Consider the following 72,089-nt stretch of genomic DNA (forward strand, 5'->3'; position numbering starts at 1 on the left):
GCCACTCTCGGGCATTGTCTCTCTCACCCTCCCCTCATCAACCTCTCTCTCTCACTTTGTAACCCACCAACGTTTTTTCTCTCAACACCATCTTCCTCTCTCTCTGTCCATTCACCTCCCACTTCATCTCTCTCTGTACCTCCTCGCACTCTCTCTCTTTTCCCTGTCACTCTCTCTCTCTGTATTCTCCTTTCCTCCCTCTCCATCCCTTACTCTCTCTCTCTCGCTCTACCTACCAGCCACTGTTTGTCTCGATATGCCTGGTCCATCCTCCCTCAGCGCCCCTACTCTCTCCCTCTGTCTCTACTCCCGACATCTATGTATCTGAGTCTCCCCTCCCACTATTTCTCCCTCTCTGAACGACTTCCAAATCGCACGTTCTCTCGACACCCCTCCTCTCCAAGTCAGCCACTCTCCGTTCAAAATTCCCTCTCTCTGAACCTCTGCCTCTCTGTCTCTCCAGCTCTCCCCCACTCTGTCTCTCTGCCTGCCTTCCACTGTGTTTCTGTGCCTCGCCAACACCTCGCCCGCTATCTCCCTCTCCAGTCCCTCCATAATCTCCCTCGCTACCAACACCCACTTCCTTGCTATCTCTGTAAGCATCTCTCGCACTCTTTCAACCCCTTCCTCTACCTCCAGCTCCGTCTCTGTTTCACTCTCCTCCTTCATCCAACTCTGTCTGTCTCTGCAACCCTCCCATTCTCTCTGTCTCTAAATCCCTCACGCTCTCTCTCTATTCCACACACCCCACAATCCCTTCCTCCCACGAACATCCTTGTCACTCTCTCTCTCTGTAACAGTCCCATGCTCTCTTTCTCGACACTTCCATCTCTCTGCCTGCCCTCTCCCACTCTCACTCGCTACCCCCTCCCTGTCTCTCTCTCTATCCCTCTCTCTCTGTCTCTGTCTCGAAACACCGACTCCATCTCTCTCTCTCTCACCACCCTCTCACACACGGCCTCTCCATACCCTGCCCAGCCTCTTGAGCACGCTCTCACTCTCTCTCTGGTCCCTCACTCTCTTTCTATCTCTCTCTCTCGCTACCACTCCATCCCCAGACATGCACAAACTCTCTCTAACCCCCCTCCCAAACTTCCTCCCTATCCAACTCCAACTCACTCTATTCGCCTGGCCCACTGTTTCTTCCCCCTCGCGAATGCTCACCCCAACCTCTATCCAACCCCACACTCACACTACCTGCCTGCCTATCTGACTCGATCGTCACTCCTCCCTATCCCTGTGACTCTTGCCTTGCCAACTCACATACGCTCTCTTTCTTTAACGCCCTCCCTTACTCTCCATCTCTCCCGACCACAAGCATACTCTCGCTCCACTCCCCTACTCTCGCTCTGGACCGCTCCGCCATTCTTGCTCTTCCTCTATCTCTATGCCCTCCTCACCCTGTTTCTCTCATCGCCCCTCCAATACATTCACACTATTCCCACCACCCTCTGATTCTCTTTCCCTCTTTCTAACCCGCTCTCATTCTCTCACTCTAAGACTCCGACTCTATCTGCTCTTGTTCCACTCGCTCAGTCTCCATAATCTCCTCGCATTCTCACCGCACACCTCTCACTCTCTCTCTGTGTACCCACTTTCTGCTCTCGCCATCTTCACCCCACCACTCTCTCTCGACAATCCACTCTCGCTGCCTCTCTCCCTCTATCCCACTCACTAAACCTCACTCTATCCCACTCCCCCACGCTTCCTCTCTCTCCACCCCCACTCTGTCTGTTCTTCGTCAACCTCCCAATTTCGCTTTCTCTCTCTCAACACCCCTACCTCTCTGTGTCTCTCCGCTCCCCTTCCAACTATCTCTCTAACGGCCCCATTATCTCTGTTTCTGTTCAGATCGCCCCACTCTCTCTACCTGCCTCCCACTCTCTTTCGTTCTCTCCAACACCTTCCCCAATCTTTCTCTCTATTCTCCATTACCACTCTCCCCTCCCTACCACCATCGCTCTTTCTCCCACTCTCTTTGTAAACCTCCTTTTCTCGACACACCTTCCTCTCTGTAACTCATTTTTGCCGAAATCCAACTGTCTCTCTCTATCTCTGCCTCTCTATCTCTCTCAACACCCCATAACTCTCCCTCTTTCTCTCTCATCTCCTCCAACACTCTGTCTGTGCATCCCTCACTCTCTATATCTTCCTCACAGTCTTTCTCTATTCCCGTCCCATTCTCTCTCTCTCTACTCTGCCCTGACTCCCTCTCAGGCTACCCTTTTCCCTCTCTCTCTGTAACCCTCGCACACATCGAATATAGAACATACAACATTCCTGCGTAGCACAGGCACTTCAGCCCTCGATGTTGCGCAGACCTATCAAAATTATCTGATGCCCCTCTAACCTACACAATCCTATAACTTTCAATATGCATGCCCAATGTCCATTAACATTCACTTAACGTCGGTGAGTCTGCAATTTCTGCAGGAAGGCCGTTCCACGCCCCGACTACACACTGAGTAATATCTGTTCTGCATCAATCAGCCCTCTATTTAAAGCGATGTCTCGTCGTGTTAGCCTTCACCATTGGATGAAAATGGCTGTGATTGTCCAGCCAGTCGAACGCTCTGATTACCTTATGTGTCTCGATTAAATCCTTTCAACTTTGGTTTCTCCAACGAAGAAAGCCTCAGACGTTCCTCAGAGGACCTTCTGCCAAACCAGACAACATCCTAGTAAATCGCCTCTGCACTATTTCCAAACCCTCCAGATCCTTCCTCTAATGCGGTGACCAGAACTGCATTCAATACTGCAAGCGCAAACTTAACAGTGTCTTGTACAGCTGAAGCATAATCTCCTGGCTCCGAAAGTAAGTCGCTCTACAAACAAACGTCAACAAAACCTATGCCTTCTTAACAACCCTACCAACACGTGTAGAAACTTTTAGTGAGTTATACGCCTGGACACCGTGATCTCTCCGTTCTGCAAAGGATTTTACCATGAGTCCAGTACTGTGCATTCCTTTTACTCCTTCCAAAGTGAACTACCTCACACTTATCTGTTTTAAACTTTACTTGCCACTGCTGAAAAAAGCTGTGCATCTTATCGGTGTTCCTCTGTAACCCACGACATCCTTCAGCGCTATCCACAACTCTGCCCATCTTCATGTCATTCGCAATAATCCATCCTTCTCCGCCCATATCCAGATCATTTATAAAAATAACAAAGAGCAGTGGCTCCTAAACAGATCCTTACGGAACACCACTGACAACAGAGCTCCAGGATAAACATTTCCCATCAACCACGACACTTTACCTTATTTCAGCGAGCAAATTTCTGATCGAAACCGCTATGACATTCAATGCAAAAACACCGTATTATACGCAATAGCCTATTGCGTGGTAACTAATCAAACGCTTTACGGAAGTCCATGTACACGGCTTGACCTTCATCCACCTTTTTTTTGTCACCTTCTCAAAGAACGCAATAATCAATTGTGGCACGACCTATCCTTCACAAAACTGTGTTGGCTACCCCTAATCAATTTATTCCTTTCCAGAATAAGAATACATCCTATTTCTTCAAATCCCTTCACAACTTACCCACAATCGAAGGATGTCTAAATGACCTATAATTAGAAGCGTTGCCCTGATTCCCCTTCTGACACAAAAGAACAACGTTTCTTATCCTCCAGTCTTCTGGCAATACTCCTGACGACAATGACGACATAAAGATCGAAGCCAAAGTATCTGCAATCTCCTCCCTGGCTTCCCAGAGAATCTGAGGATAAATCTCATCCGGCCCAGGGATCTTACCTAAATTCGGATCTTCTCGACTTATGAAAATATCCTCTTTGACAACCCCAATCCCAGTTAAATTTGTCGCCTGTATCTCTGCTTTATCAAAAGCATTGCGGTTTTCCAATATGGAAATTGACGAAAAGTATTTATGAATGCTTTCCCCATGTGCTCAGATTCCACACACAAATTACCACTACTGTCATTGATTGGCCCTCATCGTAATCCAGTCATTCTTTTATAAATGATTTCATTGTAAAACGTCTTGGGTTTTACCTTGATCATATCCAACAACAACTTCTCGTGCACCCTACTGTCTCTTCTGAGCCATCTTTGTGGATATTTTCTGTCTAACTTATAAGTCTTGCGCCCGCTAACCTAGATGTCTTGCCTTACCGTCGCATAAGCATTCTTCCTCTTAACAAGAGTTTTAAATTCTTTGATAACTGCCTTCACCACTAATAGATATATTCTTCTCAGGAAACTGCACGAGCTGTTCCTTGATTAAGCTCCATAGGTCAGGTGTGCCAGTCCCCTGCAGTTTCCTTCCCCATCCTGTCCATCCTAAATCTTAACTGATCACATCATAATTGCTTTCCCCGTATTCCTACCACTTTCCTTGCAATATATACCTATCGCTACTATTGTAAACATAACCGAATTATGTTCACTATTGCCAAAGAGCTCACCTACCGACAAATCTAACTCGTTGCCGGGTTCATTCCCCAATACCAACTCCAATATGGCATCTTCCCTTGTTGGCCATTAAACATATTGTGTCAAAAACCATTCTGCACACATTGAACAAATGCTGACCCACCTAAACTGCTTGTAACTATAGTATTCCCAGCTTATGTTGGGGAAGTCAAAGTTCCCCATTAAAATCATCCTGTTAGTCTCTTTCCAATCGGGTATCATCTTAGCCATCCCTTCCTCTACATCCTTGGAATATTTCGGAGGCATACAGAACACTCCCAGTAGAGTGAACTCTCCTTTTCTGTTTCTAACCACATCAAAAGTTACTCAGTGGATGAGTCCTCAAACTCAATATGAGTTATCTCATCTGCAGTATTACAACCCTTGTTTAAAAATACGACATATGCTTGGCTCTTTTAACATCTTCTCTGTTCTTGCAGAAGTATCTCTATCCTGGAATCGGGAACAACCATTCCTTTCCCTCCTCTAGCCATGTCTCTACAACGACCACATAAAAATCAGTGCTGCACTTTCACCCTCTCTTTGTTTCTGAGTCTCCTGTCATTGAAGCACACACATTTCAAACCAACATCTTGATTGCCAGTGCCCTCTCCCAACATTTTAAACCTATCCCTGACATCAGTACCCTCAACATCCTGTACACTGGAATGACAACTGAGGTTCCCAAACCCCTGTTGCGTTAGTATAAACACTCTCCCCGAATGGAGTTGCAAAATTTCTTCCAGGGTACTGGTATCCCTCTGCTTCACGTGAAGACCATGCTGTTTTATGAAGTTCCACATTCCTCAAAAAGAGCTCGAATTATCCAACAATCCAAAACATTCCCTTCTGTACTGTCCTGCAGTCACGGGTTCTGCGTCGCATTCTCACTGTTCCTTACTTCACTAGCACGTGGCACGAACAACAAACCAAAGATAATAACTCAGTTTGTTCCTGCTCTCTGGTTCCATCCTAGCTCCCTGAATTGCTGTCTCCAATCCCTATTTTTCTTCCTCGCTCTGCCTATGTGGATCACACCTTGGAACTGCTCTTGTTCCCAATCAAGGATCTGGAAAACACGAGCAGAGACATCACGAATTGTCGCACACAAGTGGGAACACAGTCATCGCGAGTCTCTCCTTCGTTACCACAGAATCTCATATCTATCCCAGGTCTATGAAATCTGCAGTGATTGAAGCTCTGCTCCTTTTCCCCACTCCACTCTGACTGACAGGGACAGAGTCTTCGAGACGTAGCTCTGCTCCACAGTGTATCACTGGTCCGTGGTCCTCCCTGCAACAGCATCCAACATGGTTTACGTATTTTGAGGGAAAAGACCACAGGAGAAACCTGCACCTGCCTGGCGGCTCCCTTTTGATCACCTGATGGTAACCCAACTCCCTTCTTCACGGAGCTGTCGAATAACTACGTAACCTGGAAACCTTCTTAATAACGCCCTCCGCCTCCTGAATGATCCGAAATTCATCCAGCTCCAGCTCCAGTTCAATGACACGGTCCTCAAGGACCTGCAGCTGCGTGCACTTCCCACAAATATAGTCAGCAGGTACATTAGAGGTGACCGTTTCCTCCCACATACTGCAGGAGGAATATTCAACTGCGTGAACCTACTCTCCCACTGCTCTAAATTTCCAAATGCACCGCTGGAAAAGTGAAACACGAAAGAAAATACATCACCTCACTAACCGATGCACTGATTTTTGTTTGTTTAGAGAAGGATTGCTGGAAGGCACCACATGAGTAGTGTTTAAGCTAAAGCCAGCGCCCAAATATGGAAACTCTTGACCTCTCCGACAGCCTCCTACTCGAAGCTCTCACACTTCCTGCTGGAACAACAATGGCTGGGTCCGACGCTTAGAGGAGTGGTTAGGAATATTTTGCTTACCTTCCCGACATCCACTTGCTCGACGCTCGCGAACACCCTACTGCTCGAAAAGGAATGGCGGGCACCGATGCTAAGGTTGAGTTTTGAAACATTTTGCTCACCTTCCTGTCAGTCTCCTGCACGATGCTCTATCGACTCTTTCTCTAACTCACACTCCCACTCTCTCTCCCTTACCTTTCAATCTCAATGAATCTCTCGCTCTCACTCTCCTTCCGTCTTTATCAGACACACACACTCGCTCGTCCTTCTCTCTCCCTCTGACCCAGTGACGGGAAAGATGTGGAGAGTTTGATGGAGGCGTGGAAGGTAAGACAGCTGTAGAGTTGTTGGGAGGAGGGAGAAAATTAGGGAGAGATAAAAATGAGCGAGACAGAGACAGCCGGGGTGTGAGAGAGAAAGGGAGGGTGATAAATAAGAATGACGGAGAAGTAATCGGGGGGGTTGAGACAGGGAAGGGTGGCGGTGGTGGAGGATGAGTGAGAGTGAAAGGCAGAAGGGGAGAGAAATAGAGTGTGTGCAGTGAGACAGAGGGAAAGAAATGACGAGGGGGGAGAGCATCTGGCGAAATGGTGCAAGAGAGGGGGTCAAAGGGGAAAGAGGAACAGAAGGATACAGAGAGATAGACGGATGCGATTGAGTGGAAATTGTATGAACGGGGTAGAGAGATGAATTATGCCCATGGCCTGTTTGCGGTGGGTGACCCACAGGTGAAAACATGCACAGGATGATTTAAACACAACTCTTGAGCACAGTCCCGTTCGCCTCCACTTCCCTAAGGAGCAGGGCTTGGGGCTGAGTCAGTATATCTCAGCTCAGCTTTTCAACACAATGACAAACACCAATATCGTTGATTCTGCTGCATGGAACTTCACAATGAACATTTTTATTGCTGACAAATTGAAGTATTTGGTACAGCCAATGGGATGGTGCCTTATCGTGTTGGTCATTGAGTTGAGAGAAACCTTGAAATACGTCCCTGTAATCCGCTGTGGGACAAGATTGAACAAACCAGCACTAACTTCAGTCTGTTATCATAGCGACAAGCTGCTTCATTGTTGAAACATTGAACTGAAATGAGAAACCCACGAATAGATTGATTAATGAGTGCATTTGTTTGATTGATGAATTTGTGTAAAGGGGAATTTCAGCACTTGCTTCAGCTGCTGTCTGAACTTAGTCTGGGTGACTGCATAAATCACGGTGTTTGTGCAGCAGCTGAGGAGCTGCAGCATAATGCTCAAATCCAGCACAAAGAAATCTAGTTGCAAACTGCTATGCACAAACAATCGCATCTGGTTCCAAATAGAATACAACATTAACGTTGACCAAAACAGGATGAAATTGGCCGAGATCACACACAATAAAATGATGGATTTTCTTCGATTTCTCATTTCTGTGTCAGATTGACCGGCTTCATTGATGTGAGCCCGCAGTCTCCTCCGCGCTCTGCTCGTCTTCAAAATGTGTCTGACGGTGATAACATTGAGCAGCAGAATCAGGAGAAAAGGGAGACCCGGGGTTATAATGTAGTGGAGGAACTCGATTATGGCCCAGGGAAATATGGAATCACCAGCCATTCGCGCAATACAAAACCAGGGTAAGTTAAACAGCTGATAGCGAGCTCCGAGCATAAAATACCAGAAAATGTTCTTTAAACAACTCAACACAGTCACTGTTCCCAGAACCACAGCTGCCGTTTTCTCACTGCAATATTTACCTTTCAGCTTCTGGCAACAAATGGCTACAAACCGATCAAAGGTGAAAGTGACGGTGAACCAGACAGAACAGTCAGTGGCTGCATAAAGCAGGACAGCGTGGATATTACATACGCGGATGGAGTACAGGAAATAAAACGATTTCTGAAATACGATGGGAATTTGTCTCAATATCAGATCAAGGATAATGACCAGTAGATCCGCCACTGCCATCGCCCCCAAGTAACGTCTGACACATGAAGATAATCCACAATCTTTACAAAGCAGGACGTAGATCGTAACGACGTTAACTATGAGGAAGCAAACAAAGACAGTATGCATCAGCCTGGAGGCAAATTGACCAGTTTGATTGACGACAGAGTGAAATTTTCGTACGTGTCACCATAATCAGAGATTTATTATAATAATTGAAACTGAAATAACAAATCGGACTTCCTAAATTAATGACAAAAATAGTCAGATAATACAAGAACGCCTCCCCCCTTCCCCAAACACACAAAGAACCAGTCATAATAACAGATGGTTTCTGGAACATTTCTGCACATTCGATCACTCGAGATCAGACACAGGTCACTTCTTTCCATTTCCTAATACGAAGAGTGAAAACGTCGCCGTCCTGAAGGATTCTGTCTTAGTTCCTTGAAGACAAATGGAGGTGAAAATTTCTGTCTTTTCATTTAAGTTATGGTTGATCCTGTGTCGGGAAGAAATGCAAACGCAGGAAAAACATACTCACCCCTTTAAATGCGGAAGAAGACTTCAGGACAGTGTCTCCTTCTCCATGAAACAGCATCTTAACTAGCGGACTTAGCTGTTGCTCTATTAACTTACGTTCGGCCAGTCACGAAAACATTCAGGGATTGAGTGATTCAGGGAATCTCGGGTGCAGAATATTTCAAAGAATGATGGAGACAGAATGTTCTCGGGAATGTCGATTGTAGATTGTTCTGGGGAATATCGGTTTAACGATGTTCTGACGAATATCAGTTATAGAATATTCCAGGGAATGTTGGGTTTTGAATGCTACAGAGAATATCAGTACTGGAATATCTCAGAACATGTCGGTTTTGGAATGTTCTTGGTAATGTAAGTTACAGTTTTCCGGGGAATGTAAGTTATAGAATGTTCTGGAGAATGTCAGTTTTGGAATGTCAGTGTAGAAAGTTCCATGAATGTTCGTAAGGTAATACCCCAGGGAATGTGAGGGATACAATGTTCTGAGGAATAGCCGTTACAGAGAACCGGGTGTAGAACGTTCCGGGGATTGTCAGTTGTAGAAAGTTTCCAGCAATGTCAGTTCTCGAATGTTCCAAGGAATGTTGGGTTTTGTATGTTCTGGGGAATCTTAATTCTAGAATGTTCTAGAGAATGGCCATTATAGAAAGTTGCGCGTAGATTGATCCAGAGAATGTTAGGTACAGAATGTCCTGGGTAATGTCAGCGAAAGAATGTTCCAGGTAAAATTAGGTGTAGTATTTTCCGGAGAATGTCCGTTCTAAATTGTTCTCGAGAATGGCAATTAAAAAAAGATCCGGAGAATATCAGTCTTATAATGTTCTGAAACATGTAGGGTGGAGAATGTTCTTGGAAATGTCAGTTATAGAATGTTCTGAGGAATGCTGTGTTCAGAACGGTCCGGAGAATGACTCCTGTAGAATGTGCGTACAGACTGGTCTGCAGAATGTCAGATGAGGAATGGCCTGGAGAAGGTCAGTTATAGAATATTCTGGGGAATGTCGTATATAAAATGCTCCGGGAATGTCGAATGCGGAATCCTCCCGGGAATGTCGGGTATGAAATGTGGCAGAGTCAGAGAGACTCACATCACAAAGGCACGTCTTCCCATTAAGTTTGCTGAGACCAACTCAGCATCATGGTGAGAATCTCTCCCCAAGCTCAATTCAACTGGGACTTTGCAGCAAAAACATCATTATTAAGTCAAGATATCAATCCTGATTTGTAGTATCGTCTTTTGTGATCGTCCAGATACCATTCATTATTCCGAGAACTCTCTCACTTTCTTTTCATTTCTGCATATTTGAGACGTTACGGGGGTAAACGCTGCTGTTAAATTTAAAACCAGGAACACAGAAAAGATTTATTCCATGCAGTATTCTGTAAATATTCGAGTCGCAAAGGACGATTCAAAGTAAAAATTCACAACTTTATTTCCTAAAGTAAAACAGCGCATAATTTGTGGGCGGCACGGTGGCACAGTGGCTAGCACTGCTGCCTCACAGTGCCAGAGACCCGCGTTCAATTCCCCCCTCAGGTGACTCTCTGTGTGGAGTTTGCACGTTCTCCCCGTGTCTATGTGGGTTTCCTCCGAGTGCTCCGGTTTCCTCCCACAATCCAAAAATCTGCAGGTTAGGTGAATTGGCCAAGTTAAATTGCCCGTCATGTTAGGTGTAGGGAAATGTGTCTGGGTGGGCTGCGTCGGTGAGGCACCTGTGGAGATTCACCCCTTAACATCCCAGTTTGATGCCATTCATTGATTTCTCCCCTGTCTGGTTCCTTTTACCAAAATACACCACCTCATATTTATCAGAGTTCCATTCCTTCCGCCATTGATCTGCCCATCTTACTATTCCATCTATGTCTTCCTGTAAGGTAAGACCTTCCTCTTCACTGTCAACCACGCGGCAAATGTTTCTGTCAAACTGAAACTTAGTGTTCACAATGGCCACACACCACTCGGACGCGCCCCAACATGTACATCTGCATCTCTTATGAATATCACCAATAATAAGAGACACAGCACTGATTCCGGTGGTGGTGGAGGGGACACGGTTCTCCAGTCACACAAACAGCTTTCTACAACCACCCTCTGTCTCCTGCCACGAACTCGAATTTCGATGCAACATGGCAAGTCATTAATGAGTCCTTGCTTATTGTGTTCCACTTGACATGCGTGTAGAATATCTGGAGATTCTCGTTAATCTTGTCTGCGAGTAGGTTTCCGTTCATCTCTTTGACAGTTTCCTCAAAGTGAAGAATTTCCTCTTTACTGCAATCTTATGTTGATTTTTTTCCCCTTGAATCAAGAATAGACAGCGATAGAAACATTCTATTTATTTCCATCATATCATATTCTTTGAGATTTCCTAAGTTTCACCTGTTCTTCGAAATTCTATCGGTCACAAGCGAGTATCTTCATCAGATAATCTCGCCATCTGAGGGTCGAACATGAGAAGTATGCATTAGAGTTCCTTTGTGGTCAGTATACATTCTCTGATACTGGGACATGAAAACTGTACATAATATTCCAGGTAGTCTCAGCAAGACGCTATACAAGTGCTTCATGATATATTTATTTCTACATTCACATTTCATTCAGTGAAGGCAAACCTAACTTTAACTTTCCATTGAAATGTAATTCTCCAAACACCCTTTACCTTTATTGCATTTCTGAAATCACCATGTAAGATCTTATACAAAGTCTCCTGGAAATCCAAATATTCCACTTCCACTGTGTCGGCACTGTCTAAGCTGCAAGAAACAACTTCAATCATTTCTTACCTTTGTCAAGTATGATATCTCTGCCAGAACAACACACTGATTCTTTCCAATGTTTCTGTTAATTTCTGAATATCTTTTTTCTCATCTTTAAAGATGGATTCCAACAGGTACCAATAGAGAGTAGAAAGGATATAGAATAGTGTAGGTTAGATGGGCTTCAGATTGGTTTGACAGGTCGATGCAACATCGAGGGCCAAAGGGCCTGTACTGCTCTGTAATGTTCGATGTAGATGTCAAGTTCATTAGTCAACAGTTCTCCACATTATCTTTTCTTATGTTAATAAAGGTTTGGATCGCGTTTACTATCTTCCAGTTGTCTGCAGTGGCTTCGAGATTTGCTGGATGTCCAGAAAAATAAAACACCATCATCGACAGTGCGATTAATATGTCTATCGCCTTTCTATTCTGATGTTCTGATATGAAGTAAATCTGGTCCGTAAAACGAATAAAAGCTCAACCCAGCTGCCTTTTTAAAATATTACCTTGTTGCAAATATGAATTCATTTTGCATCTTTTGTTCCAGAAGTTCTTATGATCGAATGGCCTCTCTGGGAGATTTGCTGGATTTTCCTCCATGCAGGCTGATGCAAACCATTTGATTCGTTTCTCTACTATTTCCCCGTTCTCCACGATATGTTCTCACGTCCCTATTCCAAACTTCCACGGTTGATCTTGCTTTTATTTTGTCCTTTTTGAATTATAGACAGTATACTTTGTCAGTGTTTGTGTTTCCTGGTCGTTTGTAATAATGTTCGCATTTTGGTTCCTTTAAGAGTTTCATGACCGTCCTTTTATGGATTTTATTTTCAGAATTCTGACGTTTCCACAAAGTCTGGAATTCATCTGAAGCCACTTCATTTGTTTTAATACAATCTTTAGTTTCTTCATTTAACCATCGTTGAATCACCACCTTATTTATTTGCCGTTTGTATCTTGGAAAACTATTTGCATATTTCAGAAGTAGCAGTATTTATACAAGTTATTGCTTGTCTATCACTCAATGTTATATTGTCCTTTCACTCAAACGAACTCGCCCATCTTGTCTCCAGGCTTCCATGATGTTAGACCGTAATGCTCAAAAACTCCACACTGTCTGCAGATGCTGCGTAAAATACAATATTTTCTTGTCGAGTTTTCTCATCAGCTGATTCAGAGCAAGTTTAGGATTTAGTCCTTTTGACCACACAACACCAAATCTGAAAAGCCTGGGATAGAGCTCCATTCACAACACTATCTTCAACCTACCTCATACACACTTATGAAATTTATTTTTCACAAAATTCGCAATCACTTGGTTGAGGCAGTTCAGATTCAACTTGACATCATCCATTATAACTGCAGCACCCAAGATATGTACATATCAATTTCCTATAACGTGAAATGCACACAATGTGTGCAAATATTTGCGGTAAGATATATAATACACCAATGCTGGCTTCTCCATGCTATTTGTAAGCTCCACTCAAACAGATTCTATGGAATCTGAGGCACGTGGTCTGTGGCGTTATTAGAGATAGACTTGGACAAAACATTCGGGGACGCTCACCTCGACGCAGAGATAATCTGAAGAAATGCCGAGCAAAACTGGGCAAGCAACAGTAACCTTCACAGCTTTGCCAGGATAAGTCTCACCGTATTCTCTCTGTTCCCTGTATATCCGTTACAGCACCGAACCCCGAACGAGTCAAATGCTCCAAGACTCTCTGTAATGCAATGCAATCCTGCAATCTGTCTCTGTCTCTCTGTCTCTCTCTCTCTCTCTCTCTCTGTCTCTCTCTGTCGCCTGCACTATAGTCCCCACACTAATAACACTGCATGACTCCAACACTTTTGACTGACTCCCCCAGCACCTCGCCATCCAACCCACCCCCAACGTCTATACCAGCACTAATACTTACAACATGAACATGCCCACCTACACGACGTCCCTCCCTTTCTCTTATCCCCGCAGAAACAGCCTGGAAAAGGACAGAAGGATGCAAGTCGGGTGGTGGATTCTCCAATGTACGTTCGCCACACTTCCCCATCTTCTGCTCCACAAATCCAATGAGTATTGAACCCTGGGAAAAGCCAGAGATGGCCACAAAGAATCGTATGGAGGTTATATAGCATCCACGTCCCACCAACAATGTTCAGTGTCGAAACATGTTCACTTGAAACTCTCTGTCGGTTCCAAAAGTTCTCTCCCTCCTGATGCAGCGACAGAAATACACAGAGACGTATGGAAACACCCTAACATACTAGTACTCACAGTACATACACGGAGACAGACACGCACACATGTAGAGGCAGAGAGACATGCATAGTATCAACATACAATAATCACGTACAAAGATACAAAGCACAGGCAATGATATAGATGGGCAGATGTAGACACATAATGGACAGACACGTCACCTTATCGACACATTGTGTCACACACAGACTCAAACACTGTTATCTTTAAGACTAGTAGGTCCTTTTTTTATTCATAACAGGACAATGGCTTACACAGTGAAAGCAAAAGAATGATTTTCAGAATCATATAAGCCATTGTTAATCAGACTCGATGGGCCGACTGTCCTAATTTTGTTTCTATTTTATGCTTGAGTGGAGTCATGCTATCTTGTCTTTATTTGCGAGACACGAGCTGAGGCTGGGTTTGATAGATGTTTGATTAGAAAGAGTCAGTGGTAAAAGGCTTGGAAAATTGAACAGTTTACATCTATTCCTAATTATTGTGCTCTTATGCTTCAAAACAGGTGACGATTTGATGTTAGATTAACACAAGTTTTATAATGACGTCCTTTGGATCTTTATGGTTATATTATCTGTCATGTCCTCATCGCCAGGGAACAGTGAAGATTCGGTTAATGAAGGTATTCATGGCTGCGCTCGACCAATCTTTACTGGGCTGGAGAGTTGGTGTTTATTGAGTTTAGATTGGAGAGGCATGGTCAGACATAAGTGGATGGTGAGACAACCCTCGGATGGTCAGACGCAGTCGAATGGTCAGACAAAATCGAATGGTCAGACAAGTCGGATGGTCAGACACAACATGATCGTGACACACAACTGGACGGTCGGACACACTGGGATCAGCCATGCGCATTCCGAATGGTACAGCCTATTGCCCCATTGAGACTGTTGCCCCAACTCCGTGTATTTGTCTCCCTATGCAGTCCTCGAGGTCGCGACCGAAGTAGATGACGAACTCATTCACACAGACAGGATCGTTGCAATGAGACATGAGGAGACCATTCTGCCCCTCGAACGACTTTCGTAGGAATAGAGAGTGAAGTTGTTTACCTCGTTGAGTACATTACACAGCCCGGAAGGATGCTATTCAACGCGGCTGCGTTGCTAAAAAGGACGCTGTCAATAACAGGAAACAGAGAGTAGTGAGTCTGCAATTTTGACTTTGACAGGGAAGGTTAGTGAGCGAAGCTGTAGCAGAAATGACATCCGTGAGTGGCCTATTTTGGCAGACCGGATACAACAATGGTTAACAAATGAAATGGAGAGGGTTTGCAGACCTCTGTGACAAAGATGGTTTCCGTGTTCCTGGTTCATGTTCCATGTGAAGCCGCTCTTCAATGCAGCAAGTGATTTGGAAGGTAAGTGAAATGATGCTGTTTCATGCAAAGGTCTCAGGTTCAATCCTCGGAATGTTTTATTGCATGTGCACAGGGAGAAACTGAGGACTGCAGATGCTGGATATCAGAGTCGAAACATATGGCCCTGGATAAAAAAAAGTAGCATCCGAGGAGCAGGACAGTCGACTTTCCAGCATAAGCCCTTCATCAGGAAACTGACAAAAACGTTCAACCCTCTGCTCCTCAGATGCTGCCTGACATTCTGTGCTTTTTCAGGAGCACACGTTTCGACTCTGCACTCGAACAAGGCACTGTGTGGAGTTCTGATTCCCTAAAATAAATAAAAATGAAAAAAAAACCCTTTCAATTGTAAGATTTCCAAAGCTGTTTGGCTTTACATGTTACGAGATTGAAGGCTTTTTGATACGAAAGATTGGGTTTTAGAAAAGAAACGAACGACACACGAATTTGAGAAAAGTATAGTAGATGGATAGAAATTTTCTCTTGTCAGGGAGACTAAAACGAGGGAATCTTGTTTTAGGAATCATACGTATTGATTTTGCGCAGATATTATCAAAACATCAAACGATTTTAAAAAGAATCCGTGCATAATCAACATAACATCAAATTATGAAGCGGATTTTTAAAATCACTAATGAAAGCTACTTGGTATGAAAACAGCAATGGAGTACAAGCATGTAGTCAATATCAGACACTCCGTAGAATGTTCATGAAGCGTGGGCATGGTCCAGTTCAGTATTCAGTTGACGTTATTGTCTGTTTTAACACACAGTGAGGAACAGCAGCCGAGTGCTCCCTAACTCTTTCTTTGTTCCAGCTGACAGCAAACTTTGATAGCAGAAAATTCCTGAGTCATGTTATCCACTCGTGGAGGATTTCTGATGAGGATTCATTGGAATCTGCCCACTGCTGAAGCAAGGGAATACAGCCAAATCCCACCGTTCTAGGAACAAATCCCATAATCAGCAGCTGATGTGAGAAGAAGAACCTGAGAGGGCAGAATAACAGTTGGGGCTTTCTGTCATGATCCCATTTGTTATGATTTAAAGGATTAGGAACTCTGGAAGGCTTTCATTTTTCTGTTTGTCTTAAGATGTGTGTGTGTGTTTGTGTGTTTGTGCACATGTGTGTGTGTGTGTGTGTGTGTGTGCATGTGTGTGTGTGTGTGTGTGTGTGTGTGTGTGTGTGTGTGTGTATGTGTGCATGCGCCTGACGGATTACAAGTAAAAGGCCCCAAACTGAACTTATATCATTGACCTTATGACTAAACTTTGAATTTCAATGTTGCCAGTGAAGGACTGGATCTGCAAAATCGACCGGTGGACCTGCAGCATGGATCAGAAAACACACAAGAAATTCTGAAAAGGCGAACAAGTGGGAATTCCCTTCCCCAGAAGTTTGTGGTGCCTGGGCGTTTACATTCCCGAAAAGTTGAGTTCGTTGAACATTTTAAAGACAAGTGAATGAAGGCAAATAGAAAGCAGGCAGAAAAGGGCTGCTGAGACTCACAATCAGATCAGCTGCAACCTTCAGCTACAACACGTTTTGGTGTTTATTGGAAATTGTTATTGGAAAATCCAGTCTGGTTGCAGAAGACGCCAACTATCTTTTTACAGGGCGTTTCCTCTCATTGTGCTTCTATTGTTGGTCATGTTGCAGATCCAGATTCACTTTGCATACAGCCCCCATACTTCTCCCAGATATTGCTTCCAAAATACTTGCCTCTCTGTGACTATAGCATTCGATATCTGAACGTCCTGCAAAACAGTAATCATTACATTTTCAATGCCTGAATGTAATTTGGATGCTGAATCTTGCTGTGTCGTTGTGTAATATCATGGCTGAACAACTTTGACATCAGGTCCTGTTGAATACACAATTCTTCACACGCTTCATCTCTCCAACAGGCCCAACTTATATCTCCCTCCTCATTCAATATTTCCTGTGAACCAGCTGAACTAACTCTTGACGAGAGAACACCTGACATTCACTACCCTCTTTGAGAAGAAATTTCCTCCAAATATGTATAAAAACCTATTCCTATGTTGAAAAGACGTGTTCACAGGGGTTCAAATAAGAGTAAAGAATAACCTGAACCAAGACAATAATTTATCAGGATGATATCAGAGATCGCTGACTAAATTGAGTAAAAGGGCATCAGGCGCAATGTCTCCACGGTCTGGAGTCATTCAGAGGACAAAGGAAGATGTTCGTGGTTGGTGGACATTAATCCTCTCTGTTCCATCACATCTCCGCAGGAGATCCTCAGCGTAGCTTCCTTGCCAGGAACATCCTCAGCTGCTTCATGAATGTCTTTCCCCAATCATAAGATAATAAGTGTGCGAAACAACTGAAGATTACACCATGTTCTGAACAATTTACTCTCCCCAATCCCTCAGTTCCAGAAACAATCTGTGTCCGTATGCAGCAAGACACGGACAACATTCAGGCTTGTGCTGTCAAAGTGTCGGGAACATACATATAACACCGCTGCCAGTCACTTCCACAATTAAAAGTGGAGCTCATTCGGCATCTTAAGCTGGTTGTACACAAATATAAGGAAGCCATTCAACCCATCGAAACTACTGAAAAAATTATTGACAGTCCATTCAATACTCCTGCTTGTTACACAGGGAGAGAACGAGTCTAATCAGTGTCTTGATCTGTTAAACCGGGACAGGCATAGCCTGGTCATGCTCTTGAACCTGTTCTATGAGACGGAGAGAAGGTCATGTAGCCCTGTGAGACACTTAACCAAGAGAAGGGCATGACATTGAATCTCCAACATGACAAACCTATGAAGGAGACACTGCACAGGTTGACTGCTCCATGATGTTTTTCGTGTGTCCTTAGCCCGTCGAACACAGGATACTTTAACGTGGATTGCTGGTAAGGAAGAGGGAAGCCAAATGATTTGCGCCAAGTCTGAAGGAGACATCTTCCATCTCCGAGAAGGCAGACCCATTGAGGTCAGAAGCTGGTGTGAATAATTAATCCTCTTACATTAAACGTATTGTGGCAGCTGCCGGCATTTAATATTACATGATGTTCAGTGCAGGGGCACACGCCAACTGCAATGTATTAAGTTGGGAAGAGTTTATTCAAAGACTGGAATCCTTGTCTCTCCATCGAAATGGGGAGTGGGTGTGAGTTAGGGGAACGTTGTCAGAGGCACATAACTATCCAGAATCATGTTACCCAAATGAAAAAAAAGAGCCATGGATTTTATGGCTTATCCATATCTGTTTATGATTTAATGAGTGAATGCACATCACCCTCAAGGGTCAATGCAATCACCTCTTATTCTCTCACAACGTTACAGAGTAACCTTCACCATCTCTTCATTGTTCTATCATCCCAGTGGCTAGATTGGAGAAGCTCCTTTGCACTTTGTGGCAAGGGGTATATTTCGAATACAGGAGAGAAAATCTGTCCACAATACCCCAAATACGCCGTCAACCACACTTTCAGCGTCGATCACCATAATTTTATCCCTCACCTTGCCATCTCCCTTGCTTTGTCATGACATAAAATGCCATTCATTCTCTGTGCACTCCGACTGACGTGAAATTTAAACTGTACTTCAGCAACAATAAAGCCAGCACCTGAGATGTCTATGGAAATAAACATCAGTCTCTGGAAGAATTTGAATGGGACAGAATGCATCTGAATTCGGGAATGGCCGCCTCCTTGAATGCAAATGTAAGGAAGTGGGAAAAACTTAGGGGCAGGGAGCTAAGCTATCTTTCCTTTTCGTCTTCTCTCACCGGATGTGAGTCACCCTTATCAGGACAGTGTGTTATGCCTGTCTTGAACTGAGATTCTGGTTCAGCTCTTCCCGGATCAGTCAAAAGTAAAACACATTACCGTGTGTCTGCAGTCATCCGGAGACCTGACCAAGGGAAGAATGATCCATTGCCTTCCCGAAAGGACATAAGGCAAGCAGATGGGCTTATACCAACAGATTATAATTCTGTGGCTGCAGATTATGAGTCAATGACTTGACCACCATGTACTTTCTTACAGCCTGTCAGATTCTGTGGATAGAACAAGTTAATATCTCAAATCCAATCATTTGGTAACGGAAGTGTGGTTAGAATGGACTTGAAAGAGCTGTATCCGAATTTTACAAAGATACAAAGAATGGTTTCTTCAGCATTTCAACAGAAGATAATATGGAGACTGAGACATCTTGATGTTGGCTCTGGACAGGGTTGCTGAGAGTAGAGAATATGGACATGTAAATCTGTGCAGGAGAATAAAAGAGTTTCACAACAGTCTGTTATCTCTTTGTATTCCAGTGACTAAATTGAAAATATGGAGTTGTTAGCTATAATTTATAATGTAAGGAAATCTTGATTTGAATTGAAAACGTTGACTACCACCTTTCCAAAATTTACGGATCAGGAGCAGAAAATCAGTTAAACCTGTTTCAATATACAGATAAAGGGACTTACCAGGAACACCGACTACAGCAAGGATTGGATAGTAACCACCTTGAATGATCCAAACAATATCCTGGATCCGAAATGCTAATGATATCCAAGGCTGAGAAAGATAAAGAAGTCCGTCAAATAAACTCCTGTTCGTTGTTGGAACATTCCAGTCTATTGTTCTCAGATTCTTGTCCATTATCATAATATTCCAGTCTAAAGTTCTCCGATTCCAATCTCTCCTACTCCTCTCAGTCTGCTGAAGCATGTTCGTGCAGGTGGTGATGCTCCCGCTCAAACTGTGGAACAGTGCATTGAAATTTGTGCCTTATATATAGAAGGAGCTAATCCTCGACTTACACATTTAGAATCCACGGGGACTAACCTTAATCACATTCGCTAAACAAATAAATCCAGTTAACCGCTTCTAATTCAATACGGTTAATATAATTCAAAATAACTTTTAAAATTTAGGCGTTCTGAATGGCATATATGAGGGTATCTGAGAGAATTGATTTTTGACATGGTATATCGATTGAGTGTAATCATTCAAACTGTTCTGGACATTGGCGCAATGCAAGAATATTACCAGAATTCAAACATGCTTCTCTGTCCTCTGTTAGATTTATACATTCAGTAAATGCTGATCTATCATTACAATAACAGTAAAATGTTTTGCGAACTTTTATCGTCTATAATCTAACTGAAAAATGATCCGAAAGCAACATGGGTTTATGACAGGCAGATGTCAATATATATGTTAACAGCGAATTGTACCTGACAAACGCAATTCTGATTGGTATTCCAGGATCAGAGAAGGCAGGTGAGGTGATGCTATTGATTTTATCGATGCCAGTGAACTGTGATATAGTCTCATTTACTGGACTTTTTGACAGCGTGATTAAGGCATTGGACAAGAGAGAGAAAACGGTACAAACTGGGGGAAGTGGCTCCTGAGCCTGGAGGGAGGGAGATATTGTCGAGTCATCATTATTGGAACATTGCTATTTATAAATCAAATGTAAAACAAATTCAGGAATTCAGAGTGGGCTTAATCTTTACTGTGGTTTCCTCAAAGGTTGGGGAGATTCCATCGTTGAGTTTATTGAAGATTAAGCTTGATAGAATTCTGCAAAACATCAAAGTGACAATGAGATTGCAAGGTATTGTTGAAATATCTCTCTCCACATCAGTGCTGTTTAACAACGGTTACTTCACCAAAATCCTCAAAAAACAAGGAACATCTTCTGTGCAATATCAAAAAATGCCAGTTCACAGAATGGAATCAGACATACTAAGTGGCACAGCACCGAAAATCGAACTGAATCTGGGATGTGGATGAGCGGGCAGATGTGGCTGCAGTGATGCAATCGCTGAGAGCGAGAGAATTACCTCATGGTTTTGAGGCCCGTGAAGTGCCGAGGCTGGGAGCCCCCACCTCACTGAGAGCAGACTCTATTGACATGGATTAGGGAGCATTGGGGCCTCAGGTTTGGGGGCAAGAAAACTCAGCTCCTTTGTTCTGACATGAAAATTGTTCAGCAGGCCAAATATTTGTGGATTGAGGGAGTATCTGTCCCAGGGAAAGGTCTCAGTCATATCGAGAACTCCTGCAAAGATTTAACTCGTGGAGGGGTACGTGAACAGAGAAGAACAGAGGTAATGTTTTAGTCCTAGAGTCATCGGTGTGTACAACATGGAGACAGACCCTTCTGTCCAAACCGCCCATGCCTACCAGATGTCCCAACTCAATCTCGTCTCAACTGCCAGCACCCAGTCCAAAGCCCTCCAAATTCTTTCTATTCATATATCCATTCAGATGCAATTTAAATGTTGCAATTGTACCAGACGCTACCACTTCGTCTGGCAGCTTATTCCATACACGGACCATCCTCTGCGTGAAAACGGTGCCCCTTTCGGTCTTTTTCATATCTTTTCCTCTCACTCTCTACCTATCCCCTTTCGCGATGTTACCTTTGCCATATGGCTGACTCTGCACTGAGTTAAAATGCTACAAGTGGTTTTGGTACGTTCCATAATATTCAATTTCCTGCAATCCAATACAGGTCAATAAAGGGATCTAAACCCCAAAAACTAAACGGAATATACGATGCAATTCGGCTCGAGGTTTTTTCAAGTTTTCCAGGAAAATCAGGAAAGTGGATTTGAAGTTATTCAGAACAGCGGTGGAACCTTTGAATGACTAAGCAGGCACAGGGTAAATGGAAGCTTAATCGGTACAAATGTGTTTTTATTGGGAAACTCGCTGATTCACAAAGTGGTGGGCATTGGAATGAAGCAGTCATAATGCTTATCTTTCCTGGGTTGTTCTTCCTGAAAACATGACTGCCGTTGCTCATGTCCATGATAATATCACGACCCTAGAGCATCGGCGTTTGGTCTGTGAGCAGAACGAGTGGTACAATGGACCAGGCGCCTGATTGTGGATCTGGCCGTCGGTTCGACTCTTACATAGCTCGAGGGCAACGTGGACTTTGGTTACTCCTACCAAACGATATAATCTCAAATCACTGGGAGCTTCATTTCATCTACATTGCCATGGTAGTGACGGAGACTTCAGAAATACTCACCAGCTCAACTCTCGCGAAACATCCATGACGAAAAGGTAGAAAGAGAGCTGTTCCTGTTCTAATGTACTCACAGACCTGTCAGTCACAGGCCCAAATCCCGCTCAATGCCCTTACCCATCGTTCCGGTCATGTGCTGCTATCCCATTGTAACAAAGTAATTTCCTCCCCATTTCCCTGGTGATATTGCAACGTGTGTATGGGTGAGTGTGTCTGAAATGGCTTTTCATTGCTAAGTGTCTCTCTTCTTTCAGATTTGACCCATTAACAACGCTGTTGCAGTTCTATAATCCGGAGTAACCATTAGCAATAATTCAATTCATAGCTCTATGTGTGTTTTAGTTTCCCCTGAAACTGTGATTAGATTATGAACAGATGTTCTGGCAAAAAACGTAAACATGATTGCAATGAAGCCAGCTGCCCAATTGGAGCACGTTTTCTGGCAATAATATGAGTTCCTCACTAAACATCCAGGGCTGGTGCATATAAGGTGGAAGGCAGATGGAGATCAGATATCATTCAGTCAGTTTCTCAATTTATGAAATCCTAGACGCAAAGCAAGGAACTAGATCATACTCTCGAACCAGTCTGTGCTTAACAAAGCCCGAAACTGAATTACTCCTATCTGTCCGTCCAACCCTTTCCCATTCATGTAATTATTCAAAAGTCTTTTAAAAGTAGTATTTGCACCCCCATCCGCCACATTCTCAGGAAATACATTCCATACGTGAAGCAATCTGTGTTAGAAATGCCCCTTATGCGTTTTTAAACTCTGTCTCTTCTCACCTTAAAATTGTGGGACCCTATTCTGCAAATCACTCATTCCTGGAAAAAGACAGTTGCATCAACACTTTTATTAGTATAATTCATTTATAAAGTTCTATAAGATCGCCTCTCAACCTCCTATGCTCGAATGAAAAGATGCCTTCTGAAAACTCTCCAGCTTGAAAATTTTCTTCCTATAACAGTGTGATAAGAACTGGATATCTTTTGTTTCCAGAATAGGCTTGACCAAAGTCCAGGCGACCTCAAACTCACTTCCCAACTCCGACACACAAAGGACTGAACCATCTGGCAAACGTATTGAACGCCTCTTCATCCTTCCCTGTGGCGCAAACTACAACAATTATTAACTGGAACCTGACATCCCTCTGTTCCACAACACGACCCAAGTGTCTCCCATTAATTGTATACTCCTGACCTTGTTTGTGTTTCAGATTACAATGTTGGGAAGTTGAGGTTGCATAGTGATTAAGTGACAGGGAAAGAGGGAGAGATGCAACCAGAAAATATCGCACAAAATGGTTACAAAACAGGGCGGGTTCGTAGTCAGCTTGTGGAGATGGATTGTATACCAGGAAAACGTGAGGACTGCAGTTAATGGAAAATTAGAAATGAAAAGTATGACACTGGAAAAAAAAATCACAGCATGTGACATTCCTGATTAAGTGCTTCTGACCGATCGTAGACTCTCCTCGCATGCTGACTAGCCCGCTGTGTTTTTCCAGCGCCACATTTTTCAACATAGAACGGATTTTACCTCGTGTTGAATTCTGTGCTAACAGGCCCTATGGCCCAACAACTCCACAGTGACTCACCGAAAAGTAAGCCACCCAGACCAAGTCTCCTACCCTGCTACCTAATTTTACAACTGACAAATGCCCCCAACCTACACATCCCTCAACAGTATGGGAAGTTTAGCATGACTAATTCATCTAACCTGCGCATCTCTGGATTGTGTGAGGAAATTCACACAGACACGGGGAGACAGTGCAAACTCCAGAAAGACAGTTGCCAGAGGATGGAATCAAACCCAGGGCCCTGGCCCTGCGAGTCCAGAATACTAACCAATCAGATACTGTGCCAAATAAGCAACCAGCTTTACCAACATCTGATGAAAATATGCACGAGATGTTAATAAACAGAAATATTATCATTGCTGACAAACAGGAAGTAAATTGGAATCCTGCCGCTACACCTTCAGAGTTTCTCCAACGTGATTTTTTCTGTTACAGTCAACTGTTTGCTCCATTATTGAATATTTGCCAGCAGTTGTGCAAGTGCAGAGTCCTTATACTTGGAGTTTAACATTCATCTCTTTAATTCTGCAGTTTGTGTCAGATCAGGTTCCTGATTCCGTCTTCTGACTGTTTATATATCCAGAGTTTAAGGGGAGTGTGAAAAGTCTCTGACTGCGGTTCCAGGCTTTCTGGGTGATCAGCGCATGATCGAGCGCCTTGGCATCATTGCTGTTGGAACTGACGGGGATGTATCTGGATAATCAGAGGAATAGCTGGTCCTCAAACCAATGGAAGTGCATGACGGACGGGAGTGTCGTGTTGCCTTGGAACGGCTGGTCCTCCAGATAATGTAGTAAATGTGGACGAAAGTAGAGGACTGATCTGGAAGAGACTGCTCCTCCAACCAGTGGGCTTGAATGAGGGGCGGGGCTGGAGAACGAGCTGGAGTGGCCGGTCTATCAGCGAGTGTGTGTGAACAAGTTGAGTTTCAATAACAATTCAGCAGCTTTGATGAGAACGTTCTCCTCCATTAAGCCCCACACATTTCCAGTTTGAATCAGCTGCATTTCAAATCCTGCCTTGAGGCTTTTATGTGTTCACCCATACTTCTTTTTCTTGTGTTTCAGCTTTCTGATTAACAAACAATACGGTATATTAACAGTATTTAGGCACCGAACAGTGTCTCAGTAGTTTGCAATGCTACCTAATAGTGCCAGGGTGCCCATTTGAATTCCAACAGCCGTTGCCTGTGTGGAGTTTTCACATTCTACGAGTGTCTGCGTGGGTTTCCTCCCACGGTCCACAGGTGTGCAGATTAGGGGCAATAGTCATGGGAACTGCAGGGTTATGAGAAGAAGGTATCGGGAATGTGCATCTGATTGGGAGGCATTTCGAAAGGTTGGCCCGAGTGACCCCCTTCCACACTGTCAGGATATTCTATGCTTTAGTGTGCCGTTGGGAAACTGGGACTTCCCACTTTTGTGTGACCCCCTTCCATACTGCCAAGATTTTCTATGCTTTAGTGTGCATTTGGGAAACTATGATTTTCCACTTTTGTAAGTACATTTATGTTCTGGTAGCCCTGATGATCGATTTATTTGCTATCCACACTTCGAACATGTGACTGTCTTCTCCCTAAGGGTAACAATTTCTTTTTTCCTTTGCATGTTCAAAATTCAGTCTAGTATAACTCTGACTGTCAGATTCCGATCTGTTGTTTGGTTTGGCAAATGCGATTATTGTGGAAAGAGGTTTTTCTTCTCATATAAACTGCTTATGCACTGATGTAATTACAAACAAGAGAGTTCACCTGCTCTGACTGCAGGAAAGGATACTCAGAGTTAACCAATCTGCTGACACGAGAGCAAATTCACGGTGCGAAGAGCCAATCACGTACTCTCATTGCCAGACTGCGTTCGAAAACGTGTCTCAACTCACCGCAAAGCAGTGTCATCACACTGGGAGAGAGCTGGGAATTTACAGCCCGTCATATCAAGGCAGCTTTGGATGGAGTATTGCATTAAGGAGCAAAATTGAAATCAGTGTGAAAAGTTGGAGTCATCCTTTTCAGAAAGAATGATGATTATGCTTCATGGATTCCAAACATCTCAGCCTTGCAACATTACTGCAGGAATTCCTCAGAGCGGTGTCTTCGGCTCAAACTTGTTCAACTGCTTCATCAATGAACTTGGTTACATCAGAATGTCAGAGATGGTGACAACCCCATTGATTATACAATGCTCAGCACAATTCACTGGTCTCCAAACACTGATTTTCTTTAATCAATGCGGTGCATGACCTTGACAAGCTTCATCGTTGGACTGATTACAGACAATAGCCAGGCAATGTTCAGCTACAAAAGGAGATGTTCGAATCACCTTGTCTCAACATTTAAGTGCATTTCCATCACTGAATCCCCCACCATGTGTATGTTTCTTGTTTATACCACCCAGACCCGAACTGAGCAAAACATACATACTCTGGGACCACAACATTTCAGAGGCTTGGAAAACTGCACTGACTTCACAAAGCTGATGTGCAAGCGCCAGTGTTGGATTTGGGTGGAAAATCGAGTCAAGTGACACCAGATTATTGTCAAACATTTGTGTTTGAAATCACAATCTGTTATAGCGCTGAGGCACAAAGGCACCGAAAGTTTGTGATTTTATATAGATCCGTTGGACTATAACTGGTTGCCATTTGCCTGCTGACATTCTTCCTCAAAGTCTGCCCACTATCCACATTGCATGAGCCAGGAATTTCACGGAATATTTCCCATTTTTTAGATGAGAGCAACTGCAAAAACACTGAAGAATTTCAACTCCATCCATGACAAAGCAGACCCTGCAATCTGAGTACGTTCATTCGGGGGATTCCTTTGTTCACTGTGAAGAAACAATGTAAAGGGTTAGCGGGAGACGGCAGCTGAACTGCGCTAAGCGAGATGTTCATTCTGAGAGCTGGTGCAGACACAATGGTCAAATGGCTTCCTTATGTACTGCACCAATTCTGTGCTTCGACATGGTTCAGCCACCTTTAACATTCACTATTTTCACTATTTGAACAGTGGCAGTATTTAGAATGAACAGCAGGACGCAGTCCAGCAACTTCACCAGGATCCATCAAAAGTATTTCACAAAACCGTGGGGAAACAGGCTACTCATCAAAGCCTGAAAGCAAAGACCCTCAGTTTAAAACGAGAAATCAAAACAAAATGAGAAATACATAACAGGTAGTTCATGATGGGAAATATACAAACTAATGCTCATTGTTGCGGGTGACACAGCTTCACAATGAACACTTCCCAACACTGCTTGAAACTCCCTACCCTGTTCACTGTCATTACTTCAGCTACTCGTTACACACTAACTTTGACCATTACACGCCAACGTCATCACTCCTAGTCTGGATTCACAGTCAGCATTGGCTGATATTTCACATTCGAAAAGTGTGACACTGGAAAAGCAGAGCTGGTCAGCTCATGCCCTTCAATGCTTATGCCCGCAACGTCGATTATCCTGCTCCTCCACGCTACCTGACCTGGTGTAGTTTTCCAGCACCACACTTTTCCATTCTGATCTCCAGCATCTGCAGTCCTCACCTTCTCCTGAGACTTTCTAGTTGCTGGTTTAAGGAATGGCCGTATAACCTGCATACAGTCACATTTCATTTGAAGAAAGCTCACCTCACTGAACTATATGTTGTTGTGCAACTTTAGTATTGTAATGTTTCCATCAGTGTTACTTTATTCATTGACAAAAGCTTCAAAATCTATCTTTCCGTTTTAGCAGCATGGAGTGAACGGGCAATCTGGCTCTCGAGATATTAGAATGACCAAGGACTGTTAGGCACTTCAATCTTTATATTTTGTGTCTCTTGTAAAGACAAAACTGAGCATTTTTTCAACCCCATCCATGTATTCACTTGGTCGGTGGCAATTAGAAATCCAGATGCTTCCTGTTCCTTCTCCTGGTCCATTAGAACATATAACATAGAACAATACAGCACAGAACAGGCCCTTCGGCCCACGATGTTGTGCCGAACATTTGTCCTAGCTGAAGCACCCATCCATGTACCTATCCAATTGTCACTTAAAGCTGACCAATGATTCTGGTTCTGTCACTCCCACAGGCAGTGCATTCCATGCCCCCACTAGTCTCTCGGTAAAGAACCTACCCCTGACATCCCCCCTATACCTTACACCCTTCACCTTAAATTTGTATCCCCTTGTAACACTTTGTTGTATCCGGGGAAAAAGTTTCTGACTGGCTACTCTATCTATTGCGCTGATCATCTTATAAACCTCTATCAAGTCACCCCTCATCCTTCGCCTTTCCAATGAGAAAAGGCCTAGCACTCTCAACCTATCCTCGTATGACCTATTCGCCATTTCAGGCAACATCCTGGTAAATCTTCTCTGCACCGTCTCCAAAGCTTCCACATCTTTCCTAAAGTGGGGCGACCAGAACTGCACACAGTACTCCAAATGTTACATAACCAAGGTCCTGTACAGCTGCAACATCACTTCACAACTCTTGAATTCAATCCCGCTGCTTATGAACGCTAATACACCATAGGCCTTCTTTCACGCTCTATCCACCTGAGTGGCAACTTTCAAAGATCTATGAACATAGATCCCAAGATCCCTCTGATCCTCCACCTTACTAAGTACCCTATCGTTAGCCCTGTATTCTGCTTTCTTATTTGTCCTTCCAAAATGGACAACCTCACACTTGACAGGGTTGAACTCCATCTGCCACTCCCCTGCATCATATCTAAGTCACTATGCAGCCGACAACAGCCCTCCTCGCTGTTCATAACTGCACTAATCTTCGTATCATCTATCTGTAGCTTCCACTACAGGTTACAGGTAGATTGCGCAAATCCCTACTCTCACTATGCAGAAGATTTTGGTTTCCACTCAAAGTGTCAGAGACCTGAGGGTTCCTACTATGACTGTTTCACCTCTACCTTCAGAGGGCTATTCATGCTATTACGGGACAGGGTCGTATGGTGAGAGGTGAAAGTATTTTTGTGTTAATTAGTGTGTTAATGTAGAAAGATATGTTTCCTGTATGCTTCGTCTCTCCTACCCTGGGAGAAGGGTCATTGTTTTATATCAGGGCTCGAGAGAGTCACGCGGGGAATGCGGATGCGGGCAGAAGGCTGGAGATTACTGCTCGATATCAAAGAGTGACCAAGAAAGTTTCATGGGGCAATGTGTGAGAGGTTGTATGCACTAACTTCCTTTGTCACAACAAAGTGAACAAACAGAAATATTTGAATCTTCTGTTAGTGATGGACTTCTTTTTCTCCAATCACCTTTTAAAAATAGGAAGGATTTGCAGAGTCGAAACAGACATCGTGCAGTCACTCCTTTCACCAGGACATGGATATCATTGCCCTGATGACTGTGGAAGGAAAATGTTTTATTTACTCAATCAGTCGGAAAGTATTTCAGGTACTGGTTTGGATTTAGGCATTCCGACACATTCATAATCCTGGTTAGGGCACTCTGGAGAATGTGTTCAGTTCTGTATACAATACCTGGCTGCCCTCCCAGAACACAACACAACACAGTGAATATTACCTCCTGTTGTGGAAGGACAACCTGTCTTGGTCTGAGGTGGAGCACGGAGTAGATTTGCCTAAATGCTAATGTAATAGCGGTGACAAGCGACCCGACGTTAAGCAAGTACAATAAAGATGAATTATGGCCCAGAAAGAGGCGACTTAGCCCACGAATTGAAGCTAGCTCTCTGTCGCTCAATGCCATATTCTCATGCACCACCTGTGCCCCAGACCCTGCATGTTTATTTCCCTTAGGTCTGACACAATTGAATTCGTCAATCAGTCATCATCTCTACATTAACCCCCCTAATATGTACTATGCATTGCATATTTCCAGCTAACACAGTCAACAGAACCATTTCTTTTCTACCGCTTTTTGAAAGTCATAATTCTGAACTTAATTCTTGTTCAATCACACACTGGATACAGTCCTTTATTTTTCCTCTCTTCTATATCTAGGTCTCTTGTAATCTGGCACAGCTGCATCAAAAACACATTCAACTTGGCATATTCTAATCCTTAAATCTGATCTTAATCCGTGTGCTATCACTTATTGCATACAGTATCTTTTATTTTATTGCGAGCTGTATCTCGATCCATTATGCTCTTGCACAGCTCAATCAGAAATACATTCTAATTGTTGTCTTCATAGAAAATAACAACTTTTTCCCAATCAACCCGGGAACTAAATTTATTTGTCAATGAACCTCTCCGGTAAATCTGTACAACACATTTTAAATGTGCTCATCCACTTCGTGACCAAGAATGTGGTAACCACATTCAGATACAGTGATTCACTGCGACTGAACCAGAACTTTACCAAGGGGCAATGTCTTTTCCATGAGTGCGTTCTCATTTCCTCTATTAATGAAATCCAAGATATAATATGGTTTAATAAGTGAATTCTCTGTCATCTCCCACCGTGCCATGGAGTGATAGAGATGCAATCACAGATACAGACCCTTCTATTCAATTGGTCCATGCCAAACCAGATATTCGAAACTAATCTAGTTCCACTTGCCAGCACCCGGCCCATATCCTTCCAGATCCTTCCTATTCATACACACATCCAGATGCCTTTTGAATGTTGCAATTGCATCAGCCTCCACTTCCTCTGGCAGCTCATTCCATTTATGCACGACCCTCTGCATGAAAAGGTTGCTTCATGTCTCTTTTTATATCTTTGCCATCTCACTCAAAAACCATGCCCTCTCTTTCTGGACTTCTGTAACCCAGGGAAAATTGTCTACTCATACTATCCATGCCCTCATGATTTTATAAACTTCTACAAGTTTACCCCTCAGCCTACGACCCTCCAGGGAAACAGCCCCAACGTATATAACTCTTGCTCAAAACCTCCAACCATCTTGCTCAAAACCTCCAACCATCTTGCTCAAAACCTCCAACTCTGGCAACATTCTTGTAAATATTTTATGAACCATTCAAGATTCACAACACCTTTCTGAGAGGAAGCACAGCACAATAGCAGCAACATGACCTCCCTACTGTGACCTCAATATTTGATCGAGACAAGAAAGCAGACCAAACGCGGTAATCGCTGTCCTATCTCCGTGCGACATTACTTTCAAGGAGCTACAAACCTGAACTCCAAGGTCTCTTTGATCAGCAACACTGCCGTGGAACCTACCGTGAAGTGTATACATCCTGCGAAGATTTGCTTTTGCAAATTGAAGTACGTCACATTTACCTAAATCCTTTAAAGATTTGTACACCTTATCCACTTGTTCCCGCTGTCCGTGCTCTTTATTTAGTGCCATTCAAATATATGTTCCCTTTCCACATTTCGTCTCTCAAAATGCCTCCACTCACTGTGGCACGGTGGGAGATGACAGAGAATTCACTTATTAAACCATATTATATCTTGGATTTCATTAATAGAGGAAATGAGAACGCACTCATGGAAAAGACATTGCCCCTTGGTAAAGTTCTGGTTCAGTCGCAGTGAATCACTGTATCTGAATGTGGTTACCACATTCTTGGTCACGAAGTGGATGAGCACATTTAAAATGTGTTGTACAGATTTACCGGAGAGGTTCATTGACAAATAAATTTAGTTCCCGGGTTGATTGGGAAAAAGTTGTTATTTTCTATGAAGACAACAATTAGAATGTATTTCTGATTGAGCTGTGCAAGAGCATAATGGATCGAGATACAGCTCGCAATAAAATAAAAGAGATATATTCTGCTCAAAATATTAACTCTCACTTCACACATACTGTCACACAGAAAGTTCACTACCGGAATAAATCCTTCGGCCCAGCATGGCTTTGCTGATCATGATATTATTCTGAACCAACCCCATCTTCCTACACATGGTCAATTTCCCTCTATTCTGTGCCCATTTATTTATGTGTCCGAATGCCTCTTAAACACTGTTGTTGTTTCTGCTTCTGCCATCTCCAAGGTGTACATTCTCGCAAACTTCCATCTTCTGCATAAGAAACTTGCCTTACTCAACTTCTTTACCCATTCACAGGAGTGGCTGGAAAAAGCATAGCGAGTCTGGCAGAATCTGTGAAGAGAAATGAGAGGTTATGTTTCGAGTCTGGTTACCGTTCTTCAGAATACTACCGAAGGACAATTGAACTTTTCCAACAACGACCGTATTTGTTTCTGATGTACAGCATCTACAGGCCTTTTGGTCTTCATTCCCTTTTAATTCCCCCTCCCCCCAACTTTCCTTCAACATATGACTTTCGGCTTTGTCTTTCTGCCTTTGGAACAGAGTCCGCCTGTCCGCTCTATCATTGCGTCTTGTTGCACTCCAAAGCCACTGGATTTCTTTTGATAACAGTCCAACATTGTTCTAAATCTCCTAATCCCCTCCAGTCCAGAGAATATCCTAAACCTCTTTCACACTCTCCAAAGCCACCACAGCCGTTTATAATGTAGCAATCAAAATCACACATGATACTACAAATGAGGACGAATTCCAATTTTATTTTCCCTTCCTTGAGAAAAGAAGACAAGCATGCTATACACCATCTTTATCACTTTATGCACTTGTGTTGCCATTTTAAGGAACATGCATCTGAAGGTCCTTCTGTATACAAACGCTCCTCGCATGCTTTCTTTTACTGTAGGCATACCTTTTGCAATTTGCCTCCAAATATTCATCACCTCACACTTTTCTGAATTAAGCTCGACATGCAAATACTCTGAATAACTTTCCAAATGTTCAGTATTCTGCCTTTATACTTTGCCCTAGACCCCAATTCACGCTAAACCACAATACATGCTTGATGCCATGTAATATTTCTTAATATTAATCATTCAGTTCTCTGTTTGATATCCATTCACAGTGTGCCTTGGACAGGGCAGGGCTGCCACAGATAGCATCACCTTTTCCTGTTCCATTCCACCAAAACACACATTTCCATGTCAAGTGCTCCCAGGCTCATTGCTTACTTGCAATTTTCCCTTTACAATATCATACAGGTAATCAGACTTCCCGTCCTCTGCTTTCCAAATCATTTGTCCGTTTCCAAAGTGGATGACGGTACAGGCCTCCAGCCTGAAAAGAACAAGGATGGAAAACAACTTACATAAGAGATGAATGATCATGTTGTGGATTCACATAACTTCAGCTGGCAACAAATCTTCCATTGTTGCCCACTTTGATAAGGACATGAGTGCATGTATTTCCTGTAATAATTACCTGGTAGTGGCTAGCCCCTTCCTGTCCCACATCTTCCGGAAATATGCTTCCCGAGGGTAAGCACTTGGGTATTGAATGTCAAATCGAATGCTTCTGTTGTCCGTTTCCCAGTCTTTCATTGTTTCCCTGTCTGCAACTTCCCTTCTCATCTCATGCAGTTGCTTTGCTAGTTCTTTCACAAACTGTATAACACAATCCTTGTCATTGCACATCTCATGTCCTCCCGCTACCGTGCCCTCGGGGAGTTCTGTAGTCCGTCCAGTCACGAAATCAAAGCGGTCACCACTGGACGTAGGTTTGTTCACTGAGCTGGAAGTTTTATTTCCAGACGTTTCATCACCCTACTAGGTATGATTTTTAGTGGGCCTCCAGGCGAAGCACTGTATATGATTCCTGCTTTCTATTTATATGTTTGGGTTGGTCATGTCATTTCCTGTGGTAAATTCATTTCCTGTGATGAAGCCATTCCCAGTTGCTTTTCTCTGGGGGTGATAGCTGGGGAATAACTCGATGTGTTTGTTGTGATTTGGAGGTGCAGACTGACATTTTACTTTGCTCAAAAACTGCATTTAGACTTTGTTAACGCACTTTTTACATTGAATCAGTCTAAATATAATGGCACAGACAGGGTACACAGGGGTTAACTCATTCAACATATTATCTGGCTCACACCAGTTGGTACAGTTAACCAGAGAATGGAAATTTCTAAAGAATGTTTTGTGATTTACATTTGAAAAAAGCGAAACGATCATGGTATTCAAACTGATGAAATACTCAACAAACAATCAAGGTATTTTTCAATGTATAATTTTAGTTACACCGCACTGTAAACATTTGCTATAAATTGTTTGTCTTACAATTGTGTCCTCCACATTTCTTTGGTGAAGGAATGGAGCTCTGTACGCCAGTGCTTCCAATTAAAACTGTTGCACAATAAACTGGTGTTGTGTGATTTTTAACGATGTGGTTGTTTTCAGAGTTCCAGTTGGAATGTCATGCATCTAGGAATTCGCGTACATGACTCTGTTTGGTTTGTCCTAATATGGATGTGTTATCCCAGTCGAAGTGGTTATGGAGTGAACCACGTTGCCGTGTTATACCCTGTAGATAATCATGTACAAGCAAGCAGGGATAGTTTAGTAAGCAGCAGGACTTATGGTGAAGAATAGAGATGAAGTGGAGGGTGAGATATAGGTTATAGTTCGAGAGAGTCACGGGATTGCTGATGAACCATGAGAAGGTGATGGAATGCTTCAGTTATTTGCATACAAGTATCCTAGTGAGAAGAGTCATATCATTTTGTGGCTAGTTGATGTTCATGTTTCCTTTTGGTTAGTCTTCTGCCTGTTTGTCCGATGTGGTGTTTGTAACAGTTTTTGCACGGTGTTTTCTTCCTGGAATTTGACCTGAGGTTCATGAGGATGACGGGGATTATTCTAACCTATTGCTGCCCTCTCCCCATCAAGGCCTTGGTAAGATTAGCCTTCAGTGCCCGCTTCAATCCTTCTGCTGGACCTGAACACTGGAGATAGCACTGGAGATGGGATTTCCAATCCAAACCTAACAGGCCACATACCTGCTTAATTGCTTTCCCGATAACATGCATCGCTTGGTCTGAATCTGCAGGTGAAAGCTTCCAACCACTGAGTAAACCTGTTTTTGAGATCCAGTAGGATTTCTTTCGATGGGACTGGGTGGTTGGTCTCTGCTGGCGGCTCCGTACTATCCTGATTGCATTCCCTGGTTCGCACTATGTACAGAATAGACACTTTTGACAAAATCTTACTGTGACTCTGCAGAATTCAATCCACGAACGTCGACGAATTAAGTTCTATTGCATTCTATCGAGCCAGATGTGTGACACGGCATGACAGGTTTTTAATATTTGTGGGCGGCACAGTGGCACAGTGGTTAACACTATGCCTCACAGCGCCAGAAACCCGGGTTCAATTCCCGCCTCAGGTGACTGACTCTGTGGTGTTTGCACGTTCTCCCCGTGTCTGCGTGGGTTTCCTCCGGGTGCTCTGGTTTCCTCCCACAATCCAAACATGTGCAGGTCAGGTGAATTGGCCATGCTAAATTCCTCATAGCCTTAGACAAGGGGTAAATGTAGGGGTATGGGTGAGTCGCGCTTCGGCGGGTCGGTATGGACTTGTTGGGCCGAAGGGCCTGTTTCCACACTGTAATGTAATGTAATCTAATCTAATAAAGATTGTGTTGTGCAGTCTGATGCCGATGCTTGATCCTACATGTTCCAGATTCTGTCTTTTCTCGTTTGCCCCGACGTTTTCCCATTCCTGTTTGTCCACTTGTGGGGTTGGTTCTGGGAACGTCCTGAGACTTTCCTCTCTTGCTTCTGCAACTGCTGCCAGTGTCAATTCATCAAATGTCTGCCCTGTTAAAGTTAGTCGTTTAGTTGCATTAGCCAGAAACTGATTGGCCTGTCGTTGCAGGATTTATGCTTTACTATGTGCATTAATCTTAATTTCTACTGAGTCACGGGGTATGTTACCTGTGTCCAGCAGCTCCCTGACCTGTTCTTCGTGCTGTATGTGGCCACGAGGCAAGGTCATATACCCTGACCAAGATCAGTCCAACATATGGTCATTATCTATATCAAAGGAATAACTACTATCTGTGTATCTTGTGAGTCCCAGGCGCCTGGATATTTTCGATGCTTCTGGCAGTCCATTAATCTGCCCCTTTGGTACAGTGACACCCAGGAATATGCTCTGCAGCGACAACATTTCCCTCGCCATCTACCACTGTCAAAGCAGTGTGCGATTCTCCCTCACATTATGTCCTTCATCCATCTCCAAATAACTGAAGCACTCCATCACCTTCTAAAGGTTCATCAGCAATCCCGCGACTCTCTCCATCTGTAATCTATATCTTACCCTCCACTTCATCTCTATTCTTCACCATAAGTCCTGCTGTTTACTAAACTATCCCTCTTTGCTTGTTCATGATTATCTGCAGGGTGTAACACGGCAATCTAGTTAACTCCATGACTGTCTGATATTGCCTTTCGTTCTCCTGTCTCCAACAGTCACCAAACTGTGAGGTGTGTGTAGGAACATATGTTCCTTCAAGATATTGGCTTCAGACAGTGCGACGGCCCATGTGGAACAATTCAAGACCTGAGCACACCGGCGAAGTTCCGACAGCACCATTCCTCTCTGAGTGGAATAATGCATCACCACTCTCTGACTACCATCGTTTCATTGACACAATGCTGCTGTCTAATATCCATTCTTATCATTGCAGATAATACAATAAAGCTTTGACTCGTTTGGCAGTTCCACTACTGGGAATAATGACACGGCTTCCTTTGAAGTGGTCAAAGTTTCCTCCGTCTGAGGGTCCCATTCTTTTCTTGCTCTAAACTGTTACCCGGTTTTGTAACAGGGCTTGTAATGCTTCTACCAATTCTGATGATTGTTCATGACATGCCGAAAATAATGAACAATCCCTGAGATGTCTTATCCATATCACAATGTGCATTGATCGTTTTAAATTCCTAACCTTTCAGTCCACCGGAACTGTCACCTTTCACTTTCTGATTTATACCCTTCCTTCCTAACAAGTACATCCTCTAGCTTACCAGTCTGTTTCACACTCTCCTCCTCAACAATGTCCCTCTCATTTGTAAATACTGAAGAAAAGTACTCATTCAAGACCTCTCCTATCTCTTCCGACTCAATAAACAGTCTCCCACTCTTGCCCATGATTGGACATACCCTCGTTCTCGTCATTCTCATGTTTCTCGCATACGCATAAAAGGCCTTGGGGTTATATTGATCCTAGCCGCCAAAGATTTTTCATGTCCTCTCTTCGCTCTCCTAATCCCTTTCTTCAGCTCCCTCCTGGCTATCCTGTATCCCTCCAACGCTCTGTCTGAACCTTGTTTCCTCAACCTTATGGAAGCCTCCTTCCTCTTTACTAGACATTCAACCTTCTTCATCAAGCAAGGTTCCCTCACACGACCATCTCTGTCCTGCCTGACAGGTACATACATATCAAGGACACGTAGTACCTGTACCTTGAAGACGTTCCACATTTCAACGACATCCTTCCCTGACAGCCTATGTTCCCAACGTAAGCTCCTCAGATCCTGTCTTGCAGCATCGTATTTACCCTTCCCCAAATGTAAAACCTACCCTGTTGCACGCACCTATCTCTCTCCATAACCAAGGTGAAAGTCACAGAATTGTGGTCACTATCACGAAAATGGCCAAGGAGAAATTGAGGACTGCAGATGCTGGAGATCAGAGATTAAAATGTGTTGCTGGAAAAGCGCAGCAGGTCAGGCAGCATCCAAGGAACAGGAGAATCGACGTTTTGGGCATAAGCCCTTCATCAGGAAAGCCCTTCTTCCTGAAGAAGGGCTTATGCTCGAAACGTCGATTCTCCTGTTCCTTGGATGTTGCCTGACCTGCTGTGCTTTTCCAGCAAGACATTTTCATCACCAAAATGGTCACGTACTAACAAGCCCATCACTTGCTCGTTACCAAGTGCCGAATCCAATATGGCAGCCCCTCCGGTCGAACAAACTATATACTGGGTTAGAAAAGCTTCCTGGAAACACTGCGCAAACACCGCCCCGTCCAATCTACCTGATCTAAAGAGCTTCCAATCAATATTTGGGAAGTTGAAATCGCCCATGACTACTACCCTGTGGCTTCTGCACCTTTCCAAAATCTGTTTCTCAATCTGATTCTCCACATCGCTGCTGCTATGGGGGGCCTAGAGTAAACACCCAACAAGGTAACTGCTCCTTTCCTGTTTCTGACTTCAGCCCATAATACCTCCAAAGACAGATCTCCCTCGAACTGCTTTTCTGCAGCCGTTATACCATTTCTAATTAGCAACGCCACCCCCCTCCTTTTTTACCACCCCCAATCATACTGAAACAACTGTAACCAGGAGCCTCCAACAACCATTCCTGTCTCTCTTCTATCCACGTTTCAGTGTTGGCCACAGCATCGTACTCCCAAGTACCGATCCACGCTTTAATTTCATTCACCTTATTTCTGATGCTCCTTGCATTGCAGTATACATACTTGAGCCCATCTTTGTGTCCACAAGTATGCCCTATCAGCTCTTGCTGCTGCAAAGCCTCTCTCCACTCATGGACATCCGGAAAAACAGCTAAACTACTTGCTGGACTACAAGTCCGGATCACATCCCTCTGCCAAATTCGTTTCAAACCCCCCGAAGTGTGCGAGCAAAACTACCTTCCACGATATTGGTGCCCTTCTGCTTCAGGTGCAACCCGTCCTGCTTGTACAGGTACCACCTTTCCCAGAATGCAGTCCAATTGTCCAAATACCTGAAGCCCTCCCTCCTACACCATCCTTGCAGACACGTGTTCAACTGAACTCTCCCCCTATTCCTTGCCTCATTGTCACGTGGCACCGGCAACAACCCAGAGATGATGACACTGTCCGTCCTAGCTTTCAGCTTCCTGCCGAACTCCCTGAGCTCCTGAATGACCTCCCTACCCCTCTTCCTACCTATATCGTTGGTGCCCATGTGCATCACGACTTGTGGCTGCACACTCTCCCACTTAAGGATTCTGAAAACACGGCCCAAGCCATCTCATTCTTTCATTGAAACAAACTACGTTCATTCATTCAATGAACCAAATGGCATGCACCGATTTAATGAATCAAAGCTCAGATACTGAATGAATTAAACTGCATTCATTCATGCAATGAAAGAAACTGCCCGTGCTCATTCAATGAGTAGAGCTTTTATCATTCACTCAATGTTACGAGCTTTACGCATTCGTTTTATTAAACATGGTGCTCTCATTCATTCAACGATGCAAACAGCAGACATTCATTCAATGAAACAAGTTGCAAGTGTTAAGACAATAAGTGGAAATCCTCTCATTTATTCAATGTCTCAAGCTTGATTTATTCATTCAAATAATCGAACAGCATTCATTCATGCATTGAATCAATGTTCAGTCATATATTCAATAAATCTAATGTTACGCATTGATTCAATGAAAATACTTAACTCATGCATTCAGTGAATCAAAATGCTTTCATTCATACAATGAAACAAACTATAGTCATTCATTCATTAAATCAAATGTCATGCATTGAATCAATGAATCAAACAAAACTCAGACATTTAACGTATCAAGCTGCACTCATTCATTCAATGAAACAAAACTGCACGTGTTAATTCATGGAGTAGTGCTTCTCTCATTCATCCCATGCCTCAAGCTTACCTCATTCATTCAGCGAATCAAACTGCATTCATTCATTCACGACAAACAATCTACAGTCATTCATCAATAATCCAAAAGTTATGCATTGATTCAATGAAACAAACTAAACACCCGCATTCAGTGAATCAAACTGCATTCACTCATGCATTGAAACAAAGTATAGTTATTCATTTAATAAATCAAATGTTATCGGATGTTTCAATGAATCTATCTAAACTCAGACATTTAATGTATCAAACTGTACTCATTCATTCAATGATACTACCTGCCCGTGTTAATTCAATGTGTAGAGCTTCTCTCATTCAATGTTACGAGCTTAACGCATTGACTCTATTAAACACGGTGTAATCATTCATTCAATGACGCAAACAGCGCATATCATTCCATGAAACTTACTGCACGTGTTAAGTCAATGAGTGGAGCTTCTCTCGTTCATTCCATGTCTTAACCTTACCTCATTCATTGAGGCAACTAAACTGAGTTCAGTCATTTCTTGAAACAAACTACAGACATTCATTCAATAACTCAAATGTTATGCGTTGATTAAATGAATCAAACTAAACTTAGCCATGTAATGTATCAAACTGCACTCATTCGTTCAATGACACAAACTACCCGTGTTCATTCATTGAGTACAGCTTCTCTCAAAAAATTCTATATCACGAATTTCACGCATTCATTCAATTCATTGCTTCAGCATACTGCACTCCTTCATTCAAGGAAACGACCTGCACTCATTCATTCCATGAAACTAACTGCACATGTTAGGTCAATAAGTGGAGCTCCTCACTTTCATCCCATGCCTCAAGCTTACCCCATTCATTCATCGAATCAAACTGCATTCATTCATTAATTACAAACGAACTACAGTCATTAATTCAATCAACCAAATGTTATGCATTGATTCAATGAATCAAGCTAAAAAAGACATTTATGAATCAAACTACCTTCATTCATTCAACGAAACCAACTGCCAGTGTTGATTCAATGAGTAGAGCTTTCCTCATTCATTCAATGTTTCGAGCTTAACGCATTCACTCTATTAAACACTGAGTTGTCATTCATTCAATGAAGCAAACCGCACACAATAATTCCATGAAACTAACTGCAAGTATTCCATGCCTCAAGCTAACCTCATTCATTCAGAGAATCAAATTGAATTCATTCATGGAAACAAATTACTGTCATCTATTCAATAGATCAAATGTTATGCATTGAGCCAAAAAATTATAAAAAACACAGACATTTAATGAACCAAACTGCACCCGTTCATTGAATGAAAGAAACTGCCCGTGTTCATTCAACGAGTCGAGCTTCTCTCATTCATTCAATTTTACGAGCTTAACGCATTCATTGTTTTAAACTGTTTAATCTGTACTGCTCCAGTCACTGTTGTTCAGTGAACGTGCCCTAATACCACCACCGCTACTTTTGAACCATCTTTTTGGATGCCAGGATGTGAGATCAGTCCACATTTTACATATTTAACTGACTGACACAACACATTATTGGAGCATCAGTCTCAGGAAAAAGACATAGAGCAGAATTGTCAAAAAAAATACTGCATTGCAAAATACCAGTTTCTAAGGCTTTCTGGGGCATGTATTTTATTTGATCATTCGGTTGTAGCTCGAGTATTTGTGTGCATTTCCGTAACTGACATTTTGGCAGTGGTGTGATCGCACTAGAAAAAATTCGAAATAAATTTGCCAGGATATTATCTGGTCGAAGTGATTCTTTTATAAGGAGAGATTTGACATACTGGGGTACTTTTTTTTTGGAGCAGACGAGATTGTGAGGAGATAAGATTGAGACATACAAAATAATGAGCGAAATCGGTAGGACAGTCTGAAGGAAACGTATCTTCTTGATCAATCACAAGGGAGCCCAAATTTAATGTAAGTGATAGAAAGGTTTCAGCAGAGATGCAGTAAAACCTTTATCAGTCAAATGGTGCATTAATCTGGAACGCACTGTTTGGAAGGGTTTGTAAGGCAGATACTCAAAAATCCTTCAGAAGTATTCAAATGTCTGTGATGGAAAATGGGATGAGGATGGTCAAGCCGTTGTTTCTGAAAAGGGAATTGACTGAAGGGATTCACGTTGCTGGCAACTTGGAACTCAATACTCATTTTGGCTTATGAATAATAAGTACAATTAGTTTCTAACTGTCATCAAATCAATTCTGCTCTCAAGCCAGGTAGGAGACGAACCTATAATCTCCCATGTCGTAGCCAGGCATTGCATCACTGGCCCCCGTGGTGGAGTTTGGCTTATACACTTATGAGGAAGGTGATGGTAACACGTAAATGAGCAACAACGATCATGGTATCAAGAAGAACAATCAGTAAAGCTCATCATCACGACTGCTTCATTCAAGCCCCCATTTTGTGAAGCGTTGACCTTTTCAAAGAAAACACATCTGACCTGATGAATCTTACATTAAACCTATATCTTCTCGGCCATTCAATGGTGTCAACGTTGACTTGAAAAAAAAAATCACATCCTGCGTTCAGCAGGAGAGGAGAAAAAAAAAGAGTTTGGCAGGGAGAGAGAGAGACTGCGTGTAGCAGGGGAGGAGATTGAGTGAGAGTATGGCATTGGTTGAGAGACAGGGAGCAGGGAGAGTGTAATGCAGGGTAGAACAGAGAGAGAGCACAGCAGGGGAGAAGAGGGAGATCGTGAGAGTGATTGACAGTGAGGAAAGAGCGAGAGTGAGAGTGTGGGGGAGAAGAGAGACAATGAGAGAGTGGGGCAGTTGAGGAACGGGATCGAAACAATGTAGCATAAGAGGAGGAGAGAATGTGTGTGGTAAGATAAGAGCGAAAGCGTGAGAAAGAGGCAGAGTGGCAGAGGAAGCGAGAGACTGGCAGGTGAGAAAAGAGACAATGTCTAATTCTTGTCAAACAACGAATCCGAGACTCAAGCTGTCCAAATCCCCGACGACGCATCTGCAATCTTACGACACAGGTAAACCCCTTTGCTCTGATAAACGAGCAACACAGAAAAGACCTACCTCCGTGCTGTCATCTGCGAATGTTCGAGAGGCAGCAAACGACCGCAAGCGTTAATGTTTAAAGGAAAAACTAACAACTTCTTCAAAAATCCAGCGAATAACAATTAAGTAAGTAATATTTACAATTCATTTCTCCAACTCTATCATTTACTTACCCCTCTACAATACTGTTCCTCGAACAAATATCCAAATTCCGATTAATAAAAAAAGTTTAAACACGTTTCAAAACAGTCAGCTTGACAAGTGCGAATGACAAAAAGCTCCAAACAGATAAATCGACTGAGTCAGCAATCACATATTGAATGACAGTGCACACCGATGTGTAGGGCAAGAACGATTTTGGAAAATGATAAATGAAGTTATGATACATCACAGATTTGATAATAATGAACAGTAGATCCGCGATTGTCATTTCCACCAAAGAAACAGAGATACACTTGGAAGGGCCACAGTTTCCTTTTGTCAAATTCAGGATTGTCGTCACGTTCTCTGTCAGAGAGATGGAGCAGACAATTGATATTCCAGTTACTTGAAAGAAGGTAACTATTGAAAATGTAGGAGTCCACTCAGTGTAACTATCAAAATGAGCGACTGATGCACATATTCAATAAAATGAATAAGATACAGGAGACATGATTGACAAAATGGTCGCCACATTCTGTTTATCGTTTGTCCAGGTGTTATAAAATGTAAAAATAACATCATGTTCAAAGAGTGATGTGGACATTACAGAAACAGAATTTTTGTGTATGTTGCATTAATAATTCACTAACGTCCAATATGAAGAGAACAAGAAAACGTTGAATACCAGTTCACAACTGACTTTTTAAAAATATTTCACCAGGAAGGGCACCCAATGCAAGTACTCAGTAATAATTCAATTTGGCCTGAATAGAAACTTTGTACTTTTTTTTGTCAGAGTAAGATTTTGGCTGTAGGAGCTGGAGGATTCTGATTGATAAGTACCTTAAGTAAAAGAAGGATCTCCGTATTTGTATCAATGACAAAGCTACCGGGAATCAAGCAAGTTGATGCATCCTTGATATTGTTAATGTCATTTCACAAATGTACTCGTGGCAATTATGTCCACCAAAGAAGATAACACTGGATTTGATCTAACATTGTTGAATGAAATATTACATGCAACTGAAAGAAACAGGCTCGCGGTGTTGTTTGGAGTCTACTTCTTATGATTGTGACATGGGAGGTTCTCCATTAATTTAACTCTGTTAAATCTCCCATCGTCCCCACAACAAAACACAAACTGACACCTCCAACTCTCTCCACTTCACAAACTTCTGGAACTTCTACATAATCCATTTCCTGCTTTTTCGGTCATCATGTTATTAATAGTTTGTTCACTGGTAAATATAAGACTGCCTGAGTGTTAATCAATAATTCCATCTGCACTCGGCTCCGTTTTGATTTGGAGAAGGAGATGGTTCGAGTGCAGGCAAGTAACAATCCCTCAAATTAGATAAAAAAGAGAGAGTAAGGAAATCCAGAGTTCCTTTGATGAGGAAGAGATGCTATCAGTCCAACAGTTGCAGTGTTTCGCTGTTGACAAGAAGTCACTAATAATAGTTTTCTTGACATTTGGTCTCACCCTCTCTTTTATCACATCTTTGCAAGCGCTTCAGTCCCTACTTTACTTGACCACAGATGAACTGATCACAATGCAGTACACCGAAATCCATTAAAGTTGCTCCATATGTGCAGTCACTTGTTGTAACATGATATTCTGCCAGCTTTGCAAATCCAATGTGATGAAAGATTATAACTATCCGCTGCTGTTACTATCTGTCATTTGCACGTGCAGTGAGCATTCACCGTCTTTAATCCTGGAGTGCGATATGGTCACCATTAGAGTGTTAAACATGTCAAATATCCCGTTGGAGGACTTCGTAGTTGTACACTAGATATGCTAAATTAATCGACCCACATTTCACTGTCTCAAAGTTTCTCAACTTTTTTTCTTCATGTACTTATCCAGATGACGTATAAAATGAATAATTAAACCAGCCACTATTACGTCTTCCTACAGGTCATTCCATAGATGGACAAAAATCTGCTTGTAAGTGTTTTCCCTTCGGTCCCTTTAAAGATTTCCCAGCTCATCTCAAAACCAGGCCCTCGGATTTTGGAATCCCCTACGATTGGGAAAAAAACTCAGCTGTTCATGATATACCAGTCCCGAAGCGAGAGCTAAACCAGGCAGCAGTGCTGATCACTGCACCAGCACACCTTTCCATTTTACCACTCTTCTTTCATTAATGTACGCACATTAAATCTGCATGTTTTTGACGCATACGAAATTGATATCAAGGGAAAACACCCCCAGGCTGTTCAGCCTGTCCATGTAGCTCAGATCCTCCAACCCTGTCAACATCCTTGTAAATCTTTTCTGAACTCTTGATGTGGTGTAGGCTGGTAAATTGTAACATTTAAGAGGCATTTGGATGGGGATATGAATAGGAAGTTTTGGAGGGATATGGGCCGGGTGCTGGCAGGTGGGACTAGATTGGGTTGGGATTTCTGATCGGCATACACAGGTTGGACCGAAGGGTCTGTTTCCATGCTGTACATCTCTATTACTCTCTGTCTCTCTGATTTCAAACGAGCATGAAAAATATCTCTTCTCGCCTTATTTCAGCATTGTGTGTTTCAGATCGCATCAAGATAACTTTTAACCGAATGAAATTGTCAGTTCGCACCCTTCAGAGATTTTTTTCATTAATTCAACAGATGAGGCTGTGGCTTCTCAGATTGTAATTTATGGCTGATCCCTAATTACCCCGAGACGCGTTAAGATTCAACTACATGATTATGGGTCTGGCGTCACGTGAAGGACAGAGCGGGTAAGGATTGCAGTATCCTTCACTCAACGCTATTTATCAACCAGACCTGTTTTTCCTTCCGAGAATCAAAAATGAATTCATGGGCATAATGAGACTCTGAATTTCAGATTGTTGAAGTCCGATTTCATTTTAAGGCGGGATTCTAATTCTCGGTGCTCAGCACATCTCTGGATGAACGGTCCAGCTTCATCTCTGGATGAACCGTCCAGCTATAATATCACTAAAGCATCACTGCTCCCTTTTCGAGTGGTGACTGTTTTCCCGTCTACTCAGAAGCGTTTTTCTATTTGGTTGAAGAATATTTATGATTTCAGGACTCATTTACCAACAACTTCACTGATTCTTTCAAATCTATTGGCACTGTTTCACAAACAACTTCATCAATGATTTCTATCTACTTTGATCGACAATTAATTCTGCTCCATTTCAAATTAGTCAATACATTACAGTCAACATTCACTGTCATTTGCACAATTTCGATTATTTTTAAAACTAGCATCGCAATCCCATATATTGATAGAATCTCACAAGCAGAGTGTACACACTGATGGAAAAAAAGAATTCATTACTGTCGCGTTATGTCATACTGATTGTTTTCAAAAGTGTCAGCAAGTGTTCCCAAATCGAGGAAACTTACAATATTACAACTTGCTTACATTAATAAGGTCACATCATTTCCTTCATCACTTTGATGGAGAGAAATGGATTTTGGTAAATATGTCCCGTTTAATGTCAATATTGTTTTCTTTATCACTAAATGGTTTGCATGAATGTGCATGAGGCACCGACCCTGCAACACTGTACGCAATTTTGGAAGTCCTGACATTTCATCTTGGGAAATTGGGGAGATCGGTGGGAAAAAAATGTGATAAAAGTTTTCAATGCAAAATAGGTCGAAGTTCGAACAAATGGAGATAGTGCAAATGCAGGACGGGTAAAAAGAGTAAATATGGAGACATTATGCTCCTTAAGGATAAACAAGGCTTTTTAGGTGCTGAACGACGGCAAATTATTAAGACACTAAATTAATATTTCAGTTCCTTTTTTAGATGTGCAGAACGGCATAGAAGTTAGAGATTTTTGTGAAATTAATACTGATGTATTGAGAAGAATCCTCTTTAGAGGAGGTAGTGTTAGACGGTTTTCAGCACATAAAATTGTATACGTCTTTGAGTCTTAAATAATTGTATTGCAGACACTTGTGGGAAACCAAGGAAGGCATTGCTTGAACCAGTGCTAAAATATTTGTATTATCGACAGTCACGAGTGAGGTGTTGTAAGACTGGAGGACAGGTAATGCTGAGCCATTATTTCAGAAAGTTGGCAACGAAATTCTGGGGAACGAGAGCAATGTCAGCCTGAGGTTAGTGACAGATAGATTGTCGAAGGGGATTCTGAGGGGAAAGCTTTTCATGAGGTTTGAACAGCAAGTATTTGAGTCAACATGGTTTTATGCGTCAGAAATCACACCTTACTTACAGTCAAAGAGTCACAGAGATGTACAGTAGGGAAACAGAACCTTTGGCAGAACCCGTCCAGGCCGACCAGATTTCCCAACCCAAACTAGGCCCACCTGCCAGCACCCGGCCCATATCTTTCCAAACTCTGCCTATTCATGTATCCATCCAAATACCCTTGAAATCTTGCAAAGTTACCAGCCTCCACCACTTCCTCTGTCAGCCCATTCCATACACGTACACTCTCTGCATGTAAACAAGGCCCCTCAGGTCACTTATCTATCTTTCTCCTCTCAAGCTAAACCTCTAGTTTTGGATGCTCCCACCGCAAGTAAAATACTTAGTCTATTTGTCCTATCCATGCCCTGCAAAATTTTGTAAATCTCTTAAAGGTCACCCCTCAGCTTCCGATGATGGAGGGAAAACAGCCCCAGCCTGTTCAGTCTCTCAAAATCTCCAACCCTGACAAAATTCTTGTAAATACTTTCTGAACGCTTTCAAGTTTCACAGCATCTTTCTGACAGGAAGGAATCCAGAATTGCACACAATATTTCAACAGTGGTCTAAACAATATCCTGTACAGCCGCAATTCGACCTCCCATCTCCGGTACTCAATACTCTGACCGATAAAGGAAGCGTACAAAACGCCGTCTTCACCATCCTATCCACCTGCTACTCCACTTTCAATGAGTTATGTAAATACATTCCAAGGTCTCGTTATTCAGCAACACCCCGAGGACCTTACCATTAAGTGCATAAGTCCTGCTAAGATTTGCTTTCCCAAAAATGCAGCACCTCGCATTTATCAGAATTAAACCCCATCTGGGACTTCTCAGCACATTGTCTCAGCTGATCAAGATTCTGTTGTAATCTGAGGTAACCTTCCTCGCTGTCCAATTTTGTGGTCATCTGCAAACTTACTAACTATCCCACTGATGCTCACATCTAAACCATTTATATAAATGACGAAAGGTAGTGGGTCCAGCACTGATCCTTGTTGCACTCCACTGGTCACAGGCCTCCAGTTCAGAAAAACAACCCTCCACTACCACCCTCTGCCTTCGACCTTTGAGCCTGTTCTCCATACAAATAGCTAGTTCTCCCTGTATTCTGTGAGACCTAACCATGCCAACCAGTGTCTCATGGTGAATCTTGTCAAATGCCTTACTGAAGTCCATATAGATCACATCTGACGCTCCGCCCTCATCAGTCCTTTTTGTTCCTTCTTCAAAAATCTAGTTTGTGAGGCATGATTTCCCATGGAAAACACCATTTTGAAGGCCCATAGTTAAGCCTTGGCTTTCCAAATACATGTACATCCTGTCCGTCGTGTTTCCCTCCACTAACTTGCCCATCGCCGCCGTCAGACACATTGGTCTACAGTTCCCTGGCTTGTCCTTACCACACCGTTTAAACAGTGTCACCACGTTAGGAAATTTCCAGTCTTCCGGCACCTCACCTGTGACAATTGATTGTACAAATATCTCAGCACGAGGCCCAGCAATCACTTTCCTAGTTTCCCGCGAATTCCTCGGCTCTACGAATAAGGTCTTGGGGATTTATCCACCTTCATGCGTTTCAAAACATCCAGCCCTTCCTCCTCTGTAATATGGACATTTTCTCAAGATGTCACCAGCTATTTTCCTACATTCTGTATCTCCCATGTCCTATTCCATAGTAAACACTGATGCATGGTCACTTAGTATCTCTCCCATTTTGTGTGTCTCCATGCAAAGGCTGCCTTGCTGATTTTTCAGAGACTCAATTCTCTCCCTACTTCCTTTGTGCACTTCATGTATTTCAAATAAACATTTGGATTCTCCGTAATTCTACTGGCGAAAGTTATCTCATGTCCCCTTTTTGTCCTCCTGATTGCCTTCTTAAGTATACACCTCCAGCCTTTTTGCCCTCCTATGGATTCACTCGATCTATCCTGTCTGTATCTGACATATGCTTCCTTCTTTTTCTGAACCAAACCCTCAATTTCTTTAGTCATCCAGCATTCTCTATATAAAACAGCCTTTCCTTTCACCCTAACTGGAACATATATTATCTGGATCCTCGTTATCTCATTTCTGAATGCTTCCCGTTTTCCAGCCGTCCCTTTACCTGTGCGATCTGTTTTCGAAAGTCTTTCGAACATCGACAAACATCCACAATCTTCAACACCAAACACTCATACACACAGCCAGTACCATCCCCATGATTCACTAAAGAAATTCAACAAAGCTGCTTTAACAGAACCTTTCAAACTCACAACTACATCCATCTAAAAAATAGAATACGGCAGTAGTTGATAGGAAAACCCGCCAAACTACTCACCATCCTGATCTGGATGCCATCATGCCGTTCCGGCCGTTTGTCACTGGTCATAATTGTGGAATTCACTCCCCTATAAATTTGGTCTATTACACCACATGGAAACTGCCGTTCAAGAAGGCACCTTCTCATCATTTGGTCAAGTCAAATTAGGAATGGTTAATACATTTCTGGAATACCCACATCCGACGAAGAATGAAAATATATTTGTTTCGGTGTTTTTAGAAGTTTTCTCTGACTATGCATAAATGGAGGGATGGTGGAGATAAACTGTGGAAATGTGGTAACCGTGGAAACGATTCAATTAATCATCTGCACTGAAAATCCATCAACGCAACCTCACTGGGTGGGGGGGGGAGCGGGGGGGGGGACGGGGGGGTTGGGGTGGGCGGGGCAGTCAATCAACTGTTTTGAGTGTGGGAAAGGATTTGCTCAAATATCTACACTGCTGGTACACCACTGGTTTCGCACGGAGGAGACAGAATTTAATTGTCCAGAGTATGGTAAACGCGTTAAAAGTTCTCAGGAACTGATGTTCTAAGAATGTGTCCACACTGATGAGAAACCATTCAAGTATACTCGCAGTGGGAGTGGGGTCAGGCCGTCATTTGATCTCGCTATACATCTGCGAACTCACTGGAGACAGGCCGTTCACATGCTCTAAGTGTGGGAAAGGATTCGTTCAGGCATTCATTCCACTGAGACACCAGCGAGTTCACACAGAGGAGAGACCATTCATCTCATGTTTTTGAGGATATTAATTGACTGCAGCACCTTGCTGACATAGCAGCGAATTCCCATTGGCATGAAAACATTCACATTTCCGAATTTGGGAAAGGATGCACTTACATCATCCATCCTCCTGATACACCAACGGGTTCACAGTGGCAAGGAACTGTTTAAATACCAGAGAATGGGAATGCTTTAAAAGTTACCAGGAACTGAAGTCTCATCAACATGTTCACACTGATAACAAAAACATCTTCTGCTCTCACTGTGGGTCTGATTTCCCACTATGCATCGGCAGAATTTCGCTCCTGTAACTCAGAAAAAAGGGATTGCAGTTCTCAAGAACATCAGTTGCGGTGAATCACATTTCGAAATCCTGATTGTGTGAAAATATATTTTTAAAATACAAATCAATCTTCAACGATGAAGAAAATGCCCAAGAACAGGGCGCTAACTGGATATCTATCTGTGTCCACTCATTGGATCAAAATCAGCGGAAAAAATCTGTATATTTGATGTGATTGATAAACGAACAATAAAATACCACATCAATTAAATAGCGTATTCATATCCAATGACGTAAACAGCTGCTGAAAGAATTAACACAGTTGAGTTCAAGACGAAATAACAAAAGAACACAATCACCTGCGACCACACTGGGACGTGTCGGCCACCATAGTATTATCAGATCACAGGTGCGGCTCCCTTCAAGAGAGAAAGAAGTGACTGGCGGTGATTTAACCAGAGGGCCACGAGATCAAAGTTGGAGAAAGTGGTTGCAAAGGAGAGCCTTTATAGTAACCGTAAAACAGGGATAGGAATTGAATCCACGCTATTAACATCAGACTCATTTGAAAACCATTATTGCAGCCAACTGAGCTAAAGCTATTTCACCAGATTGGCCTGTCGCAGGTACAGATGAATGATTGAATCCCTTGGTGAACAATGTGCAGGTGAAGTGCATCTCCCAACAGTGTTGCACAGTGTTTAGCACTGCTGCCTCAGAGCAACAAAAACCGGGTTTGATTCCAGCCTTAGACATCTGTCTGTTTGGAGTTTGCATATTCTCCCTGTGTCTGCGTTGGTGATCTCGAGTTTCCTCCCTCAATCCAAAAGATGTACAATTTAGGTGTATTGCCCATGCTAAATTGCCCGTAGTATAGGTTATTAGTCGCGGTAAATGTAAGATAGAGCAATTGTTCGGGGTGTTCTTTGGAGATTTCAGGTGGACCTGTTCGGCTGAAGCACCTGTATCTGAACTGTAGGGATTTTAATTCCCATGTGCTTTCTGCATTTCATCCAGTCATCTCTACTCCTAAAGCTGGTTTCAAAGTCAGAGCATTCAACATTTCTCTGATTGGTGTGAAGAAGCACACATCTCCTGAGACTGGAGAATCAAATGAATCTCTTCCCACAGAAGGCGCAAGTGAAACTTTCTCCCTCGTGTGAATACGCTGGTTCTCTCTGAGAGGAGATGACCAAGTTAATCCTTTTCCACTCTGTGCAGGCCTGTCTACTGTATGGCCACGCTTGTGTATCCGAAGCTTTGCTGATTTAATAAATGTCTTCTCATTTTCAGAGCAGACGAATGGTCTCTCTCCATTATCAACTCGATTGGGTGACAAGAGTGGTGCTGGAGGAGCACAGCAGTTCAGGCAGCATGCAAGTAGCTTCGAAATCGACGTTTCGGGCAAAAGCCCTTCACCAGGATTCCTGAAATTGGTTTCCAGCATCTGCAGTCATTGTTTTTACCTGGGTGACATTAGTCGGGATGGTTAATGTTATTCCTTTCCAAACAGAGTTGACAAAGCTTCTCTCCCGATGATGAACATGTTTGTGTGACATTAGGTTGGATACCCAGGTGAACACCTTCCCGCACATGGAACAGCGGAATGACTCCTCCCCATGTGAAGAGGATGATGTTGAATGAAGATCTTTGAATTTAAGAACTTTACAGGTAATACAATTTTTTCTTTTTCCCTCATTCAGAGGAAATGTCTCTTGTTAGTGTAAACGCACTGGTGTTACAGGAAGCTGGATGACAAAGTAACTCCCTTCGCACAAACGAACCATGAAAAAAGTCCCTCCCCGGAATGTCTCTCTTGATGAGCGTCCAGCTGCCCTGGGTATTTGTAAATCTTCCCACAATCCTGTCATTTCATGGTGCCGATCTCCCCACATACCTCCAAGTTGAATGCTCTGTTGAATATTTACCCATAAACACAAAAAAAATGGTTTGTCTGTCCATAGATTTTTCTTTGGAATGTTAACTGGATAATGTTAAATAATTTTTGCAGTCAGTTCAGTGGAACTCTCCCACTTGTGTGCTTGATTTGTGTGTGTGTGTGTGTGTGTGTGTGTGTGTGTGTGTGTGTGTGTGTGTGTGTGTGTATGTTGGTCCTTTACTACTCATGGTGGGGTTTGAAAGCTTTTCCCACAGACCTTCCACGGAAACATGCTTCCTTCATGTTGTGATGAATTGGTTGTTTCTATTGGATCATCATCTCATGTTTGATTTAGACTCATTCATCTTCAATTCTTTCCATCTATTACTCTGTCAAATGAGATACAAATATTATCTCTGTCCTAACAGCGTACAGCCCCAAAACAAATAATTCCAATTTCAGAACGACATCTGTGCTTTATTACACACTCCCTCACAAGCAAATGAACCAATCATATTGAATGATGCAAAAGGCACTGTCAAAAGCTGCTTTTTATTTCCCTCAGCGTCTATGAGGCATTGTATGTCCAGTTGTGCAAATCTGGATAGGGGACGTACTGAGCTAACTGATGGATACCAGAAACTCCACAACCAGAATAATGTTACACAAGATATGATACACTTCGCTGTCAGTGGACATCAATGGGTAAGTAAGTGATTCGGGAAAGTGGTTGGCAATCAAAGGAGGTGTTTTGTCCAAGATGTTGACACGTCTCTGGTGTTGTTGAAGTAGCATTCAACCAGGCAAGTGGAGAGGATTTCATATCACATAAAGCTTATGTCTTGTAAATGGTGGGCAGTCATAACGTTAGTTGAGCATTGTTAGATATTAAACATTTGCTCCGAACTTGCACCAGCTGCATTTATATATTTAGTCCCTTTCAATTTCCAGTCAACAGTACACGACCAAAATTAGATTAGATTACCTACAGTGTGGAAACAGGCCCTTCGGCCCAACAAGTCCACACCGCCCCGCCGAAGCATAACCCACCCATACCCCTACATCTACATCGAGATCTACATCTACCCCTCACCTAACACTACGGACAATTTTGCATGGCCAATTCACCTAACCTGCACATCTGTGGACTGTGGGAGAAAACCGGAGCACCCGGAGGAAACCCACACAGACACGGGGAGAACGTGCAAACTCCACACAGCCAGTCGCCTGAGGCGGGAATTGAACCCGGGTCTCTGGCGCTGTGAAGCAGCAGTGCTAACCACTGTGGCACAGTGGTTAGCACTGCTGCCTCACAGCGCCAGAGACCCGGGTTCAATTCCCGCCTCAGGCGACTAACTGTGTGGAGTTTGCACGTCCTCCTCGTGTTTGCGTGGGTTTCCTCCGGGTGCTCCGGTTTCCCCCCACAGTCCACAGATGTGCAGGTTAGGTGAATTGGCCATGCAAAATTGTCCGTAGTGTTAGGTAAGGGGTAAATGTAGGGGTATGGGTGGGTTGCGCTTCGGCGGGGCGGTGTGAAATGTTGGGCCGAAGGGCCTGTTTCCAGACTGTAGGTAATGTAATCTAATCTAATAAAAACCCGTAGAGTGAGATGAGTTTATGGCTATGTTTAGTCTTCCAGTATAGTTACTGGTCCAATGAGCATTCACAGTGTCAGCTGAATAAAGATGAATCAATAGCTTGAGGAATAGGATAGAGTTAGGCCTTGATTTTTTATAATAGTTGTGGTATTAGATAAAATAGCAAATAGAAATGCTTTATATCGTGTTTTACCATCAAATTCAACAGTGGATTTAGGGGGAGGGTTTTAATCATTGTTACGGCTGGCTTGAGGATCAGCTTCGATTTTCAGTTATAATGAGAACCTTGTTTTAATTTAGTGGTGGGTTTCTGTTCAGAATGGATTTACATTTTATCAAGAGCATGTAGCTATTCTTAAGGTGAGGTTTAGTGTTGAGAATGTGACTGGAATTATTCTTTTTGTGACATAGTCGCTGTCTCGTTTGAGATATTACATTTGATTCTGAGGAAGGTGATCGATATTTTTCGTGTTGCATGAATTGCAAGACGACAATTTATGAAAGAGGGAGATGCTACTGCAGCCATGGTGACTTAAGGAAAACTATGTATCATGAATGTTGTTACTTTAATTAGAAGACATATTGAGTAGAATAGTGCGTGAAATATTGACAAGAAACCTAATTAAAATGAGACTTATGGAAGAACTTTGAAAAAAAAGATGAGTGTAAATTGTCCTGGGCATAAACTTGTTTTATCCAGACGCTGAGTTTTTGCCAGTAGATTTTGAATATTGGAGTTGCCAGGAGAAAAAAGGTTATAACATTAAGATCGGAAATTGCTAGCCGGCTAATTTAACAAACGCTAAAAACAAGACATATCAGAACTGAAACCTGTCACATGTTGAGTTCACCAAGGATTGGTGCTGGGTCCACTACATTTCGTCATTTATATTAATAATTGGATGCGAGAGTAAGAGCTATTTAGTTTGCAGAAGACACGAAAATTGGAGTTATAATGGACAGCGAGGAAGGTTATCTTAGATTTCAAACGGGACCTTGCTCAGCTGGGTCAGTGGGCTGAGAAGTGGCAGATGGAATTTAATTACGGCAAATGCATTTGTTTGAGATTCGAGTGTGGAAACAGGTCCTTCAACCCAAGCAGTCCACACTGACCGTCCGAAGAGGGACCCACTCAGACCAATTTCACTTGGACTAATGCCCCGAAAACTATGGGCAATTTAGCATGGCCAATTCTCCTGACCTGCACTGTGGGAAGAATCTGGAGTACCTGGAGGAAACCCACTCAGACACAGGGAGAATGTGCAAACTCCACAGAGTCACCTGAGGGACAGTGGTGTGTGAGGCAGCAGTGCTATCCACTGAGCCTTCGTGCCACCCATTTTAGGAAAGCAAATCTTAGTCGGACCCACACACTTAATGGTAACGTAGTTGGGAATGTTACTGAATAAAGAGACGTTGGAGTGTAGGTTTAGAGCTCATTGAAATTGAATTCGCAGGTACACAGGACAGTGATGAAGGCATTTGGTATGCTTTCCTGTATTGATCAGAGTATCGACTACAGGGGTTGGGAGGTCATGTTGCAGCTGCACAGGACATTGGTTGGGCCACTGTTGGAATAGTGCGTGCAATTCTTGTCTCCTTCCGATCGGAAGGATACCACAAAGGGTTCAGAAAAGATTTAAAAGGATGGTGCCAGTGTTGGAGGTTTTGAGCTATAGGGAGATGCTGAACAGGCTGGGGCTGTTTTTAGATTAGATGACTTACAGTGTGGAAACAAGCCCTTCGGCCCAAAAAGTCTACACCGACCCTCTGGTGAGCAACCCACCCAGACCCACTCCTCTACATTTAACCCTTTACCTAACACTGCGGTCAATTTAGCGTGGCCAATTCAACTAACCTGTGCATTTTTGGACTGTGGGAGGAAGCCGATGCTTTTATGGGGAGAATGTGCAAACTCCACACAGACAGTTGCTGTGAGGCAGCAGTGCTAACCACTCTGTAATCATGCATCGTTCGAGTGTCGAAGGCTGATGTTTAAGCAGTTTTCCCGATCATGAAGGGCATGGATAGTTTAAATAGTCAAAGTCTTTTTGTTGGAGTTCTGGGGTCCAGATCTGAAGGGAAAAGTCTTAGGATGAGAGGGGAAAGATGTAAAAGATACTTAAGGTTCAACTTTACCACGCAGAGTGTTGTACGTATCTGGAATGAGCTGCCAGAGGAAATAGTTGAGGTTAGTGCAATTGCAACATTTCCAAGGCACTGGATAGGAATATGAAAAGGGAGGGCTTGAATGAATATGGGCCGTGTACTGGCAGGGGGAACTAAATTGAGTTTGGATATCTGGTCAGCATGGAGGGTTTGGACGGAATGTTCTGTTTCCGTGCTGTACATCTCTATGACTCTAGTTAAAAATGCAGCTTTGTTACAAAGACGTAGTGTGAGTTTACGAAGTGGAATTCATGTACAGCAACGTTACTGGAGCTTTCATTTGAAAGTGGTAATAGAAAGACGGGATGAGCATTCAAATATCATCCAACATACTTGATAGATGGGCAAATTTCTATAGCATGTATTTAATTGAGAATCTGTCATGCAGCTGATGGGATTGGAATAAAAGCACGAGGGCATTTTCTCCGCTGCTGTCTGTTGTGCTAACTCTTAATTAGGCAAAACACTGATTTTAACGAATAATAAAGTGCACTTCTGAGCAGCTTTCTGAATCTGGACGGACTCATTTCATGAGTAAGTGCGTTCGTGCAGTGACTTAGATTGCGCAGCATGAGCGTAACTGTTTGTATTCTGAATACAGAGTGGCTACAATGCCTAATATTTACTACTGTTGTGTATTAATACAAGAAACCTATGAAATATACTAACCATAGAAAAATATAGCTGCCAGATATGTTAAAGATCAAAGTCACAGATCTCCTCTGGTACTCAATTTCTATGGAATTACAGTATACTTTGAGTTGCCAACCTCACCAGGACTTACAGATGTGACCACTGAATACTAAATGCCGATAAATCAGGGTTCAGCAAAACGAAAATGAAACAAATGGATGCAATGGAGTTAAAACCATACCAAAATTATCAAATAACACCAACCAGGATCAGTACAATAGTTCATCTTTCCAAAATCATCATTTTCTTTTTCATATAAAAGTTCCTTTGTTCAGTGAGGCATTTTGTAAGGAGAGGTGAGAGTGGAGCTGCAGTTGTTGTGAGCAATAACGTTGCCGTTGACGCTCTTTAACATTTTGACTTAGACATTGACAACATGTTACCAGAAATCTCTCAACATTTAAATTAACAGTGGATGAGACAAAATATTCGTTGCTGAATAACAGTAGAAACAGGTGCAATGAAAAAGAAAGACGATGGGAAATCATAATAATGGATCTGCCACAGTACAACCGTTGAGCAAAGGATTTCACAGGGAAAAATATACAGAACAATCGCGCACGAGATGTGCAGATAGACAAGGAAAGAGAAAGAGAAACAAAGATGAATAGCAGCAGAGATCGGGACTGGAGAGCCAGACAGGAGATGGATGAGGTGAGACAGATTGTGGGAGACAGAGTATGAATAGAGACTAGGCGAGACAGATTGGGGGGTCACTCTCGGTCAAGGACTCGACGAGACACAGTGTTTGGAGAGACTGCGAGAGTCATAGTGTAGGGAAGGCGTGGACGACAGACTGTGAAGAAATTAAAGGAGGCGGGCAGATTTCATTTGCAACACCCAATCAGTGTTCAAAGGCTCACTGCAGATCAAAGGAAAGATTACTACAACCCTCCACTAAGGGAGCAACCTGATAATTTGGTCTGCCATGTAGCTGAAGCCAGGTGCTCTTTACTCAAACATGCATTTGGTGAAATGCACAGCTTTGCAGTATCGCTATTGTGGCTTCAGCTAAACATTGATCGAAAGTCCTTACAACTGTGATGGCCCAAGATTTATGGACTGTCACCAAGTTTTCACATTCCTCAAAATGAACTTCTCCATGCCTTTGTGAACTTGATGCTGCCCTTCACTTTATCAACTGAATTTACCGATATGATTAGACAACTAATAATCTCTGGTGTATCTTTTGATTATCACTTGGAACTTCATTTTCATCACACCTCACTCCAGGAACAAAGGGAAGGACAAATACTGAGGAAGTACCCACGTGAGCAATCCTTGAACCTTTTGTGATGCCACACATAACGATTTATTGAAAATTAAACATTTTGTAAAGGAGGCTGTTAAATTCTCAATCGTACTCTGTCTCGATCATATTTTAAATGTTAACCTTGTACCCTAAACTTAAAATGATCCTCCCACAACTGATCCCAATTCATATCAAATCAATTCTTGTAAGACAATGGACCTGCATTAAATCGAAAAAGTCATTTCCCCTTAGATTTGGTACCTATTTTCACCAGTCATTTTCTTTCAGATTCATCTAAGTAAGTGGAGATTGTCATTCTGAATAGCGGGCATTGTTGCCTCTCAAATCATATCACACATTATCTGCTGAGAATGGTTGTGGTGTGAGTCATTTATGTCATATTCAACTGAAACCTTCCAAACTACTGCTGCGTTTAGTCCGGAACTACATGCCAGTGCTATATCTTGTTCACTAACTTGGCTTTTAAGTCAAAGAGTGTTTTGTTCTGATTCGTTGTCGCTTTTACTTTGATTGATTTCGAGTCATAGAGTTCCAGAATAATACAGTATGGAATTGGTCGCTTTGGTGCAACCTGCTCCAGACTGACCATGGTACCCAGTCAGCTATTTATAATGTGGTCCCTATTTAAATTGCAACACCCAATCAGTGTTCAAAAGCTCAAAACCCTTGTCAACCATGTGCCTGTTCAAATGTTGTATTTTTAAAATGATATTGTTATACCTGGATCAAACACTTATTTTCCGTCATCCCATTCCACTTAGGTTCCACTCTCTGCTTGATAAATTTGCCCCACAAGTCCATCTTAAAATTGTCCCCACTCATCTTACACCTATGCCCTCTAGTTTTAAACTCCCCATCCTGGGTAAAACGTCGATATGAATTCAAATTGTCCATACCTCTCATTACTTAATACACCTCAATAAGCTAAGCCTTCATTCTCTTTGGTTCCAGGAATAAAGTGCTATCCTGACGAACATCTCCCTCGAACTCAGGCCTACTAATCATGGCAGTAGCCTTGTAAATGTTTTTCATACTCTTTCCAGTTTAAAAGTGTATTTCTTAAAACAGGGTAACCAATTCAGAACACCACACTGCAACTGCGGCCTCACCAACGACATATGCAGTTGTAATATAACTTCCAAACTCCTATATTCACTGCCTTCAACGTTGAAGACCAGCATGCGAAATAGCTTCTTCACTACATTATCTAACTGTGACGCCATTTTCGAAGAACTATGCACCTGTACTCCTAGGTCCGTCTGATCCCAAAGATCCTGTATGAATTGACAATTCCCTCCATAAGTCTCACATTGGTTTGATTCTCCAATGTGTAAAACTTCACACTTATTTGTATTTTTGAATTGAATTCACTAATCATCAGCCCACTTCTCCACCTGATCAAGTGTCAGGAAGCGTGGTCCGTAAAATACACAGTACGTCAGGAAGCAGCCAAGGAGCAGGAGAGTTGACGTGTTAGATATATGCCCTGGATTTGCCGTCAAAACATCGATTCTCTTGCTCCTCGGATGTTGCTTGCCCTGTTGTGCTTTCTTCAACCCCACGCTTTTCAATGGTGACACGCCAGCATCTGCACTCCTCGCTTCCGCATCTGATCAAGAACGCTTTGTTTTTTGATAAGCCTCCTTGATATCAATGATGCCTCCTAATTTTGTATTATTTGCAAATATACTAATCATGCCTTGTACATTCTCAGGAAGATCATTCTTTAAATAACAAAAGGCAAAGTTCCCAGCACTGACAACTGTGGCAAACTAGTGACAGGACCTCAGCCCATGAAGTAACTGCAAAAGAAAAACCCTCTGTTTCCTAACATCCAGCCAATTTTGAATCCGATGAGGTAGCTCTCCCTGGATCCCATGAGATCTTACCTGCATGTCCAGTCTGCCATTTGGGACCTTGTTGGAGGTCTGAGTGTAGTCCATATCGCAAAATCCCACCACCCTAACTCCACCGATACTCCTCGTTACTTCTCTGAAAAGGAATCTCTAGGACGTCTGTTAGACATGAATTCCCGCGCATAAATCTATAATCAAACCGATTAATATGATGCGTCATCCCGGCCCTCAATACTTCCTCCAACAATATGCCTACACCTGATGTCAGACTCACTCGACTATAGTTGCTTTGTTTGTATTTCTTACATTGATTAAACATTGAAAGAGCATGAGAAAACCTCCAGACAACCAGAACTTTGCCAGTAGATAACGACGAACCAGAAATGTCTGCAACGGTCTCTGCAGTTTTTCGCTCGTCTCCCACATCTTCTGAGAACGGACTTGATCAGGTGAAGGGGATCTAATCAGCTCAATAAGCTGTACGTTTGCTGACATCTCTTGTCGTGGGAAACTGTCCAAAATTGCACCATTCTTTCCCTTGTTTCCTGAGCGTAGACGATTCTCTCCTGAGGAAACAACGATGAGAAATACTCGTTAAAAATCTCGGCACTCTCCTGTGGCTCTATGCATAGACGGCGATGTTGATGTTTAAATGAATCTAATCTCTCAATTTCCACCTTTTTCACTTAATATTGCAAAGGAAACTCGTGGAAACTTCTGCAGCCTTACCTACTACATCCATTACACGTAAACGAATTGCAGCCATTTGTTGTCAGAAGCTGAAGGCAAAGTATTGCATCCACTAACTGTCCGAACATGCAGAGCAGAGGGCTGGGGTTCGGAGTTGGTGGAGGTGGGCAGATGGTGGTGCCTATAATTGTGGACACTTCCTTAACTGTCACTGAGTTTCCTGATGAGCAGAACAGTCTCTTTGAGACGTGAGTGAGAGACTTAAGATTATCAAGAAAGCAAATTCGGTGCACAGGAAGACACTGTCCGTATTTGTGGAGGGATCACAGCTGGGTAGAAAGATTTACGTTTAAATGTAGATATGCGCAGAGGAGAGTCGTTGAAGCATTCTTTTCACTCAGAGGATAGTGGGAGGGCGGAACTCACAGTGTAAATATAATCATTGTCACAGTGACAAGGAGTTATATATGTTTTGGTTGTCATTCAGAGCGATGGCGCTTAACCAAGAAAATGGCATGAGGATATTCAAAGAAAGAACAAAAAACAAATACAATTACAGCGCAGTTCCAGGTATTTCAGCCCTCGAAGCTGCGGCGATCAAGATCCTTTACCTGAACCTGCGGTCTATTTTAGAAGCATCCATCTCCATCTGCTCCCTACCCATTCATGCAACTGTCTTGATACATCTTATTTGACGTTATCGTGCCCGTCTCTACCACCTTCCCCGGCAAGGCATTCCTGGCATCCACCAGCCTCTGCGCCAAGAACTTTCAAAACTTATCTCCCTTAAACATTTACACTCTCTCTTTGAACTGGTGAGCCCGAGCATGTGAGTACCAAACTCTGGGAAAACGCTCCATTCTATCTTAAAGTCTCGTGATTTTGTCGACATCAATCTGGACCCTCTCAGCCTCCGTCTAATGAAAGCAATCCTTATCTACTAAACGTATCTTCATAGCTCGGACCCTCCATTCTAGGCAAGAACCTGGTGTAACCTTTCTGCACCCTCTCCTAAGTGTCCACATCATTGTCACATCGAATTGTATGCAGTAACTCTCTATTGTCCTGACAAATTATATTTTCTCCATAACCTCTTGCAGCCAGTACAGTGTTCATTATAGGTGCAATATTCTCCAGAAGCGAAATATCCACCCATCTCTTTAACTTCCTCGAGTCTCTGCAATTTGTCACGTTGTGTAAACTACTCCAAAGCGTGATTGGTTGCGTAAAGTCTTCGATTTCCCACTCCCCTTGGTGAAACAACCTTCTGCACTGACGCAGCTCACTATTTCTGCAATCTCCGCATCCTAAAGCCCTCCCTATCTGTGGTAACACGTCCAGTCCTCCCGATCTCTGTAATCACCACCAGATGTCAAAACTGTCCATGTATCTATCACCTTCATTGTACCCTTCAAATCTATAAATCTCTCAAACCTCTGCAAATTATTGCATCTGCATCTCCGCAAAATCCTTCAAATGAAAGCACATCCTTTACCATCAAGTCTTCTGTTAATCTCCCACAGAATTAATACAATTTTATTTTGTTTTCTGCAAGCGCTGGATCTCATACTCCCCAAACTAAACTGTCTTTTGCACTCTCTAACTTCTTTCTAGAACTCGATCCAACTGTACTTCTCTTGCCTTCTCCCACAGCAGGAAGGAGTTTTCCAGACAGGGGAGCTGTTTAGGTTTGGATGATGTTCTAAATGTAGGGATATTTACAGAAGCTGGACTGTTTACAGAGGTAGGATGGGTTAAAGAATATGAGCGATGTCACAGAGACAGGCAATTGTCTCCAGGGAGAAGATAATCTGCTTGTTCCCTGCCTGGCTGTCGGGACTTAAAGAAATATACGCTTTTCAGCTGAAGATGCATAGGCCTATTATCGAGCCTGGGACTTGTCTGTTCTGATTGAGGGAATTCGGACTGTAACAGGTACCCGCAGCCTATCCTGAACAGGTTGGGAGAGTCTGTGAATTTCATAATCGGATCCGGGAGCTCAGATTTAGAATGGATGCGAGTATCTGTAAATAACTAATATCCTTGGTCTTGTTCAGTTTAGAATGGATTTACCGATTCTGTGTTTGTGTCACAATGTGATTCTGATCTGAAACTGTTAGATCAGAAATGACACCCACAGACAATAAATGCAAAGTATGAATTCTTGACGAGGGGCAAAGTCAACACAGCCGCCGATTAGAATCAGTTCTCACTTCCTGAAATGTTAGAATTGAGAAGTATTTGTGACAGAACGGACTTCATTTCTACTGCTGGGAATTGAATCTGCATCACTGACCATGATCCGTGATGTAGGGCAGTTCAGTTCACATGTCACAGTGTGAAGTCCATCTATCGGCTTTTTGTGTCTGATAAAACTCGCATATCTACCTGGTGAGGATTGAAAAATGATGGTCAGAACAAACTGGGCGAGGATTTTATCCTAGCTTCATCTACCGGCCGGGGACATTGTGTCAGCCACTTCAAGGACGTGAATCTCCTTCACAATTATACTCCCTAACATTTTAACTTTAATGTTTCACACCACAACGCCAGGAAACACCTTCCTAGTTTGGCACAGACAATGATTTGAATCTTATTCTAGTTGGTCAAGTTTCATTTTGGTCGGGTTTCATGGATAGAATATCCCTATAAAACTAAATTAATTTATTACAGATACCAACCAAAGTCTGTCTCATAATCTACCTTCCGTGGCCCTAAGTTCCTCCTTTAATCTGACAGTCACCCGATTGTTTTTCATTCAAACACGTCTCTAACATCTGTCCACTGCCTGGATTTTGCAGAATAGGTTGGCCTCTCTGTTGCAACTGCCATCTTTAAGATGTCATTATATTGTTGTCTTCTCCATCCAAAACTGCCCTGGACATGGCAGAGGGGATAAAACTAGGGCCACACTTTGTGGACAAGCCCCTGAGGTTCTTCTGGATGGCCTTGTGCAGGAGAAGGACATTATCTTGCTCCAGGAATGGCAGGGGAGGCGATGTCAACAGACACTACCAACTTCGTCCGAGGTTGATCTAAGTGTCAGTGAGGTGCCAGCCTTCTGGGCCAATACCCTGCAGTGTGGACGTTGGTCAGTGACCTTCTCCATTGCAACAGATTAAGTGCCACCATCGACAATTTGCGAATTCGCACTCACTCGATTTCTATTACTGCACCCGCCTCCAACCAAGACTCATGTTCTCCCATTCCCATTGCATGCAGCACCTTCTCTCGTTATGTCTCTAACCTATTCGCTGTCACTGTCCCTAACTCTTCCTGATGCCTGTGCTCAGAGAAAGTGAGGACTGCAGATGCTGGTGATCAGTGTCGAAAACTGTGGTGCCGAAAAAGCACAGCCAGTCAGTCAGCTTCTGAGGAGCCGGAGAATTGACATTTCAACAAGAGGTTCATCATGAGGAATGTGGTGGAAGTCCAAGCGGCTGCAAGATAAATGGAAAGGAGATGGGGTTCGGTTGAAGATAGTTGGAAAGGGAAATTTAGACAGATGTGTGGGTCATGGTGATAGGTTGGAAAGTAGTTCAACCGATGTGGGAATGAACATGGATAGGTTGGACAGTTCAAGAGGATGATGCTAACTTGGACGTTTTGATCCGGGATTGAAAGTTGGGGAAATTCGATTCCCCGCTTACTCATCTGTGTCTCACTTAGCCCTTAAACATTGCCATTTTCCTTCTCCACTATCAGCACTCTCCAGGCACTTTCACATTCTGGAACAGAAACATAAACTCACTCCTTATATCTGCTAGAATCTGTCCCTCTTTTACTTGTGCCTCCTCGTAGTTTGATATCTGTACCCTCATTAAAAGGGTAAATGGTTATCAGGGAGCTCCATAACCATTGATGTCCAATTTAAAGCAAACGGAGTTTGTCCAATTTCTTCTCGGGGCTGACATTCTGCAAATCAGACAACATCCTTGTAAACGTTTTTCAAATTGTCTCCAACATCTCGGAGATGTTTTACTGATCTGGTAACCAGTCCTGTCCACAATATTCCAAATGTGGCTGAAATAAAGTTCTATGCAGCTGCAACACGGCATGCCAATTTTTACACTTTGTGTTCTGATGGGTGTACGAAGTTATGCGATAGGCCTTCTTAACCACCCAATCCACCTGTATTGCCTATTTCAATGAACTGTGCATCTGCACGCCGAGCTACATTGTCTTCTTACATTTACTGCATACCTCTCTCCTGCAGCTGACCTTTTAAATGCATTATCTCGCATTTGCTCAGATGATCTGACACCTGTCTGTTCTCCACCCAGGTCTCCAGCCGACTTATATCCTGCTGCATTCTTTGGCAATCATCTTTATGACCCGGAGCCCACCGAAACAAACCACAGATATCCAGTCACAAACACCTCTTCAAAACGCCTCTCTCTACTATGATCAAACAGTTCTTTTGTCCATCTGACTGACGAAATGCTGATCCCATTTTCCATCACCTTCTGTCTGCGCCTGCCGAAAGGAACCACATCCAGGGCCGTGCTAAGTCCTTACCACCAACATCCAGCCCCATGGCCTCATCAATCACCTTCGTCTCTTCCTTAAAACATTAAATTAAGTTTGTAAAACATGACTTTGCCAAAAACAAAGCCATAGTTCTTTTCGCTAATATGTCCACATGTTTTGCAAAGTGTGAGTCAGTCCTATTGCAAAGACTCTGGTACCACCCACATAAGGCTCAGGAGCTGAAATTTCTTGGGTTAACTCTGTTGCCCTTCTTCAACAAACAAGCAACATTAGCTGCGCTCCAGTTCTCTGGAACACCTCCTGCGACTGAAGAGACAGCAAAGCATTTGCACAGGGACCCAACAATTTCCACCCGCTTTTCTGTCAGTATTCTGGGATTTACTCATCATATCCCAGAGACGTGTATACCTTCATGCTTTTCAAATCATCTCGCACATTCTATTTTTTTTAAAAATCGAAATGTTCTGGAATATCAACATGTCCTTCTCTTGACTCAGTACCAAAGCATCCTTCGGCTTTGTGACTATCGATGCAAAGCATTCCTGAAGGAATAAACACACTTCCTCCAGCTCGACGCATTAATACTATCCTCTGTGATTGAATGGACCTACTCTTTCCCTGATTACCCTATTAAAACTGATAAACCGGTTTGGGATTTTCCTTAATTATGTTCGCTGAAGACATTTTATTGTGCCTTTTAGCTCTCCGGTATACTTGTGTACATTTTTCCAGTTTTTGTTTTAAGATTTTTTACGGCCTCCTACCTACTGTCTTCATTTTCCAAACTCTTAGATGTGGTTGCTTTTTTCTTCTTGACTGAGCTCACAATTTCTCTGGTCATCAAATGTTCGCAAATTTGCCATTCTTACCAACCTGTCTCGAATGCTAGATTTCATATTCCTAAATACAACATCATCGAGAAGTGTCTGAAGGGCTTCTCAGACAATTCTCCCAGATTTTCCCAGTAGTAGACTCACTTACGTTCAGGGCTCTTAAATGGTCATTGTAAAAATTCTATGGATGAAAACAGAATGGTGTAGGACAGATATTTTTCAGATTGAATCCACTGGTCGGTGCAACATCGAGGGCCGATGAGGCAGTACTAAGCTCTAGCATTCTATCACTATAGCCCACGTGTGGAGGACCCTTTAACGATCAATTCAAATAAAAAAAAATACAAAAATTTTACATCTACATGTGGTTTCTATTGTTTGCTTCTTATGTTCCTTATTAAGCTTGTTTTTGTTCTCTGTGTTGGAAAGAAATCTGCTGATGATTACTTCCTGTTTCTTGCCAGCATCATCTCTCACACAGTTTCCTTTCCTATTTCATTTTCGATTTCACCGCTCCACATTCCACGCACCCCTCAGCTTTCTGTTGCATTGAGCACCCACTGCCTGATGTAAGCTTTTCTGTTCTCTCTCTGTGTATTATTGGACATACAGTGAGCTGTGCATTTGGCAGCCAGACCATTTTTCCTTTGTGAGAACACATGTTCTGGGAGCCACTTAAATTTCCTCTCAGAATGCCTGCCACTGCACTGATTCTGATTTTTGTCTTCGTCCTGGTCACTTTAATGAAATCACATTTTGCCTTAACAAAATTAGACAGAACCATACTAAGACTCCATCTCTTAGTCCAGCATTGTCCTCACCAGACTAACATTTGTTTCAAATTAATTAGATCACTATTCCCTTAATATTGACTTTTACCTTCCAGATGGCAGTGGTAATACGCGTGGAAGGTGTGTTATGAGACTCACACCTTCTGCTGAGTGAAGGAGTTGGAGGGAGGGCGTGATTTTGGATGCGGTCCATTCAAGTGGGCTGCTTCGCTTTCAGTTGTTCAAACAGTTTCTGTACTGCTGGAGCTGAATTCAATCAGACAGGTGGAGATTATACCACCATATTCGTGACTTCAATCTCGGAGATAATGAACAGACTTCGGAAAGACAAGCGAGATGTTACTAGCTGCAGGATTCATGCCTTCTGATCTGATGTGCTATTCATAACAGTTGTATAGTCTTGGATAAACATGAGAATGTTCATATCATTGGATTCCGCAATGACAATGGATGTTGATTGTCGAATATGAGCTGGTTTATGATGGTCATTTTCAGATATTCTTATGAACCAATGTTACTTGTCACATGACAGCAAAAGCCTGATTGCTGTCCAAGTCTTGCTGATGCTTGGCTGATTTTGTGATCTGAGGAGTTGAGAATTATAAACTCATGAGCAAACATCACTTCATCTGAGTGAATCAAGGAGCTACCTAGCAGATAGCTGGTTTTGCAAAGTACCTGATGCCTTTGTTCTTCCAGATGATGGTGGTTTTAGACGTTGCTGGTGCTATGAATCTTATAGAAAGTCTAAACTACGACAAATGAGCGTCAGTGGTGGAGGGAATTGATTTTCGTGAAAGTCATAGCAATTAAATATGCTGGTATTGCCCTGGGTTATTATTGGAATGTATTCTGCAACAGTCACTGGGACTGGGGAGTCAGCAGTTGAGTTACTCACTGCCGAACTCCTGGTTCATTATGGTGGTGCTGGAAAAGCACAGTAGGTCAGTCAGCATCCGAGGAGCACGAAAATCGACGTTTCGGGCAAATGCCCTTTATGAGGATTCCTGATGAAGGGCTTTTTTCCTGAAACGTGGATTTTGCTGCTCCTGGGATGCTACCTGACCTGCTGTGCTTTTCCAGTGACACTTTTTCCTCAACTCTGGCTTCCAGCATCTGCAGTCCTCTCTTTTACCTCCTGCGTCTTGAAGACAATGTTATTTATATGGTGATGCCAGAGTAATTTCTGACCATGATAGCACCCAGGATGCTGATTGACACCATGTTCAGATCTGAGTGTTGGCAATATCATTGAAAATCAAAGTATAATGAGTTGATTCTTTATTGTCCTCTTTGTATAATACTTTTCGTGGCTTGAACGTTACTTCTTTGTTTTTGAGACAAAACCTGGACATTTCCAAGACATGTTTCAATTAACATGTACTGTTCCAAGAATGGTATAATCGGTGAACGTTCCCAGGTCAAACCTAATGATGGAGACGGTGTCATTGCAGCAGTTGTAAATTGTTGAGCCGAGGACACTCTCTGTCCTGTTAAAGGGCTGCAGAACTGTTCTGCCTTGAGGTTCAGAGTAATTAGTCTCACTGCCCCATTGGGACTTCGCTTTTTTTTAACGAATTTTGCAATGTGGTCAGAAACTAAGTGAGCTTGATGGGACACTCACTGAACATCAGTGAGCAGGTACTTGCTGATCGATCACATTATTGTTAACATGTTCCTTCACATTTAAATGGTACACCATCCACCGATGGGTCAATGACTCGCTGCAATGCAAGTGCCCTGTTTTTTGTCTACAGGACATATTTGGGCAATTTAGCACATTGTTGGTAATTGTTAATGTTGTTTCTGGAACAGCTTGGCTGGGACGTGACAATCTCAGGACTTAAATCACAGTTTCCAGTGTTTCCAGCCATTTCTTAACGCTGTGTGGCATGAAGCAAATTGACTGAAGATTGGACTGTGAGATGCTAGGGCCCATTCAAAGAGACTGAAATGGATCATCTGCTCAGCCTTCCTGGCTTAAGATTGTTGCGAATACAGATTTTTTTTTTTCCTGATGTGCTGCTGTCCCCCATAATTGCAGATTTCATTTTTGGAGAGCAGGCTCGTCCTCCAATTTTTTTCATTGGATCCTATAATTTACAAATAAATGTAGCAGAAATAGATCAGAACCTTGGATGGTGGGATCACGGAGCTTTGTCCATCACTTGCTGCCTACGGAATTCAGTATGGAAGACATTCTGTTTGGTAGGTGAAGATAACAGCTTCCCCAGATTGTCCCATCATGTCTCGGTCTTCCTGGTGCTGCTACTCACATGTCCTTCTGCTCATTGAACAAAGGCGAATCGCTGGATTGATGCTACCGATGGAGTCTGAGGTACGTCGGGTCATGTGATGGCCGTCTAAATGAGTTATTCTGATGACGGTGATTCTGTTGCTGCCCATGGGCCACTGCCCCTCATGGACACTTCGTCGAATGTTGCCCAATCTATTTGACGTCTGTCCCATTCAGCACACAGGTTGCTACATAAAATGTTGGGAAGGGTCGAACAAATGTAAAGATGGCCAATACTCCAACAAGGACTGTGCATTGCACATTAAATGGAGAAGTGTATCTGCAGCAGGCAGATTGATTATGATGAGGTCAATTATATGTTTCCATTTGTTGGTTTCCTCATAACCTGTGAGAAAGGAGTCGAGCAGCCACGGAATCAAGCATCAATTTCGGTCACTACATTGACTGTTCTCAAGGATCTGCGCCCCCTCTGCCTGGCTGTGTCTTGTCAGTGGAACAGAACTTACCAGAGAGGATGTGATGCTGCTTGATACATAGCCCTGCTCACCGAATCCTGTTTTACTGTTACTGTCTGCATTTTGCTTGATTAGTCTCTGTGAAATATATGGCAGTATACCTTTGCATACTATTCAATGAAGAGTTAATATCACTTTATTTCATAAAAGTTATAAGACAAACCAAGCAACATATCTTTCAGTTAAAATTTTATTGAAATGAACATAAATTAAAGTACCAGAGTACAAACTGAAACATTGCACAATTCAGTGACTGTAGTAAACAGCTGATTCATGTTCAGGTCAGTGAACGCACCATCTTGTAGTCAGCAAAACTGTTGAAAATGACTTTGTAAAATGGTTGAATTGAGTCACGGTGCTCTTCGGCCTCACCACTGTCTCTAACACACTTGCCATCTCCAAAATCTACACGGAGACCTTCCGAACTGGAAATGGACAGTTATTCACGTATTTGATACAACAGACAAGCTGGAGACATACCTGAACATCAGAGATATGTGTGGGCTGGACTCGCTGAAGGACTAGCATAGGGCTGCGTGTTGGTCTAAACACAGTACAACATTTGTAAAATCTCATCTGACAGCAAACATGTCCTGCAAGTTTATCTCTTCTGGTATGGCACTTGAACTTTAATTCTGCACATTGAACCCGATCCTGAATGAATGGGTTATGAATGTGATGGATATCTGCAGCATTTGGTAATTACGTTGTATCCTTCTTAAAACATATCTCGTTTAAGTCATTTTCACAACATCAGAATTGAAGCAGAATTGTGGACCTCTACTGTTGTCAGCATGGTCCTAACCCAAACTCGTTGTGTGCGACCATGCAGTATTATTTGTAGAATTGTCCTGATAATTAACAGCAAAGTCTCTTTACACAAGATCCCTAAATTTGAATTGTTCAATAGCCATCAATATCACTCATTTATTCGGTTTACGTTTATGTCTCAATATGCTGAAAACAGTGCACAAATGACAATAAGAGGTTTTCAAATAAATCATGTTACCACACCAAGAACTAATTAGTGTTAAGTGTTCTCTGTATTAAAAAATAAATCTGTTGAAGGTTGCTTTTTGTTGCTTGCCATAATCATTTAACTCACGCTGATTGTTTTCTTATTTCTGTTTGGATTTGACCCCTCCACATTTCTCACACCGCTCAGCTTTCTGTTGCATTGCGTTCCCACTGTCTGACAGAAGCTTTTCTGTTCTCTCTCTGTGTTTATGGACATCCGGTGAGCTCTGGCTTCAGCCGCACGGCCATTTTTAATTTGTGAGAACAGATTTTCTGGGAACAAATTTAATCCCTTCTCAGAATGCCTGCCACTGCTCTGAATATGATTGATCTTCTCGGTCTTGTTTCCTTTTCCCTTGAATGAAATCTCATTTCAGCTTGATGAAATTAGCGAAGTCCATACTAAGACTCTATTTCTTGTTCTACATTTGTCCCTTACAATCTTTAAGTTCGAATCTAATTAAATTAATCACTATTCACTAAATACTGTCCTTTACCTTCCAGATGGCAGTGGTAATGAGCGTGGAACGTGCTGCCTAAGGAATGCCATGGCACTCACACCTTTTGCTGAGTGACGTGAGTGGAGGGAGGGAGCGATTGTTGATGGGTACCATTCAAGTCGGCTGCAGAGTCATTAATCGTTCAAACTGTTTGAGTACTGTTGAAGCTGAACTCATTCAAACAAGTGGAGTTTATTCCCTCATATTCCTGACTTAAACGTCGGAGATAATGTACAGAGTTTAGCACGACAGGAGAAAAGTTACCAGATGCACGATTCATATCTTCTGATCTGATGCTCTTACCAGTGCAGTTGTTTCATCTTGGATAGACCTGCGAATGCTGGTGTCAATGCACTCAGAAATGGCAAAATCTTTGGGTGGTGAACGGCAAAGATTAGATGTTTTATGGTAGTCATTGTCTAATATTTGTGTGGCACAAACTTTACTTGTCACTTGTAAGCACAGGTCTGACTGTTGTCCAAGTCCTGCTGCATTTGACTGATTTTGTGATCTGTGGAATTGAAAAACATAAACTCATGAGAAAACGTATGTTTATCTGAATGACTGAAGGAACGAGATTGCAGATAGCTGTTTTTGCAAAGTGACTGCTGCCTTTTTTTCTCCTGGATGGCAGTGGGTTGAGAAGGTGCTGGTGCAGTGAATCTTGTAGATAGTGTGCACTGCTACCACTGAGGGAATTTATCTTCTTGAAAGTAAGAGCAATTAAATCTGCTGCTTTTGTCCTGGATTATTCCTGGGTTGCAATCTATCAAAGGCTTTGAAGAGTTAGCAGCTGAATGACTCACTGCCGAACTCCTTGCTACTGATCTACTCTTAATGACAGTGTCATTTATATGGCGATGCCAGGGTAATTTGTGATCATGATAGGACACCGGATACTGATTGATACTACGTTCAGACATCAGTGATAGTAATGTTTTTGAAAATCAAAGGTGAAGGATTTGATTCTTTATTGTATTATTTATTTAAAGCTTTTTGTGGCTTGAGAATTATTTGATATTTGTCAGAAAAAAAATCTGGGTATTTCCCAAGTCTTATTGCATTGAATACGGCCTATTTCAAGAAAGGTATAATCAGTGAACATTCCCAAGTCGAACTTTAAGATGGAGAGGTGGTCGTAGTTGATGATGTTTGATCCTCAGACACTCAATTTCCTGCGAAAGAGCTGCAGAATTCTTCTGGGGTTCGACATACCCACATTGAAAACAATCAGTTTTGTTGCTGGTGAGTATTCCAACCAGGAGAGTACTTCCGCTAGATTCTGATGAACTACAATTTACTCAGCCTCCTAAAATTTGACTCAGGTACCATTTAACAACTTTAAATGGTGCCTTGATGTTCAGAGTTATTAGTCTCATTGCCGCTTGGAAATTTACCTATGTTGAACTTCGATTACAATCGTTCCAGGATTTGAGTGAACTTGATGGGACACCAATGGAACGTCAATGAATAGGTTATTGCTGATCGATCACATGATTATTTCCAGCTTCCTTCACATTTACACTGATGTCTCAGTGACTTGCTGCAATGCAAGTGCCGTGTTTTTTTGTTCTGTACAGGATATACTTAGGCAGGTTATCACATGTTTGGTACATATCTGTGTTCTTGCGGGATTGCAAAAGCGTGATTGGAAA

This window comes from Chiloscyllium punctatum, chromosome 43, assembly GCF_047496795.1.
Source record: "Chiloscyllium punctatum isolate Juve2018m chromosome 43, sChiPun1.3, whole genome shotgun sequence".
Lineage (NCBI taxonomy): Eukaryota > Metazoa > Chordata > Chondrichthyes > Orectolobiformes > Hemiscylliidae > Chiloscyllium > Chiloscyllium punctatum.